This window comes from Oncorhynchus keta, chromosome 3, assembly GCF_023373465.1.
Source record: "Oncorhynchus keta strain PuntledgeMale-10-30-2019 chromosome 3, Oket_V2, whole genome shotgun sequence".
Classification (NCBI taxonomy): Eukaryota; Metazoa; Chordata; class Actinopteri; order Salmoniformes; family Salmonidae; genus Oncorhynchus; species Oncorhynchus keta.
The window spans coordinates 16,676,675-16,727,759 of record NC_068423.1 but is presented as its reverse complement, the minus strand read 5'-3'; the positions used below and the strand labels follow the sequence as shown (position 1 = coordinate 16,727,759).

Genomic DNA, 51,085 nt, shown 5'->3' with positions numbered 1-51,085 from the left:
AAGGGATCAGAATGGAGTAGAGTAGAATAGAATAGAAGTCAATAGAATATAATATAATAGAAGGGATCAGAATGGAGTAGAAGTCAACAGAGTAGAATAGAATAGAAGTCAACAGAATAGAATAGAAGGGATCAGAAATAGAGTAGTATAGAAGTCAACAGAATAGAATGTAAGGGATCAGAAATGGAGTAGAATAGAATAGAAGTCAACATATTAGAATAGAATATACCAAATATGCAAAAGTATGATAGGTTTGAATTAATCTGTGCCATTAGAAGTTTGAAATACAGTCTATGCAGTATATACAGTTTTTATCCAAAGCGATTTACAGTTGAACTAAGGCAGTTGAATACAATTGAATAATGTGGCCTCACAGAGGTTGGCCTGCTGCATACAAATATTAATACTACTCCTACCATAATTCTTTGCGGCACCCAAAAAAAAATTGTAATCGCTCTGCTCCACGCCCCTGCCCACTACCTAAGCATTGGGATATGTAGGAAATATCCGTGGAGAGATGGGCTGAAACTCCTTTCGGTTCATCCTAAAAGATCTCTCAAGCGAACCGATAGGATTTCCGAAAGAACATAAATATGTAAGTATTCACAAATGTTCTTTATTGTGGGAGCATTCGATGTTGGGATACAATGTAGATTGGTATGCGCATGTAGCGCGCGCGAGGCACTATGAACGCAGCCTGAATGTAAATATTCTTAGCCACTTTTCCAGTAGCGGACTTCAGTCGATCATACACAGTATCAGCAGAATATATCTTTAGAATTGAAGTTACTTCATAAATCATCATGTTACACTCTTGTTTAGTGAATGATATAAATCGATGTGTTGCTCGTCATATATCAGGAAAGTGTTATGGTTGTGTGGAATGCTGAACTATCCGTCTGTTATTGTTACGAACTGCTATAACAATAGACTGACTATACATCCTACACATTCACAAACAACACGTTCATGCGCTGTAGCCTAGGCTATTTAGGCTACTATACTTACAGTATGATCTGTGTTAGCTTATCTGATATCAATACCAGCCAGCCATACCTCAATCTGTATCAATATGCCAGATTCTTCCCCTTTTAAATGTCAATTGGTAGATTTGTTTCTCATAACAAGAGTTTGATTAAATATCATGAGCTCCAGATGTTTCACTTGTGTAATAGCATAGTTAGGCCTATTGTAGCTAATATTATTATGTTAAACATACAGGTAACTGCCAAAATAAAGGAAACACCAACATAAAGTGTCTTAATAGGACGTTGGGCCACCACGAGACGCCAGAACAGCTTCAATGTACCTTGTCATAGATTCTACAAGTGTCTGGAACTCTATTGGAGGGATGTGACACCCTTCTTCGAGAAATTCCATAATTGGAGTGTTTTGTTGATGGTGGTGGAAAATGCTGTCTCAGGCGCCACTCCAAAATCTCCCATAAGTGTTCAATTGGGTTAAGATCTGGTGACTGAGACACACATGTGCACACGCTCTTTAAAAACCCCTATGCTCCTTCTAGCCATGGTAGCCAGAATAATGGGCAACTGGGAAATTGTATACATGATATTTCTTTTAAACTTTTTTTTTATACAGGCCTCATTAACAAGTGAACATGACCCTGAACATTATGGGATGTTAATTTGTTAATTAACTCAGGAACCACGACTGTGCGGAAGAACTTGCTTTAAATATACTTGGTATCCCTCATTTACTCAAGTGTTTGCTTTATTTTGGCAGTTACCTCTACTTGTGATGTTTTTCTAGGTGATTGGCCATTAATGTTTATGGTGACACCAACCACCCACTCATACAACTGGTTCACATTCAAGGATGTGTTATTTCCCTTTCCTGTCACGGAATACAATCATTGGCTTAGTTGACTGTATATGAAGACCTACTGCTACTGCTGGCTTTGGAAGGCTTGAATTACCTCTAGGTGCTCTCGGGGCAGTGTGCTATGTAGGCCTTCATAAAGGGATGCAAATTCTGTGGTTTTCATTTGCACCCAGCTCCATACAATGGCAGAGAATGTTAATCCGTTTCAGGTAATAGAGGATGGCTACACATAAGCCTTCTCATTGGTTGATTGCACACATTGTATGAATGTGTGTTTGTTTTATCTTCGTGCCTAGCAATTCACCGTTTAGTGTCTCCTATTTGTCAGAATGATGAGATGGTCTCTAAAATGTATGACATCTATTTCCCTATTGCTGTCTTGTTGTCATACAGCTCAGAGTCAGACCCATGTTTATTTTGGGCTTGTGGTTGGTTTGCCTAAACTCCAAACACTCACACCCTCTCCCCATGTTTATAATGTCAATACGGGGGGTGCTACTTTTGACCAAACCCTATAGTGCATAATGGGAAATAAGATGTCATTTGAGACAGGATTGCTGTCAGATTATTTTTTCTTCTTTTTTTTAGCTCACATTAGATTAGATCACATTAAATTAGGTCACACATTTTGCAGTCCTTAGACTCGTGTTTTTGCGGACATAACTGTAGTATACTATAGTATTCACTAGTGTTTTTGCGGTCTTTACTGCAGTATTCACTGTAGTGTTTTTGCGGTCTTTACTGCAGTATTCACTGTAGTGTTTTTGCGGTCTTTACTGCAGTATTCACTGTAGTGTTTTTGCGGTCTTTACTGCAGTATTCACTGTAGTGTTTTTACAGTCTTTACTGCAGTATTCACTGTAGTGTTTTTGCGGTCTTTACTGCAGTATTCACTGTAGTGTTTTTACAGTCTTTACTGCAGTATTCACTGTAGTGTTTTTGCGGTCTTTACGGCACTATTCACTGTAGTGTTTTTGCGGTCTTTACGGCACTATTCACTGTAGTGTTTTTACGGTCTTTACTGCAGTATTCACTGTAGTGTTTTTGCGGTCTTTACTGCAGTATTCACTGTAGTGTTTTTACAGTCTTTACTGCAGTATTCACTGTAGTGTTTTTGCGGTCTTTACTGCAGTATTCACTGTAGTGTTTTTACAGTCTTTACTGCAGTAGTCACTGTAGTGTTTTTGCGGTCTTTACGGCACTATTCACTGTAGTGTTTTTGCGGTCTTTACGGCACTATTCACTGTAGTGTTTTTACGGTCTTTACTGCAGTATTCACTGTAGTGTTTTTGCGGTCTTTACTGCAGTATTCACTGTAGTGTTTTTGAGGTCTTTACTGCAGTATTCACTGTAGTGTTTTTGCGGTCTTTACTGCAGTATTCGCTGTAGTGTTTTGCAGACATGACTGTAGTACACTAGTATTCAATATAGGGTTTTTGCGGACATGACTGTAGTATATTGCAGTATTCACAAGTGTTTTTGAGGGGGTGAATGTAGTATACTGTAGTATTATTATTTTCTGGTCCACAGATGCCACTGCTTGTCTTTGTACCAGCAGTGCACAACTAGCTAGGCCTAAACAGCAATGTAATCTTTTCAACATTATAAGCCTTCTCCTCGGCCAGAGGTGTGAGGATTAGGTTAGCCTCAGCAGAATTCAGCTGCATAGCGTGCCGTCTGTATGTAATTAACTACCAGTGTAGAATTGAACAGTATTAGAGCAGATATCCTTTTTCCTCTTTCTATTCTGTAACGGTATTTGGGGCAACCTCGCTCACAAGGAACGAACCAATGTGTTCAGCTCAAAAGACAAGACTTGAGCATTCTGTTGTTTGTCTCAATTCAGCATTTTGTCATCTGAGATTTTGGGTGAATTAGCATATATTCGATTCCGAATTGTTCAATTGTTTGTTGTTTGTTGTATTTTAAAGACGCTTCCAGTTGATCTGGAAATACAAATCTTGAGGCACTATTCAGAGCAGAGGTGTCTTCTTCTAGACCCCAAACATGCACAATGCTATAACATGGTAGACGCACCACTGTTATGGTTTGGGGTTTTCAGTTATTCAAAGAGTCACTGTGTGTTTTTTGGCCAAAGAAATGAGCAACATACTAGTGCAGGTATGAAGTAAGAGGAAATGGAATTTGGCCGAAATACCCTCTTCACTCCCTTCAGTGTTGCATTGATTGGCCCTGAGCTTATAGTATATACTGTAATTCATAAACCACACCTTTTATTGCGCTGTAATTCCTTTTCCCTTATACTGTCCCTATCAGTGACAAGCCAAAGTAAGCATGTGACAATGTAGGAGTGTGTGTGTTGATAGGTATTGGTTACAGAGCGGTTGGAAACAAGAACATGAGTAAAAGTTCAGTGTGTGTGTGTGCCTTGTACGTGTGCTGTGGGTGCGTGCGTGTGTGTGTATGGTCGACTATGAAAATGTGGAAGGTCACCTCAGCCACATATTCAGATTCTCTATTTTCTTTTTCGCTCTCTCTCTGTTTTCTGGTCCTAAAAATAATACCAAAAGCCCAATCCCCTAGAGGGCATGTGTTCAGGCAACCATGAGATTTGGGAGGCTAGGACTGAGTCACAGCTGTACACACACACACACAGACAGACAGACAGACAGACAGACAGACAGACAGACAGACAGACAGACTGACAGACTGACAGACTGACTGACTGACTGACTGACTGACTGACTGACTGACTGACTGACTGACTGACTGACTGACTGACTGACTGACTGACTGACTGACTGACTGACTGACTGACTGACTGACTGACTGACTGACTGACTGACTGACTGACTGACGTGTAAGTAGACAGAGGTGTAAGTCAGAGGGAGGAGGGAAGCAGATGGAGAGAGGGAAGAAGTGAGCTAGCCCTCTGAGTGTATTGCCAAGGGAATCCAGTGAATGGTCCATTAACACCCGAGCTGTAATGGATCTGTGCTGTTAGCATTCATCCCCATATCCAGAGACCCAGTCAAGGAGCATCATGTCACGACTGAATGGACACATGGAGTGGTTTTATGGTTTCACGTATCTGTCCAAATGTCTCAGACCTGTCTTCTTGACACACTAACCCCATAGAAATGTCTGGAGAATGAGAACAACTGAGCTCTGGGCAGTTCCATGTGAAGGAGCCATGAGCACCAACATGGGAAGTTCATAGGATCATATCTAATTGAGTGTCAAATGAAAGCTAAGAATTTATTTTGAGGAAATTAAGGCATTCTTCAACCATTATACATATTAAAAATGAGGCATAATTAATGGCTTTGATTTCTGGTTGAACAGATTGAAAAGGGTGTTGTGGAAAAATAGAAAGAGAACAAATGTGAACGAAGATGGTCATTGATTAAGATGAGTCTAACGACTTGCAGGTGCCGAGGCCCAGCGTGAGGGCTCAATCCCGATTTATGGCATTGTCTGGATGGCAGACCATATGATGGATATCATAAAAGTTTAACACAACCTTATCCATGGCTTTCTCCGAGGCGGGAGGTTCCCATAGATCCCTGGGAGCACGGACACCTTCGGGTGTGTTAAGACCGATGAAAACTTGAATTGACTAAATGAATGTTACTTCGTGAATTAAATTGTCTTGCTTGGATTGTTTCAAGAGTTCATAAAGAGTTCATAAAGAGTTCATAAAGAGTTCATAAAGAGTTCATAAAGAGTTCATAAAGTGCTATGGATTTATTTTTGCAGAGTTACTGTGTTATTCTGCCCATCGGACAGTGGCAGTGGTGGAAACAGTACTCAATTGTCATACTTGACTAAAAGTTAAGGTATCTTAATAGAAAATGAAAGTCACCCAGTGAAATACTACTTGAGTAAAAGTCTGAAAGTATCTGGTTTTAAATGTACATAAGTATATTGGCAGAAAAAAGTAATGAAGTGTCATACTTGAGGGAAAGTAAATGGTAATCAAATTCCTTATATTAAGCAAACCAGATGGCAGTATTGTGTTATTTATTTTCATTAGCGGACAGATGGGGGCACACTCCAACACGCAGACGTAATTTACAAAAGCAATATTTGAGTTTAGTGAGTCCACCAGATCAGATTCAGTAGGGATGACAACACGTTCTTTTAATAGGTGTGTGAATTGGACCATAATTCTATCCTGCCTGAGCATTCGAAATGTAACAAGCACTTTTAGGTGTCAGGGAAAATGTATGGAAGTAACAAAAGGACATCTTTTCTTTAGGAATGTGGTGGAGTAAAAGTAAAAGTTGTCAAAAATATAAATAGTAAAGTAAAGTAGATACTAGAGGTCGACCGATTAATCGATTTAAATAAAAAATAAAAAAAAATACATATTTTTTATACTTTTTATTTAACTAGGCAAGTCAGTTAAGAACACATTCTTATTTTCAATGACTGCCTAGGAACTGTGGGTTAACTGCCTTGTTGAGGGGCAGAATGACAGATTTTCACCTTGTCAGCTCAGGGGTTTCAATCTTGCAACCTTCACAGTTAACTAGTCCAACGCTCTAACCATTGCACTCCACGAGTAGCCTGCCTGTTACGCGAATGCAGTAGAAGCCAAGGTAAATTGCTAGCTAGCATTAAACTTATCGTATAAAAAATAATCAATCATAATCACTAGTTATAAATACTAATCCAGTTTAGCAGGCAATATTAACCAGGTGAAATTGTGTAATTTCTCTTGCGTTCATTGCACGCAGATTCAGGGTATATGCAACAGTTTGGGCTGCCTGGCTAATTGTGAACTAATTTGCCAGAATTTTACGTTATTATGACATACATTGAAGGATGTGCAATGTAACAAGAATATTTAGACTTAGGGATGCCACCCGTTAGATAAAATACCGAACGGTTCCGTATTTCACTGAAATAATAAACGTTTTGTTTTCGAAATGATAGTTTCCGTATTCGATCATATTAATGACCAAAGGCTCGTATTTCTGTGTGTTATTATGTTATAATTAAGTCTGATTTGATAGAGCAGTCTGACTGAGCAGCAGCAGGCCCGTAATCATTCATTCAAACAGCACTTTTGTGCGTTTTGCCAGCAGCTCTTCGCAAGCACAGCGCTGTTTATGACTTCAAGCCTATCAGCCTAATTGCTGGTGTAACCAATGTGAAATGGCTAGCTAGTTAGCTGGGTGTGCGCTAATACTGTTTCAAACGTCACTCGCTTTTAGATTTGGAGTAGTTATTCCCCTTGCGCTACAAGGGCCGCGGCTTTTGTGGAGCAATGGGTAACGATGCATCGAGTGTGGCTGTTGTCGATGTGTTCCTGGTTTGAGCCCAGGTAGGGGCGAGGAGGGGGACGGAAGCTATACTGTTACACTGGCAATACTATAGTGCCTATAAGAACATCCAATAGTCAAAGGTATATGAAATACAAATGGTATAGAGAGAAATAGTCCTATAAATACTATATTAACTACAACCTAAAGCCTCTTATCTTGGAATATTGAAGTCTCATGTTAAAAGGAACCAAATCAAATCAAATCAAATTTTATTTACATTTACATTTAAGTCATTTAGCAGACGCTCGCAGATGTTAATGTGAGTGGAGCGAAATGCTTGTGCTTCTAGTTCCGACAATGCAGTAATAACCAACAAGTAATCTAACTAACAATTCCAAAACTACTGTCTTATACACAGTGTAAGGGGATAAAGAATATGTACATAAGGATATATGAATGAGTGATGGTACAGAACGGCATAGGCAAGATACAGTAGATGGTATCGAGTACAGTATATACATATGAGATGAGTATGTAAACTAAGTGGAATAGTTAAAGTGGCTAGTGATACATGTATTACATAAGGATGCAGTCGATGATATAGAGTACAGTATATACGTATGCATATGAGATGAATAATGTAGGGTAAGTAACATTATATAAGGTAGCATTGTTTAAAGTGGCGAGTGATATATTTACATCATTTCCCATCAATTCCCATTATTAAAGTGGCTGGAGTTGAGTCAGTGTCAGTGTGTTGGCAGCAGCCACTCAATGTTAGTGGTGGCTGTTTAACAGTCTGATGGCCTTGAGATAGAAGCTGTTTTTCAGTCTCTCGGTCCCAGCTTTGATGCACCTGTACTGACCTCGCCTTCTGGATGATAGCGGGGTGAACAGGCAGTGGCTCGGGTGGTTGATGTCCTTGATGATCTTTATGGCCTTCCTGTAACATCGGGTGGTGTAGGTGTCCTGGAGGGCAGGTAGTTTGCCCCCGGTGATGCGTTGTGCAGACTTCACTACCCTCTGGAGAGCCTTACGGTTGAGGGCGGAGCAGTTGCCGTGCCAGGCGGTGATACAGCCCGCCAGGATGCTCTCGATTGTGCATCTGTAGAAGTTTGTGAGTGCTTTTGGTGACAAGCCGAATTTCTTCAGCCTCCTGAGGTTGAAGAGGCGCTGCTGCGCCTTCTTCACGATGCTGTCTGTGTGAGTGGACCAATTCCGTTTGTCTTTGATGTGTATGCCGAGGAACTTAAAACTTGCTACCCTCTCCACTACTGTTCCATTGATGTGGATAGGGGGTGTTCCCTCTGCTGTTTCCTGAAGTCCACAATCATCTCCTTAGTTTTGTTGACGTTGAGTGTGAGGTTATTTTCCTGACACCACACTCGAGGGCCCTCACCTCCTCCCTGTAGGCCGTCTCGTCGTTGTTGGTAATCAAGCCTACCACTGTTGTGTCGTCCGCAAACTTGATGATTGAGTTGGAGGCGTGCGTGGCCACGCAGTCGTGGGTGAACAGGGAGTACAGGAGAGGGCTCAGAACGCACCCTTGTGGGGCCCCAGTGTTGAGGATCAGCGGGGAGGAGATGTTGTTGCCTACCCTCACCACCTGGGGGCGGCCCGTCAGGAAGTCCAGTACCCAGTTGCACAGGGCGGGGTCGAGACGAGCTTGATGACGAGCTTGGAGGGTACTATGGTGTTGAATGCCGAGCTGTAATCGATGAACAGCATTCTCACATAGGTATTCCTCTTGTCCAGATGGGTTAGGGCAGTGTGCAGTGTGGTTTAGATTGCATCGTCTGTGGACCTATTTGGGCGGTAAGCAAATTGGAGTGGGTCTAGGGTGTCAGGTAGGGTGGAGGTGATATGGTCCTTGACTAGTCTCTCAAAGCACTTCATGATGACGGAAGTGAGTGCTACGGGGCGGTAGTCGTTTAGCTCAGTTACCTTAGCTTTCTTGGGAGCAGGAACAATGGTGGCCCTCTTGAAGCATGTGGGGACAGCAGACTGGTATAGGGATTGATTGAATATGTCCGTAAACACACCGACCAGCTGGTCTGCGCATGCTCTGAGGGCGCGGCTGGGGATGCCGTCTGGGCCTGCAGCCTTGCGAGGGTTAACACGTTTAAATGTCTTACTCACCTCGGCTGCAGTGAAGGAGAGACCGCATGTTTCCGTTGCAGGCCGTGTCAGTGGCACTGTATTGTCCTCAAAGCGGGCAAAAAAGTTATTTAGTCTGCCTGGGAGCAAGACATCCTGGTCCGTGACTGGGCTGGATTTCTTCTTGTAGTCCGTGATTGACTGTAGACCCTGCCACATGCCTCTTGTGTCTGAGCCGTTGAATTGAGATTCTACTTTGTCTCTGTACTGACGCTTAGCTTGTTTGATAGCCTTGCGGAGGGAATAGCTGCACTGTTTGTATTCGGTCATGTTACCAGACACCTTGCCCTGATTAAAAGCAGTGGTTCGCGCTTTCAGTTTCACGCGAATGCTGCCATCAATCCACGGTTTCTGGTTAGGGAATGTTTTAATTGTTGCTATGGGAACGACATCTTCAACGCACGTTCTAATGAACTCGCACACCGAATCAGCGTATTCATCAATATTGTTATCTGACGCAATACGAAACATATCCCAGTCCATGTGATGGAAGCAGTATTGGAGTGTGGAGTCAGCTTGGTCGGACCAGCGTTGGACAGAGCTCAGCGTGGGAACCTCTTGTTTTAGTTTCTGTCTGTAGGCAGGGATCAACAAAATGGAGTCGTGGTCAGCTTTTCCGAAAGGGGGGCGGGGCAGGGCCTTATATGCGTCGCGGAAGTTAGAGTAACCATGATCCAAGGTTTTTCCACCCCTGGTTGCGCAATCGATATGCTGAAATTTAGGGAGTCTTGTTTTCAGATTAGCCTTGTTAAAATCCCCAGCTACAATGAATGCAGCCTCCGGATAAATAGTTTCCAGTTTGCAAAGAGTTAAAGTTCGTTCAGAGCCATCGATGTGTCTGCTTGGGGGGGATATATACGGCTGTGATTATAATCGAGGAGAATTCTCTTGGTAGATAATGCGGTCTACATTTGATTGTGAGGAATTCTAAATCAGGTGAACTGAAGGATTTGAGTTCCTGTATGTTTCTTTCATCACACCATGTCTCATTAACCATAAGGCATACGCCCCCGCCCCTCTTCTTACCAGAAAGATGTTTGTTTCTGTCGGCGCGATGCGTGGAGAAACCCGTTGGCTGCACCGCCTCGGAAAGCGTCTCTCCAGTGAGCCATGTTTCCGTGAAGCAAAGAATATTACAGTCTCTGATGTCCCTCTGGAATGCTACCCTTGCTCGGATTTCATCAACCTTGTTGTCAAGAGACTGGACATTGGCAAGAAGAATGCTAGGGAGTGTGCCTGTCTCCTCCGGAGTCTGACCAGAAGACCGCCTCGTTTCCCTCTTCTTCGGAGTCGTTTTTTGGGTCGCTGCAAGGGATCCCTTCCGTTGTCCTGTTTGTAAGGCAGAACACAGGATCCGCGTCGCGAAAAACATATTCTTGGTCGTACTGATGGTGAGTTGACGCTGACGCTGATCTTATATTCAGTAGTTCTTCTCGACTGTATGTAATGAAACCTAAGATGACCTGGGGTACTAATGTAAGAAATAACACGTAAAAAAACAAAAAACTGCATAGTTTCCTAGGAACGCGAAGCGAGGCGGCCATCTCTGTCACCAACTTTCATATGTTCTCATGTTCTGAGCAAGGAACTTAGACATCAGCTTTTTTACATGGCACATATTTTACATGGCACACATTTTTACATGGCACATATTACTTTCTTCTCCAACACTTTGTTTTTGCATTATTTAAACCAAATTGAACATGTTTCATTATTTATTTGAGGCTAAATTGATTTTATTGATGTTTTATGTTAAGTTAAAATAAGTGTTAATTCAATATTGTTGTAATTGTCATTATTACAAACAAAACATTTTTATGAAAAATCGGCCGATTAATCGGCATCTGCTTTTTTGACCCCCAATAATCGGTATCGGTGTTGAAAAATCATAATCGGTCGACCTCTAGTAGATACCACAAAAAAAATGTCTAAAGTAGTACTTGAAAGTATTTTTACTTAAGTACTTCACACCATTGAATGGCAGTCAGTTCAATGGGGGAGTGACAGAGATGTGCGCCCCTATCATTCAGATAAGAGTTCTGCTTATTGTTTTGGCCTAGCATAGTGATGTTATTTAGACAATGGGAGATACTGAGATTTGGCGCTCTGGGGAAAATAAAAGATTGGTGGAAACTTTGTTCATGGAGTCATTCTAAACCAATCTCCAGTGTCTGCTAAATGACTAAAGAATATTTAGAATATTGTGTATTCTTTTGACATTGAAGACGTCTGTTATGCCATTGTATTCTTATTGCATAACTGTAATAAATCGGATTACTTTTAAATGGATACGAATGGTTGTCCTCATATTTCTGAGTAATATTCCTTGAATTATTATTTTATGTAATATAATAATAATAATAATATATGCCATTTAGCTGACGCTTTTATCCAAAGCGACTTACAGTCATGTGTGCATACATTCTACGTATGGGTGGTCCCGGGGATCGAACCCACTACCCTGGCGTTACAAGCGCCATGCTCTACCAACTGAGCCACAGAAGGACCATTACATGTATGATGTAATGGTAAAAGACTACACATAGCATATATGCTCGGCCTCTAACTGTGCAGCTCTGAGCTGAGGTTAACTCAATCATTTAATGCTGGGACATTGATCGCAAGATATTAGCTCTTTGTCTCTCAGCCTGTTAATATTAGGGTTATCTTGGACACGTAACTTATAATATTCCGAGTGGTGACGCAACGCTCACTACTTTGACTAGAACCTTCGGATTCGCTTATGGGCCTGTAGCATTCACATGATAATGGAGTCCGATTGAATATTATATTATGGTCTTATTGCTCCTACACTAATCTCTGTCATCAGACGGAGTGGAAATTCACTCTTTTACAGGGGTCTTAGAAAACATTGATCACAAAAAGTCATAAACAGTATTAGAAGTACATCAAAACACAATAATGTGGAAGTAAAGAACCCTGCTATCTAATATCAACACTTATTATTTTGTTTTGGAGAAGTGTTTTGGAATATGGGTTGGAATAATACATTATGGCCTTTCTCTTGCAGTTTTTTTTCTTCTTTGTATTATCTTTAACCAGATCTATTGTGTTACATTCTACTACATTCCTTTCACGTTTACACAAACTTCAAAGTGTTTCCTTTCAAATCGTACCAAGAATATGTATATCCTTGCTTCAGGGCCTGAGGCTACAGGCAGTTAGATTTGGGTATGACGTTTTAGGCGAAAATTGAAAGAAAAGGGCGGATCCTTAAAGATGCAGTAGGCCCAGAACAAAGAGGCACGTCTTACTCTTCATTGTATTCAAAGGGTGAATATCAATAGTATGCATGCCAGTCTCTCTTGGCTAAGAGTTGAGGGAAGCCTGCATCGCTTCTTGTTTGTATTAGAAACATGAATGTGTTGGAAATTCCAAATAGTTTGCATAGTCAACTTACACACATCACTGACACACACACTTCCCCTACCAGACATGCCACCAGGGGTCTTTTTTTTACGGTCCCCGGGTCTAGAACAAATTCAAGGAAACGTACAATATTATAAAGAGCCATGGATCTCCCTTTCATCTCATATTGCACAAGTGAACAGCAAACCTGGTTGCAAAAAACAAATAAGCATCACCTCACGGCACAACGCCTCTCCCCCATGTGACCTACTTGTTCTATGTATGTACTGACATGTATAATATAAAATATAAGCATTGCCTTATACCTTGTAATTCCATTAGAAACTTCCTCATATCTTTAAGCTGAGGAGAGAGGATAATGAAAGTCCCAGTAACAAGTAAATGTAGACCTACCAATTAGTTAGTGTTTTTACATTTAATTTTATTAATTAGTAAAGATGCACTATGCAGAAAGCGCTAATTCTAATAGTTTGCCTAATTTCAGTTTGTGACTAAACAAGCAGCTATAGTGTAGAGAATCATTGTACCATCTAAACCGCTGTGAAATATATTTTACATAACCAAAAATATTGTATTTTCAGCTGCTTGATGCTGGTGTACAAAACCAAAAGTAAAAGACGCAAAAACTAAACTTAAGCATGGGAAGCATAAAATAGAGCACATAGAACAGACCTACCACTTCTTAGACTTGCTTTCAATGAAATGACGGATCTATAACTCACATTTCAATGTACATTTGGTTGGGTCGCCCAAAAAGTCACATATTGCAGCTTTAAGTGATTAAAACTCGTAATTGGTAACAGAATTTCAGGAAAATCTGTAATGGAATTACTGCAATTGAATTGGCTAAATTGTTGTAGTCACAAACTACAGTTGGGTACCTGCTGTCCTCTCTTCCACTGGCATACTGTTATGTTCAGCTCATAACTGTTTTCTTTCTCTATCTGTCATCTGTCGGTCAAAGCAAAACTGGGAAAACCGTATGAACAACCCCTTCCTCTCACTCTGCCTCTCTCTCTCTCTCTCTCCATTTAATGTTACCTCTCCAGACTCGTACTGACACCGACCCATGAGCCTCCTCTCTTTCCATTTACTGCATTTGCGACTGCATTTGCGACCACTGAGCACCGACCAACACCGGACGTCCATGGACATAGAAAAATAGTTTACATTTGGTCAGTTTGCCTTGGCTTTGATTTCAACGTCGTCAGATATTTTTTTGGGTCGGATCGGCTTAGATTTCCATGTTCACCCATGTTGATTTTTGGTCCGTTCCGGCCTTGATTTGGTGTGAATGAAGACGTCCATGACTGGTGACCGGAACCAAATCTGAACCAATCATAGATGTCTATGTTTCACCAGTTTAGACATTAAAGTACAGCACAGCACACTAGAGTAGAGTACAGATCATGTACTGTATTGTACTGTACTCTACTGTATTGTTTTGTACTGAACGATACTTTACTCTACTCTACTCTACTGTACTGTCCAAACGTGTGAAACATAGATGTCTAGGACTGATTCAGATTTCCAAATTCGGTCTTGTTTAGGGGCCTTGTTTAGGGGTCTTTAGGGGTCTTGTTTAGGGGCGGAGCTCATTAGAATAATACCCAAATATGCAAAGGAAGATATTGCATATTTTTACCTTTGTGGACCTATTCAGATACATCACCATGAAGAGAATGACATTCATATCCACAATTATACAGATCAGCGACCTATGATGTAATTCCTTTTCGGTAATTCAGTTACTGGGTGTAAATCCATTCCACTTACTGTAGTTCAATAACCAAAATATATTTTTTTAAGCTCAAGGTGTCATGTCATAGCTGACACCCCATTCCTTCTACAGAAATCTTTGAATCTTAATTCGGAGCAGATATGGCCAGATGGTGCCGACAGAAATGGTCACCTCGCTTCAAGTCCCGAGGAAACTATGCAGTAATTTTGTTTGTTTATGTATTATTTCTTACATTGTTAGCCCAGAAAATCTTAAGTGTTATTACATACAGCCGGGAAGAACTATTGGATATAGAGCAACGTCAATTTACCAACATTACGACCAGGAATACGACTTTCCCGAAGCGGATCCTTTGTTCGGACCTCCACCCTGGACATGGGATCTAATCTCAGAGGCCGACCAAAAACAACGTTGTCACCACAGGAGAAGCAGATCGAGCGGCCTCCTGGTCAGACTGAGAAGGCGAGCACAGCACCCACCGCTTCCGAGCATATTAGTCGCCAATGTCCAGTCTCAAGACAACAAGGTGGACGAAATTAGGGCACGAGTTGCCTTCCAGAGAGACATCAGAGATTGTAACATTCTCTATTTCACGGAAACATGGCTCACCCGGGATATGTTGTCAGAGTCGGTACAGTCACCGGGGCTCTTCATGCGTCGCGCCGACAGAAACGAGGGGTGTGTGCCTCATGATTAACGACTCATGGTGTAACAATAACAACACACAGGAACTCAAGTCCTTTTGTTCACATGACCTAGAATTCCTTACAAATACATGCCGTCCACATTATCTCCCAAGAGAATTCTCTTCAATTATACTCACAGCCGTGTATAGCCGTGTAGAACTTCCCTGGACTCTATGTAAACTGGGTGCATTTGTTGTAGCTGGGGATTTTAGCAAAGCTATTTTGAGAACAAGGCTACCTAATTCTACCAGCACATTGACTGTTGTACCCGCTCGAGCAAAACAATGGACTACTTCCACTCTAACTTCCACAATGCATACAAGGACCGCCCCCGCCCTCCCTTCGGCAAATCCGACCATGACTCCATCTTGCTCGTACTGTCCTGTAGGCAGAAACTCAAACAGGATGTACCCGTGACTAGAACCATTCAACGCTGGTCTGACCAATCGGAATCCACGCTTCAAGATTGTTTTGATCACGTGGACTGGAAAATGTGCCAGGAAGCCTCAGACAATAACATTGATTTATACACTGACTCTGTGAGTGAGTTTATTAGGAAGTGCATTTGAGATGTTGTACCCACTGTGACTATTAAAACCTACCCCAACCAGAAATCGTGGATAGACGGCGGCATTCGCGGAAAACTGAAAGCGCAAACCACCGCATTTAACCATGGAAAGAGTTCGGGAATATGGCAGAATATAAACCGTGTATCCCTCCGCAAGGCAATCAAACAAGCAAAATGTCGGTATAGGGACAAAATGGAGACGCAATTCAATGGCCCAGACATGAGACCTATGTGGCAGGGTCTACAGGCAATTACGGACTACAAAAAGAAAACCAGCCACGTCAAGGACACCAATATCTTGCTTCTAGACAAGCTAAACACATTCTTTGCCCGCTTTGAGGATAATACAGTGCATCTGACACGACCCGCTATCAAGGACTGCGGGCCCCCCCTCTCCTTCTCTGTGGCTGACGTGGGCAAGCCATTTAAACGCGTTAACCCTCGCAAGGCTGCTGGCCCAGACAGCATCCCTTGCCGTGTTCTCAGAGCATGCGCAGACCAGCTGGCTGGTGTGTTTACGGACATATTCAATCACTCCCTATCCCAGTCTGCTGTCCCCACATGCTTCAAGATGGCCACCATTGTTCCTGTACCCAAGGCAACGATAACTGAACTTCTGTCATCATGAAGTACTTTGAGAGACGAGTCAAGGATCATATCACCTCCACCTTACCTGCCACCCTAGACCCACTTCAGTTTGCATACCGCCCCAACAGGTCCACAGACGATGCAATCGCCATCACACTGCTCACTGCCCTATCCCATCTGGACAAGAAGAATACCTATGTAAGTATGCTGTTCATTGACTACAGCTCAGCATTCAACACCATAGAGCCCTCCAAGCTCATCATTAATTTCGAGATCCTGGTTCTCAACCCCGCCCTGTGCAGTTGGGTCCTGGACTTTCTAGGAAACAACATCTCCACTTCACTGATCCTCAACACTGGGGCCCCACAAGGGTGCATGCCCAGCCCCCTCCTGTACTCCCTGTTCACCCATGACTGCGTGGTCATGCATGCCTCCAACTCAATCATCATGTTTGCAGACGACACAACAGTAGTGGGCTTGATTACCAACAACAACGAGACAGCCTACAGGGAGGAGGTGAGGGCACTCGGAGAGTGGTATCAGGAAAACAACCTCTCACTCAACATCAACCAAACAAAGGAGATGATCGTGGACTTCAGGAAACAGCAGAGGGAGCACCCCCCATCCACATCAATGAGACAGCAGTGGAGAAGAAATTTTAAGTTCCTAGGCGTACACATCACGGACAAACTGATGAAGCTTGGTGAAGAAGGCTCAACTTCACCTCTTCAACCTCAGGAGGCTGAAGAAATTTGGTTTGTCACCTAAAACCCTCACAAACTTTTACAGATGCACAATCGAGAGCATCCTGTTGGGCTGTATTGCCGCCTGGTACAGCAACTGCACCGCCCACAACCGCAAGGCTCTCCAGAGGGTAGTGCGGTCTGCACAATGCATCACCGGGGGCAAACTACCTGCCCTACTGCACCCGATGTCACAGGAAGGCCAAAAAGATCATCAAGGACAACAACCACCCGAGCCACTGCCTGTTCACCTCGCTATCATCCAGAAGGCAAGGTCAGTATAGGTGCATCAAAGCTGGGACCGAGAGACTGAAAAACAGCTTCTATCTAAAGACCATCAGACTGTTAAAACAGCCATCACTAACATAGAGAGGCTGCTGCCAACATAGAGACCCAAATCACTGGCCACTTTAATAAATTGATTTAATAAAGGTATCGATAATTACTTTAAATAATGCCACTTTAATAATGTTTACATATCCTACATTACTCATCTCATATGTGTGTATACTGTCTTTCATACCTTCTGTTGCATCTTGCCTATGCCGTACGACCATCGTTCATTCATATATTTATATGTACATATTCTTATTTCATCCCTTTAAGGTAGTTGTATAAGGTAGTTGTTGTGAATTTGTTAGATTACTTGTTAGATATTACTGTGCTGTCGGAACTAGAAGCACAAGCATTTAGCTACACTCACATTAATACCTGCTAACCATGTGTATGTGACAAATACAATTTGATTTGATTTGATATTTAAGTTTTTGGAAAATGTGGTCGCATAAGAAACTGAGGGAGATTTTACCATAGTTCTCTTACCAAACTTTTTATCTGCACAGTTCTTCCAGTCAATGTGTTTTTATGAAATGTTCTGTGCATATTGTTCAAAATAGTCCTTGTGCATAGAGTTGTATGGTTGTTAAACTTTGAAATCAATAGCTTTTGTTTGGAATGCATTTTAAAGTGGAATTGCCCTTCTCTTTCTCTTACCTCTTACTACACGTGCCTCTGCTTCCTCATCTCACACACACACACACAAACACACACACACACACACACACACACACACACACACACACACACACACACACACACACACACACACACACACACACACACACACACTGAGCTGCATTGTTTGTATCCTCACTGCAGACTCTTTCTTCCTCTTTTTCTTCATTAACTTCACCCAGTGGTGGAAAAAGTACCCAATTGTCATACTTAAAATTAAGTATAACTTAGAAAATGAAAGATAACTTAGAAAATTACTCAAGTTAAAGTGAATGTTACTGTCACGTTCTGACCTTAGATCCTTTGTTTTGTCTTTGTTTTAGTATGGTCAGGGCGTGAGTTGGGGTGGGCAGTCTATGTTCTTTTTTCTATAATTTGGGATTTCTGTGTTTGGCCAAGTATGGTTCTAAATCATAGGCAGCTGTCAATCGTTGTCCCTGATTGAGAACCATACTTAGGTAGCCTGGTTTCACCTTTGAGTTGTGTTTTCTGTTGAGTGTTTGTGTATTCACCAGACAGAACTGTTTCGGTTGCGTTCGTTCACTTTGTTGTTTTTGTTCAATGTTCTTTTACTTTATTAAAAAGATGGACACTTACCATGCTGCGCATTGGTCCTCACCTTCTTCCACCGACGACCGTTACAGTTACCCAGTAAAATACTATTTGAGTAAAAGTCTAAGAGTATTTGGTTTGAAATATACTTAGGTATCAACAGTAAATGTAATTGATGAAATATACTTAAGTATCAAAACTGAAAGTAAAAGCATAAATCATTTCAAATTCCTTTAAGCAAACCAGACAGCACTATTTTCCTGTTTTGTTATTTACGGATAGCCAGGTGCACACTCCAACACTTAGACATCCTTTACAAACAAATAAGTTGTGTTTAGTGAGTCCGCCAGATCAGAGGCAGTAGGGATGACCACTGAGAGTTGTTCTCTCGATAAGTGTGTTAATTTGACCATTTTCCTGTCCTGCTCAGCATTCAAAATGTACTTTTGGGTGTCAGGGAAAATGTGTGGAGTAAAAAGTACATTTATTTTCTTTTGGAATGTAGTGAAGTAAAAGTTGTCAAAAATATAAAAAGTAAAGTACAGATAACACAATTTCTTTTTTTTACTTACAGTGCATTCGGAAAGTATTCAGACCCCTTGACTTTTTCCACATTTTGTTACGTTACAGCCTTATTCTAAAATGGATAAAATATTTTTTCCCCCTCATTAATCTACACACAATAGCCCATAATGACAAACAAAAACAGTTTTTTTTAAATATCACATTTACATAAGTATTCAGACCCTTTACTTAGTACTTTGTTGAAGCACCTTTGGCAACAATTACAGCCTTGAGTCTTCTTGGGTATGATTCTACAAGCTTGCTACACCTGTATTTGCTCTCCCGTTCTTCTCTCAAGCTCTGTCAGGTTGGATGGGGAGTGTAGCTGCACCTCTATTTATAGGTCTCTCCAGAGATGTTCGATTGGGTTCAAGTCCTGGCTCTGGCTGGGCCACTCAAGGACATTTAGATAGGCCACTCCTGCGTTTTCTTGGCTGTGTGCTTAGGGTCGTTTCTCCTGTTGGAAGGTGAACTTTCACCTCAGTCGGCGGTCCTGAGCGCTCTGGAGCAGGACCTTTGCTATGTACTTTGCTCCGTTCATCTTTCCCTCGATCCTGACTAGTCTCCCAGTCTCTGCCTCTGAAAAACATCCCCACAGCATGATGCTGCCACCACCATGCTTCACTGTAGTGATGGTGCCAGGTTTCCTCCAGGCATGACACTTGGCATTCAAGCCAATGAGTTCAATCTTGGTTTCATCAGACCAGAGAATCTTGTTTCTCATGGTCTGAGAGACTGAGGAGTGGCTTCTGTCAGGCCACTCTACCATAAAGGTCTGATTGGTGGAGTGCTGCGGAGATGGTTGTCCTGGAAGTTTCTCCCATCTCCACAGAGGAACTCTGGAGCTCTGTCAGAGTTACCATCTGGTTCTTGGTCACCTCCCTGACCAAGGCCCTTCTCCCCCGATTGCTCAGTTTGGCCGTGTGGCCAGCTCTAGGTAGGGTCTTGGTGTTTCCAAAATTCTTCCATTGAAGAATGATGGAGGCCACTGTTCTTGGGAACCTTCAATGCTGAAGAAATGATTTGTGAATGGTGTTGTAGAATAATGTAATAAGATACTGTAGTATGATGCTGTAGTAGGATGGTGGTGTGTGTGTGTGTGTGTGTGTGTGTGTGTGTGTGTGTGTGTGTGTGTGTGTGTGTGTGTGTGTGTGTGTGTGTGTGTGTGTGTGTGTGTGTGTGTGTGTGTGTGTGTGTGTGTGTGTGTGTGTGTGTGTGTGCGTGTGTGTGTGGCATCTCCAGAGTGCCTGACCAGGATTAATTTGTTAATCCCAGTGTGTTAACTTACCAGCACTATACTGTTCCTGTCCATCAGCCTGAAACCTCAACCTTAACGCTGCATGTTAGTTATTCCCCCTGGACCAGAGGTCACGTCATTACCTAGCAGAACCTCTGAACACCAAACTCTCCTCCAATGTGGGGGGGCGACATGGGAAACTGGCCTTGGAGTGATCCCATGGAGTGGCTTGTTTGTATATAGGCCCAGGCCTTAGCCATGCTCACACTTCCTCCCCCTGGACGGACCAAGGCGGCAGGAAATGTGGACCGGTGGTCTGTGTGCCAACGTTGTGTGTGTGTGAGTGGGTGGCTGGGTGGCTGGGACTAGCTTTGAGTACCATTAACCTCTCAACACCACAAACAGGAGCTGGGGACTCAGGGGCCTGGGCCCTTTGATGTCTAAAGGCTTTGGATGGTTTGGCTATACAGGGCCACATTGGTACACAACACCACAGGGACACCATATAGGATTTTTTAAATAGTTTTAATCATTTTCGTTGTTGTACATACAACACTGTAAAATCACCAGGAAATTAGCTGTGAAAGGAGATCTGAAGTGAAAGGAATTCTGTTCCCAAGTATTCCCACGCATAAATAGAGAGGCATTCTGTTTTTGTTTCCGTTGTAATTGGGATTCTTGCAGTCAATTTTCAGTGTACCCTGCCAGTGTACCCTTTATCCCTGCCATAAAGGCTACCCCACCTGAATGGCCTCACTACAGCACCATGGTCATGTTCTTGGCCACATAAAATGTTAAAACGTTTTGCAACTAAAATGAGCATGTCTTATTGGACAGTTCCAGGTAGTCCCTCCCAGTTTGGTCTGTTTTCTTCCATTTGGTACCTAATGAACACGACCCTGGTTTGGACAGCCTCTGGTATTCACAGTGTCATTTTAAAACCAATGCATTTTTGAGGAATCTAATCGCCAACATATCATCAAGATCATCAGCAGATGCATTTCTTAAATCTTTACACAGTGAGACAAGTACAAGGACTGTGCCGGGAGAAGTTGGGCCGTAGTTCGTTCGACTAACCTAAGGGGGAAAGTGGAGAAGGTCACTGAATGTTACCACATTAACATTTAGATGACCTGTTTTTCCTGCACTTCCTCTATACTTTATGGACAGAAGCAACTTTTTCCAGAGAGGAAATTATGAAGATAGTTGGGCTTAGCCTTTGTTGAACTCATCAGTGGGGTGGAGTGATGGAGGGAGGTAGAGTCTGATGGAAGTGAAGGAGGGAGGGAATGTTGACTGTGCATGTCCCATAAAGAGTAGGAATGATGTAGTAGAAGGCGGTTGTAGAATGATGTAGTAGGATGGTGTTGTAGAAGGCGGTTGTAGAATGATGTAGTAGGATGGTGTTGTAGAAGGCGGTTGTAGAATGATGTAGTAGGATGGTGTTGTAGAAGGCGGTTGTAGAATGATGTAGTAGGATGATGTAGTAGAATGATGTAGTAGGATGGTGTTGTAGAAGGCGGTTGTAGAATGATGTAGTAGGATGGTGTTGTAGAAGGCGGTTGTAGAATGATGTAGTAGAATGATGTAGTAGGATGATGTAGTAGAAGGCGGTTGTAGAATGATGTAGTAGGATGGTGTTGTAGAAGGCGGTTGTAGAATGATGTAGTAGGATGATGTAGTAGAATGATGTAGTAGGATGGTGTTGTAGAAGGCGGTTGTAGAATGATGTAGTAGGATGGTGTTGTAGAATGATGTAGTAGAATGATGTAGTAGGATGGTGTTGTAGAAGGCGGTTGTAGAATGATGTAGTAGGATGGTGTTGTAGAAGGCGGTTGTAGAATGATGTAGTAGGATGGTCTTGTAGGATGATGTAGTAGAATGATGTAGTAGGATGATGTAGTAGAATGATGTAGTAGGATGGTGTTGTAGAAGGCGGTTGTAGAATGATGTAGTAGAATGATGTAGTAGGATGGAGTTGTAGAAGGCGGTTGTAGAATGATGAGGATGGTGTTGTAGAAGGCGGTAGAATGATGTAGTAGGATGGTGTTGTAGAAGGCGGTTGTAGAATGATGTAGTAGGATGATGTAGTAGAAGGCGGTGAATGATGTAGTAGGATGGTGTTGTAGAAGGCGGTTGTAGAATGATGTAGTAGGATGATGTAGTAGTAGAAGGCGGTTGTAGTAGATGATGTAGTAGGATGATGTTGTAGAATGATGTAGTAGGATGGTGTTGTAGAAGGCGGTTGTAGAATGATGTAGTAGGATGGTCTTGTAGGAGGATGTAGTAGGATGATGTAGTAGAATGATGTAGTAGGATGATGTAGTAGAATGATGTAGTAGGATGGTGTTGTAGAAGGCGGTTGTAGAATGATGTAGTAGAATGATGTCGTAGGATGGTGTTGTAGAAGGCGGTTGTAGAATGATGTAGTAGAATGATGTAGTAGAATGATGTAGTAGGATGGTGTTGTAGAAGGCGGTTGTAGAATGATGTAGTAGGATGGTGTTGTAGAAGGCGGTTGTAGAATGATTTAGTAGGATGGTCTTGTAGAAGGCGGTTGTAGAATGATGTAGTAGAATGATGTAGTAGAATGATGTAGTAGGATGATGTAGTAGAATGATGTAGTAGGATGATGTAGTAGAATGATGTAGTAGAATGATGTAGTAGGATGATGTAGTAGAATGATGTAGTAGGGTGGTGTTGTAGAAATGATGTAGTAGGATGGTGTTGTAGAAGGCGGTTGTATAATGATGTAGTAGGATGGTGTTGTAGAAGGCGGTTGTAGAATGATGTAGTAGGATGATGTAGTAGAATGATGTTGTAGGATGGTGTAGTAGAATGGCGTTGTAGGACGGCGTAGTAATCGTGTACCCCTGACAAAAACTGTAGACGACTCACTCATCTCTTCTTTGGCTGCTTAGCTGAGAGACAGACTCTCACTCCTGCTCGCTCTCTTGTCTCTCTTTGGCTCTTGTCTATCTTTCTTCCACCCCCCACCCCCTCTCTCTCTATCACCCCCACTCCTCTTACACTTATCGTCTCATCTCTCTCTCTTTCTCCACGTCCACTTCTCTTTCTCTCATCTATTTATCTCTCTCTCTCCTCCTCTCCTTATCTCCTCAGTATACAGTGGAATGAGCAGGCTGAGGTGGGGAGATGCCTTACGTGGATCGGCAGAACCGGATCTGTGGCTTCCTGGACATTGAGGAGAATGAGAACAGTGGCAAGTTCCTCAGACGCTACTTTATCCTGGACACCAAGGAGGGTAGCCTGGTGTGGTACATGGACAACCCACAGGTAGGACAGCAGGGTGGTAAACACACACACACACACACACGCACACACACACACAGAAGCTGACAGAAGCACACGCACAAATATGCAGAACATACATAGTGTAGTTATTGACTACATACAGTACCAGTCAAAAGTTTGGGCACACCTTTATTTTGACTACTTTCTACATTGTAGAATAATAGTGAAGACATCAAAACTATTAAATAACACATGGAATCATGTAGTAACTAAAAATGTGCTAAACAAATAAAAAAATATGTTATATTTGAGATTCTTCAAAGTAGCCACCCATTGCCTTGATGACAGCTTTGTACACTCTTGGCAGTCTCTCATCCAGCTTTATGAGGTAGTCACCTGGAATCCATTTCAATTAACAGTTGTGCCTTGTTAAAAGTTAATTTGAGGAATTTATTTCCTTCTTATTGCATTTAAGCCAATGAGTTGTGTTGTGACAAGGTAGGGGTGGTATGTAGAAGATAGCACTATTTGGTAGAAGACCAAGTCTATATTGTGGCAAGAACAACTCAAATAAGCAATTACTTTAAGACATCAATACTTTAAGACATAAAGGTCAGTCAATCCGGAAAATTTCAAAAACGTTGAAAGTTTCTTCAAGTGCAGTCACAAAAACCATCAAGTACTATGATGAAACTGGCTCTCATGAAGACCACCACAGGAAAGGAAGACCCAGAGTTACCTCTGCTGCAAAGGATAAGTTCATCAGAGTTACTGGCCTCTGAAATTGCAGCCCAAATAAATGCTTCTCAGAGTTCAAGTAACAGACACATCTCAACAATCAACTGTTCAGAGGAGACAGCGTGAATTAGACCTTCATGGTTGATTTGCTGCAAAGAAACCACTACTAAAGGACACCAATAAGAAGAAGATACTTGCTTGGGCCAAGAAACACGAGCAATGGACATTAGACTGGTGGTAATCTGTCCTTTGGTCTGATGAGTCCAAATTTGAGATTTTTGGTTCCAACCACTGCGTCTTTGTGAGACGCATAGTAGGTCAACGGATGATCTCAGCATGTGTGGTTCCCATCGTGAAGCATGGCAGAGGAGGTGTGATGGTGTGGGGGTCCTTTGCTAGTGACACTGTCTGTGATTTATTTAGAATTCAAGGCACATTTAACCAGCATGGCGACCACAGCATTCTGCAGCGAAACGCCATCCCATCTGGTTTGCATTTAGTGGGACTACCAGTTGTTTTTCATCAGGACAATGACCCAACACACCTCCAGGCTGTGTAAGGGCTATTTGACCAAGACGGAGCATGATGGAGTGCTGCATCAGATGACCTGGCCTCCACAATCACCCGGCCTCAACCTATTTGCGATGGTTTGGGATGAGTTGAACCTCAGTGTGAAGGAAAAGCAGCCAACAAGTGCTCAGCACATGTGGAACTCCTTCAAGACTGTTGGAAAAGCATTCCAGGTGAAGCTGGTTGAGAGAATGCCAAGAGTGTGCAAAGCTGTCATCAAGGCAAAAGGTGGCTACTTTCAAGAATCTAAAATATTAAATATATTTTGATTTGTTTAACACTTTTGGGGGGGTTACTACATGATTGCAAATGTGTTATTTCATAGTTTTGATGTCTTCGCTATAATTCTACAATGTAGAAAATAAAGAAAAAACATTGAATGAGTGGGTGTGTCCAAACTTTTGACTGGTACTGTACATTTCACAGAGGAGATCATGAGTTAGGCTATGATGCTCTCACCTCCCTCAAGTCATCAGTCTCTCATGTCTGTGTGTTTAATCAACGCATGCATTTAGGCTGATGTCATTTCTTGAGTGGGCAGCAGCTGACACGGCCCTATGTACTTACAGTATGCACTGGAGAAGAACATTAGCGGTAGGATGAATTTAATAGTTGCTTCTGTTTGGACTGACCTAATCTCATAAAGTATTGCACTGGATTGATCCGTCTGGTCTGGCCAGACCACTCTGGGCCATCAAGAGGAAATGTGTGTGTCGTCGGCTGGGGAGATGATGCTACGTCTGGGGAAACCGAGTCGAGTTACACGTCTGCCCAGACGTCCGTCCGTCCGTCTGTCTGTCTTTCCTTCCCCCAGATATTGGTGTGAACAGAAACAATCAGACTTAATGTTTTACAGGTCTATTAAATGCATGTAATCTGTTTGGTGGGGAGTGGGAGCTCAGTGAGGAATACCTGTACAAAGACAGACTTGGTTATGCCCTCAAAAAATGATATCATTTATTGATGCTGCCCTGGGCTCTGAATTAATCATTTCAGTTTAGTTTCCATCTCCTTCTCCAAGACTTGAAAATCATTTAATGTCTTTATCACTGTTGAATCCTCTGTTTAGAACCTGCCCAAAGGAGCTGAAAATGTTGGCTCCCTCAAACTCACCTACATCTCCAAGGTCAGTCAAGTTGTCCAATAATGTTATTGAATTAAATCCTGTCTGACAGACACAGACATGGCCAACCACAGTCTTAGGTGTGAACATCTGTCTCATTCTCTCTCTCTCTCTCTCTCTCTCTCTCTCTCTCTCTCTCTCTCTCTCTCTCTCTCTCTCTCTCTCTCTCTCTCTCTCTCTCTCTCTCTCTCTCTCTCTCTCTCTCTCTCTCTCTCTCTCTCTCTCTCTCTCTCTCTCTCTCTCTCTCTCTCTCTCTCTTGCTCTCTCTCCCTCTCGCTCTCTCTCTTCCCCCCTCTAGGTGAGTGATGCCACAAAGCTGCGACCAAAGGCGGAGTTCTGCTTCGGTAAGTCCTAAAACCTTTGGACTTGATTCAGTGTTTGTAAAACTAGTTCTGCTAGTTGTGTATATGAGTATGTTTATGTATTGTCCCTCTTGGAGTGTGCTGTCTGCTGGGTTCTGTGAAGGAGGAAGCATTGGGAGGAAAGTGGGGGGGCACTGGGGGGGGGGGGAGTAGGGGGCAGCTTGTAGCAAAGACACCGTTGACCTTTAGCTATTGAACTAGAATGATTTTATTTAGTTCACTAAGGTCGATGATGTGAGCCCCCCGTCAGTAATTGTTTCACTGTTCACCTGTCCCCTTTTTCCATAGATTCCCTCCCCCCTCCCTCCCTCGCGTGGGTTTGAAAGGGACCATTTTCTGTATGACGTGCTGTTGTTCAACAGGCCCTTTGTCCCTCAGCGGCCCCAGTCAGGAGTATACAGTAGCTCCCCCACTCAATAGAAGGAAGCAGTAGGATGACCCACCGGTGACCGCTAAGAGCTGGCTCGACCCAACCATGTTGTTCGATGAGCGGGGGTGTCGAGTTTGGGGCATGGGTGGGGGTCTTTCCTGCATGACAGGATGCTGGAGTCCAAATCGGAACCCCCCTCTCTAAAACTCTGGGATATTTTTAACCTAGGTATTTGCATGATCCAGGTCCACTTTTGGATAGTCTCATCAATCTATTCCAGTACTGTAGTTTTAGGATTACCTGACTGTCCAAGTATGAGGAAAACCTACCTCAGCCCTGACTGAGTCTAGTGTGTGTATACATGTGCATTTGCATTTGAGTGTGTGGGTTGGTGCACTTTGGTGAATCATTGTGAGGATCACAAAACTGAGACTTTGAATAGGACGGTGGAAGATGGTCCACTGGTATTATGTCTCCTTGAATAGGACGGTAGAAGACGGTCCACTGGTATTATGTCTCCTTGAATAGGACGGTGGAAGATGGTCCACTGGTATTATGTCTCCTTGAATAGGACGGTAGAAGACGGTCCACTGGTATTATGTCTCCTTGAATAGGACGGTGGAAGACAGTCCACTGGTATTATGTCTCCTTGAATAGGACGGTGGAAGACAGTCCACTGGTATTATGTTTCCTTGAATAGGACGGTGGAAGACAGTCCACTGGTATTATGTCTCCTTGAATAGGACGGTGGAAGACGGTCCACTGGTATTATGTCTCCTTGAATAGGACGGTAGAAGACAGTCCACTGGTATTATGTTTCCTTGAATAGGACGGTGGAAGACAGTCCACTGGTATTATGTTTCCTTGAATAGGACGGTAGAAGACAGTCCACTGGTATTATGTCTCCTTGAATAGGACGGTGGAAGACAGTCCACTGGTATTATGTTTCCTTGAATAGGACGGTAGAAGACAGTCCACTGGTATTATGTCTCCTTGAATAGGACGGTGGAAGACAGTCCACTGGTATTATGTTTCCTTGAATAGGACGGTGGAAGACAGTCCACTGGTATTATGTCTCCTTGAATAGGACGGTGGAAGACAGTCCACTGGTATTATGTCTCCTTGAATAGGACGGTGGAAGACAGTCCACTGGTATTATGTTTCCTTGAATAGGACGGTGGAAGACAGTCCACTGGTATTATGTCTCCTTGAATAGGACGGTGGAAGACAGTCCACTGGTATTATGTCTCCTTGAATAGGACGGTGGAAGACGGTCCACTGGTATTATGTCTCCTTGAATAGGACGGTGGAAGACAGTCCACTGGTATTATGTCTCCTTGAATAGGACGGTGGAAGACAGTCCACTGGTATTATGTCTCCTTGAATAGGACGGTGGAAGACAGTCCACTGGTATTATGTTTCCTTGAATAGGACGGTGGAAGACAGTCCACTGGTATTATGTCTCCTTGAATAGGACGGTGGAAGACGGTCCACTGGTATTATGTCTCCTTGAATAGGACGGTGGAAGACAGTCCACTGGTATTATGTCTCCTTGAATAGAATAGAAGACAGTCCACTGGTATTATGTCTCCTTGAATAGGAAAGACAGTCCACTGGTATTATGTCTCCTTGAATAGGACGGTGGAAGACAGTCCACTGGTATTATGTCTCCTTGAATAGGACGGTGGAAGACAGTCCACTGGTATTATGTTTCCTTGAATAGGACGGTGGAAGACAGTCCACTGGTATTATGTTTCCTTGAATAGGACGGTGGAAGACAGTCCACTGGTATTATGTCTCCTTGAATAGGACGGTGGAAGACAGTCCACTGGTATTATGTCTCCTTGAATAGGACGGTGGAAGACAGTCCACTGGTATTATGTCTCCTTGAATAGGACGGTAGAAGACAGTCCACTGGTATTATGTCTCCTTGAATAGGACGGTGGAAGACAGTCCACTGGTATTATGTCTCCTTGAATAGGACGGTGGAAGACAGTCCACTGGTATTATGTCTCCTTGAATAGGACGGTAGAAGACAGTCCACTGGTATTATGTTTCCTTGAATAGGACGGTGGAAGACAGTCCACTGGTATTATGTCTCCTTGAATAGGACGGTGGAAGACAGTCCACTGGTATTATGTTTCCTTGAATAGGACGGTGGAAGACAGTCCACTTATGTCTCCTTGAATCTCCTTGAATAGGACGGTGGAAGACAGTCCACTGGTATTATGTCTCCTTGAATAGGACGGTGGAAGACAGTCCACTGGTATTATGTCTCCTTGAATAGGACGGTGGAAGACAGTCCACTGGTATTATGTCTCCACTGGTATTATGTCTCCTTGAATAGGACGGTGGAAGACAGTCCACTGGTATTATGTCTCCTTGAATAGGACGGTAGAAGACAGTCCACTGGTATTATGTCTCCTTGAATAGGACGGTGGAAGACGGTCCACTGGTATTATGTCTCCTTGAATAGGACGGTGGAAGACAGTCCACTGGTATTATGTCTCCTTGAATAGGACGGTGGAAGACAGTCCACTGGTATTATGTCTCCTTGAATAGGACGGTGGAAGACAGTCCACTGGTATTATGTCTCCTTGAATAGGACGGTGGAAGACAGTCCACTGGTATTATGTCTCCTTGAATAGGACGGTGGAAGACAGTCCACTGGTATTATGTCTCCTTGATGTCAGTCCACTGGTATTATGTCTCCTTGAATAGGACGGTGGAAGACAGTCCACTGGTATTATGTCTCCTTGAATAGGACGGTGGAAGACAGTCCACTGGTATTATGTCTCCTTGAATAGGACGGTATTATGTTTCCTTGAAGACAGTCCACTGGTATTATGTTTCCTTGAATAGGACGGTGGAAGACAGTCCACTGGTATTATGTCTCCTTGAATAGGACGGTGGAAGACAGTCCACTGGTATTATGTCTCCTTGAATAGGACGGTGGAAGACGGTCCACTGGTATTATGTCTCCTTGAATAGGACGGTGGAAGACGGTCCACTGGTATTATGTCTCCTTGAATAGGACGGTGGAAGACGGTCCACTGGTATTATGTCTCCTTGAATAGGACGGTAGAAGACGGTCCACTGGTATTATGTCTCCTTGAATAGGACGGTGGAAGACAGTCCACTGGTATTATGTCTCCTTGAATAGGACGGTGGAAGACAGTCCACTGGTATTATGTCTCCTTGAATAGGACGGTGGAAGACAGTCCACTGGTATTATGTCTCCTTGAATAGGACGGTGGAAGACAGTCCACTGGTATTATGTCTCCTTGAATAGGAAAGACAGTCCACTGGTATTATGTCTCCTTGAATAGGACGGTGGAAGACAGTCCACTGGTATTATGTCTCCTTGAATAGGACGGTGGAAGACAGTCCACTGGTATTATGTCTCCTTGAATAGGACGGTGGAAGACAGTCCACTGGTATTATGTCTCCTTGAATAGGACGGTGGAAGACAGTCCACTGGTATTATGTCTCCTTGAATAGGACGGTGGAAGACGGTCCACTGGTATTATGTTTCCTTGAATAGGACGGTGGAAGACAGTCCACTGGTATTATGTCTCCTTGAATAGGACGGTGGAAGACAGTCCACTGGTATTATGTCTCCTTGAATAGGACGGTGGAAGACGGTCCACTGGTATTATGTCTCTGTTAGGGAGGGGAAACATAATACTGCCGGACAAAGGTTGTGTTCCAAATGCCACCCTATTCCTGATAGGGAAAATGGAAATGTCTCTCTCTGGATTCTGAACATGGGACTCAGCCGAGCACTCTAAACAGCATGTGTCAGACTACTTAGCAGAAATATGTTACTGAAATACAGAGGTGCATAATTAAACTCTGCTAATGGGCCTAACTGACAAAACTGCTGCTGTGGCGCTTAAAGGCGCTGCATGATCAATCCGACATCTGCATTGGCCATGCAGCGTTTACAGTGATAGTGCATCTGCAGAAGGCAGGGCAGACGTGTTGTGAAGGAAGTTGTCAGGGAAGTGAAGCTGTGTTTATACAGGACCTCCCGCCCCACCTTCCGTCAACCAGTCATGTCAATGCGGAGCTATTGATTTGGGAGGCGCACGGCAATGCAGTACGGAGCACAATTTGGCCATCCATATGGCGGCCCGAACACATTTTGGGACACACACCTTGACTTTTCTCACATTTAGTTACATCTCTGCCCCTCATCTCTGCCCCTCTCTCCCCCTCCCTCTCTCTGCCCCTCCCCTCTCTCTCTCTCTCTCTCTCTCTCTCTCTCCCCCTCTCTCTCTCTCTCTCTCTCTCTCTCTCTCCCCCTCTCTCTCTCTCTCTCCCCAGTCATCAATGCTGGTATGAGGAAGTTCTACCTCCAGGCCAATGATCAGCAGGATCTGGTAGAGTGGGTCAACGTGCTCAACAACGCCACCAAGATCACAGTGAGTCCCCTGCCCTGTCTCTTGTCATAAGTCTCCCGTAGTACAAGACCGTTTCCATCTCAACGCCGGCTAGGAAAGGACCTGTGATTCAGAATTAGGATGTGTTATCCCAGTTCAGCAGGCGTGAGTGAGTGGGATGGAGGAGGATGACAAGGCCGACATACCTCACGTGTGTCTACTGTCAAGTCAACAGTGGAGAGAAAGACATTATGAAGCACTCATCTGTTGGGCCCAGGAACCCCTATTTGTTTCCTACAGGGCATCCAAACCCCTCTGGGTGGGGGATCTTTTCTCTTACTGTGTCACTGAGGGCCCATCTGACTGGCCCTCACAGATACAGACACACACACACAGACACACACACAGGCAGGCACGTACATACACACACACTCGCCTTGCACGAATGTAAACGCAAACACACACACAGGCACGCAAGCACACAGGCACGCACACACACACACACACACACACACACACCAGAGCACACAGGACAAAGGGGAAGGCGAGTGCTCTGAGTCACAGACTGTTGCTACAGAAAAGGAAGTAATGGGACAGAACAGAACAGGGCAGAACAGAACAGGGCAGAACAGGGCAGAACAGAACAGAACAGGGCAGAACAGGGCAGAACAGGGCAGAACAGAACGGGGGAGAACAGGACAGAACAAGACAGGACAGGGCTTTCACTGGGATTCACTGGAGAGGATGCTCCTCTCTAATTCCTCTTATAAACTGGGTGGTTTGAGGCCTGAATGCTGATTGGCTGACAGCCAAGGTTTATCAGACCGTATACCACGGGTATGACAAAACATTTTTTTTATTGCTCTAATTATTTTGGTAACCAGTTTATAATAGCAATAAGGTACCTTGGGAGTTGCGTCGTGCCTAAGAACAGCCCTTAGCCTTGGTATATTGGCCATATACCACACCCCCCGTGCCTTATTGGTTAATTAAACCACATCCATGTATGGAACACGGACTGGGCGTTAAGTATAAAGTAACATAATAATAAGTAATGTAATAACCTCACAATATACACACTGTATTGAAGTTTCATCAAACTCTGTTGACTCATGTTCTCTTTACTGAGTTTAGTCCTGCCGCTGACACTGCAACACAGTCTCACAGTCCACTCAACAAGGTCACGCACACAGACGCACACACACTCACACATATTGTACCACACACTTCTACAGACGGCTGTCAATGTTTGACTGTGTGTGTGTGTGCACTGGAGTGTGATACCTGGCCTGAGAGCACACACACACACACACACACACACACACACACACACACACACACACACACACACACACACACACACACACACACACACACACACACACACACACACACACACACCAATCGATTACCCCAGTCACCACTCAGTGTAGCAGTTTCTCTCTTGAGCCCCCAGGCTAGAGTTGATGGAAAATAGACTAACGAGCAGGCAGGGAGTGCATCATCATGTCACGACAGAGACCGCTGAGGGACACATCTAACAAGGTTTTGGGGCATGTTGGCCCGATGCACTCTGGGAGTTGATGTTTATTTGACATGTTCCAGGTGCCAAAGTCGGGGGATGGCCAGCCCAGTGCAGAGATGACCCAGGAGGGGCTGGGTGCCACAAAGCAGATCTCCTATAAGACAGAGATCATAGGTGGAGTACCCATCATCACTGCCACACAGGTAAGGAAGATGCACCAGTCTGGCCCAGCACTAACCAGGCCCTAACCAAACATCAGTAAGGTTGCAAACATTCAGGAAACTTTACCAACATTCTCAGATTTTCCAGATGTCCCGGATGGGATATTCCTGGAATCAAGAAGGAATAAGCAGGATATCCTGGATTCCCTCACCTGGGATTTCTGGAAAACCTGGGGGAGTTTCTGAAAATCTGCAACCCTTAACACGAGTAAATAGACATATCTGACATATGTTTGAAGGCCATTTGCTCAGCTGTGGCTTGGAACAGTTCAGTCAAATCTGTCAAATTGGGACAGTAACAAGCAACATTCCATAACTCAGTTTTTGTTCCCTTAGTAACTTGGGTTCAACCATGTTAATCAGCTATATCAATAGATGGTCTGACTGAATAGAAATGTCCATGGATCAGGTGATCTTTTAGATAGTGACAGATATTGAACTGAATGTTTCTCTGAGTAGGAGCTCACTGTGTGGTGTGTTTTCTGGTACATATGAGCGGTACCAGTCATATCCTGTCTTGTGCTGGTATATGGTATGTAGCAAGGCCTCTTAAAAAACACGAGCTGAAAGTGAAAAGTTACATCCAGATGCACAAGCTATGATGTCACTTCCTGTGTGGGCAGTGGCGGTGCAGTGGTCTGGCCTCAACTTCAGATTATGGAACAGCCATTGAATTCGCTATTGTTATTGTTTACTGTAAACACACATTTATAGTCACTGGAGATGAAGATATGGTGGGGGGCTTGCCACACACACGTATGGGATTGTGTGTGTGTGTATTTGTGTTTGTCTGTCGTGTGTGTGTGTGTGTGTGTGTGTGTGTGTGTGTGTGTGTGTGTGTGTGTGTGTGTGTGTGTGTGTGTGTGTGTGTGTGTGTGTGTGTGTGTGTGTGTGTGTGTGTGTGTGTGTGTGTGTGTGTCCGATATACTCCCATGCGTGTGTGTGTGTGTGTTTGTACACTTACCTGTGTGTGTGTCCTGCGGTGCAGGAGCAGGGCGACGGGGGGCAGAACGGAGCAGAGCGGGGGGGCCAGCGGAAGGCCCACAGCCAGCTGCCCTACTTCCTGGGGCGAGGGGCGCAGGACCAGGCGCTCATCAAGGCTGGATACTGTGTGAAGCAGGGAGCCGTGGTGAGTAGAGACGGTACAGACAGTGGGAGAACTCTTCCCGGTGCTGTAGCACTAGAAGCCCGCACTAGGACCATGGTCGCGTTCGTAACGGAACGCAATGGAAAACGTTTCTGCCGTGTGGTTCCTAATGAGTACACCACAAGCTCAGAGGGATTCTCCCTCAGCTCCAAGCTTTTTATACTAGCGGCATTCCTGGCTGTGTGTGTTTGTCGACCTATAGGATTATGATGTGTTGGAGTTGGATAGCAGCAGGCATCTGACCAGCTGTTTCATAGGGTGAATTATATCCCTCATCGTTGTCCTGCCTTTGACCTAACTTCTCTTAGCTAATCTATTAATGGAACATATTAACCACAGTAATCCAGACATTCTAAAGCAACCAGTGGCCCTATACAATGTCGGGATAGCTATCAATTAGCAGAATTCTTAGCAAGTCAAAAGGATTTGGAGGAGCTGGAAATGTTGCCAGCCATCTGTAATGTTTTACTTTCTCTTCCGCAGATGAAGAACTGGAAGAGGAGATACTTCTTACTGGAGGAGAACGCAGTCAGCTACTTTAAGTCAGACCTGGTTAGTGGGAATGTGTCTCTGTCCTCTCCTCCTTCTGTGGGCGGCTGTGAGCAAGGTGACACACACTCCACACAAAATTACCTTGAGCCACCCACGCCAACACACAATTCAAAGGAGCTGCCTGACCCCGTTGGCTAGCAGTTCGTCTTTGTTTTGCACCTGTGTTTCACAGACCCCTAGAGCTCCGGACAGACACACACAGATTAGATAAGAGCCGACTCCAGGTCTGTGCATTGTTTCAGGCTCCCAAAGCTCTTGGCACAGCTACTAATAAATAGGACTTCCAAATGGACAAGCTGGGTTTTGATTCATCATCCATGCTGGCCCAGATTCTCAGCATTTCTATTCTGTACTGTAGCTAGATGAATGCAAGATTGTTGATAAATGTGTTTGTCCCACTCACATTCTGCACCTCCTCTCTCATAGTCTGAGAGGTAGAGAACGAGTTCAGACAAGAGGGACAAGTTTTCTCCCTCCTTTACTCCCTACGTTTTTAGGATAAGGAGTGGCTTGTGTAGTGAATGAGCTTGTCTCCCATTGGCCCTAACAGATTTTTGGACAATTTAGAATGTTACACACCACGTATAGCCATGGGTATGCAGCATTTTAAATGTATAAGGGCATAAGGTGAGAGACCCAGATGCAGACATGGGAGGCAAATGGTTTGAGTCTTTGATATTTATTATAATCCAAACGAGTAGGCAAGAGAATGGTCATGGACAGGCAAAAGGTCAAAACCAGTTCAGAGTCCAGGAGGTACAGAGTTGCAGACAGGCTCGACATCAAGGCAGGCAGGTACAGAGTCCAGAAACAGGCAAGGGTCAAAACCGGCAGGACTAGCAAAAAGAGAATAGAAAAAGTAGGAACACGGGATAAACACACTGGTTGACTTGAACATACAAGACGAACTGGCACAGAGAGACAGGAAACACAGGGATAAATACACCGGGGAAAATAAGCGACACCTGGAGGAGGTGGAGACAATCACAAGAACAGGTGAAACAGATCAGGACGTGACAAAATTGTCAGAAAATCTGAAAATGGTGGTGGAAAATGGTGTTTTATTAAGACATAGTGGTGGGAAAGTATCCAATTGTCATACTTGAGTAAAAGTAAAGATACTTGAGTAAAAGTCTAAAAGTATTTGGTTTTAATATACTTAAATATCAAAAGTAAATGTAATTGCTAAAATATACTTAAGTGTTCAAAGTAAAAGTATTAATAATTAATTAAATAATTCATAATTAAGTAAACCAGATGGCACCATTTTAAAAAATACATTTTTATGGATAGCCAGGGCACACTCTAACACTCGGGCATCATTTATAAATGAAGCATTTTTTTTAGTGAGTCCCCCAGATCAGAGCCAATAGGGATGACCAGGGATGTTCTCTTGATAAGTGCATGAATTGGACCATTTTCCTGTTGTGCCAAGCATTAGAAAGGTAACAAGTAATTTTGGGTGTCAGGAAAAGGCCAAAACGGCATCCCCAGCCGCGTCCTCAGAGAATGCGCAGAATGCGCCGTAAACACACCAGCTGGCTGGTGTGTTTACGGACATATTCAATCAATGCTTATCACGGTCTGCTGTTCCCACATGCTTCAAGAGGGCCACCATTGTTCCTGTTCCCAAGAAATCTAAGGTAACTGAGCTAAACGACTACCGCCCCGTAGCACTCACTTCCGTCATCATGAAGTGCTTTGAGAGACTAGTCAAGGACCATTTAACCATTTAACACCATAGTACCCTCCAAACTCGTGATCAAGCTCGAGACCCTGGGTCTCGACCCCACTCTGTGCAACTGGGTACTGGACTTCCTGATGGGCCGCCCCCAGGTGGTGAGGGTAGGTAACAACATCTCCACCCCGCTGATCCTCAACACTGGGGCCCCACAAGGGTGAGTTCTGAACCCTTTCTTGTTTCCCTGTTCACCCACGACTGCGTGGCCATGCACGCATCCAACTCAATCATCAAGTTTGCGGATGATTCTACAGTGGTAGGCTTGATTACCAACAACGACGAGACGGCCTACAGGGAGGAGGTAAGGGCCCTTGGAGTGTGGTGCCAGGAAAATAGCCTCACACTCAACGTCAACAAAACAAAGGACATGATTGTGGACTTCAGGAAACAGCAGAGGGAGCACCCCCCTATCCACATCGACAGGACAGTAGTGGAGAGGGTAGTAAGTTTTAAGTTCCTCGGTGTACACATCACGGACAAACTGAATTGGTCCACCCAACAGACAGCGATGTGGAGAAGGCGCAGCAGCGCCTCTTCAACCTCAGGAGGCTGAAGGAATTTGGCTTGTCACCAAAAGCACTCACAAACTTCTACAGATGCACAATCGAGAGCATCCTGTCGGGCTGTATCACCGCCTGGTACAGCAACTGCTCCGCCCACAACCGTAAGGCTCTCCAGAGGGTAGTGAGGTTTGCACAACGCATCACCGGGGGCAAACTACCTGCCCTCCAGGACACCTACACCACCCAATGTCACAGGAAGGCCATAAAGATCATCAAGGACAACAACCACCCGAGCCACTGCCTGTTCACCCCGCTATCATCCAGAAGGCGAGGTCAGTACAGGTGCATCAAAGCAGGGACCGAGAGACAGCTTCTATCTCAAGGCCATCAGACTGTTAAACAGCCACCACTAACATTGAGTGGCTGCTGCCAACATACTGACTCAACTCCAACCACTTTAATAATGAAAATTGATGTAAAAATGTATCACTAGGACTTTAAACAATGCCACTTAATATAATATAATGTTTACATACCCTACATTACTCTTCTCATATGTATATACTGTACTCTATATCATCTACTGCATCTTTATGTAATACATGTATCACTTGCCACTTTAAACTATGCCACTTTGTTTACATACCCTACATTACTCATCTCATATGTTTATACTGTACTCGATACCATCCACTGCATCTTGCCTATGCCGTTCTGTACCATCACTCATTCATGTATCTTTATGTACATATTCTTTATCCCCTTACACTTGTGTGTATAAGGTAGTAGTTGTCGAATTGTTAGGTTAGATTACTCGTTGGTTATTACTGCATTGTCGAAACTAGAAGCACAAGCATTTCGCTACACTCGCATTAATCTGCTAACCATGTATATGTGACAAATAAAATTTTATTTGATTTGATGAAGCATGTTTTATGTGCGAGACGGTCCACGGGGGAAACAAGTGTATTACCGGGAATACACATTAATCCTAGACGATAGTGCAGATCTAGCGAGCACTATTGGATGTCTCGGCTAGGCCTGGGTGTGTTCTCTCTCCAGACCACTTCATCTCTCCATCCTCTCCTACTAAAGTACCATTAGGGCCTCTAACCCAGGGACAAAGACATGCAGAGATATGTCTCTTATAGAGATTATGCTGTAATTGAGCCAGTGTGTGTGTGTGCGTCCGTGCGCGGTGTTATAGGGAGACAGGGGTGTTCCCTTTAGGGATTTTGCGTCCAAACCGTTCAAAAGTTTGGGGTCACTTAGAAATGTCCTTGTTTTTGAAAGAAAAGCAAATGTTTTGTCCATTAAAATAGCATCAAATTGAACAGAAATACAGTGTAGACATTATTAATGTTGTAAATGACTATTGTTGCTGGAAACGGCTGATTTTTTAATGGGATATCTACATAGGCGTACAGAGGCCCATTATCAGCAACCATCACTCCTGTGCTCCAATGACACGTTGTGTTAGCTAATCAAAGTTTATCATTTTAAAAAGGCCAATTGATCATTAGAAAACCCTTCTGCAATTATCTTAGCACAGCTGAAAACTTCTTTAGACTTGTCGAGTATCTGGAGCATCAGCATTTGTGGGTTTGATTACAGGCTCAAAATGGCCAGAAACAAAGACCTTTCTTCGGAAACTCGTCAGTCTATTCTTGTTCTGAGAAATTATGGCTATTCCATGCGAGAAATTGCCAAGAAACTGAAGATCTCGTACAATGCTGTGTACTACTCCCTTCACAGAACAGCACAAACTGGCTCTAACCAGAATAGAAAGAGGATTGGGAGTCCCCGGTGCACAACTGAGCAAGAGGACAAGTACATTAGAGTGTCTAGTTTGAGAAACAGATGCCTCACAAGTCCTCAACTGGCAGCTTCATTAAATAGTCCTCAACTCTTTCTATTCTGGTTAGAGCCAGTTTACAACATTAACAATGTCTACACTGTATTTCTGATCAATTTGATGTTATTATAATGGACAAAACATTTGCTTTTCTTTCAAAAACAAGGACATTTCTAAGTGTGTGTGTGTGTGCGTGTGTGTGTGTGCGTGCTGCCGTTGTGCCAGAGCCCCTGGAGGCTTCCCCTGTGTAACTCTACCCTGCTTTATGGTTTAGCAGGATGAGAGAAAGAATTGCACACAGTTATTAGGCTTCAATCTGGACAGGGATCCTATTAGTATAGCATAATGCCAATCAATGATCATGAATACTCCCCTTCTACCTTCTCTGTGTCCTCTCTATTCAATGAACATCAGGAACTAGCACTTAGGTTGTCATGCTCCATTAGGCTTTACTTTTAGTTGTTGCCATGTTGTCATGTTGTCAGGTGAATTACGTCTTGTATAAATGTTCTGTCTCTCGCTCTCTCTCTCGCTCTCTCTCAGGAGAGGGAGCCTCTGCGTGTGATCCCGCTGAAAGAGGTTCACAAAGTTCAGGAGTGCAAACAGAGGTCAGTGTCGTTTTCACGTTAGTCACTGAGCTGAACAGGTTGGCTATTGACGTTGACAGGCATAGTGCCAAAGTGCACGGACATGGCATATCTCCCAAATGGCACCCTATTCCTTATTTAGAACACTGCTTTTGACCAGGAATAGAGTGCCATTTGGGACGCAGACATGGCTAACAACTGTAGCGTGCTCACCGATAGGAATACATGTTGGACATGGACCAACAGAGTGGGCTTACCGTCGCCCTTTGATGGCAATGCACTCTTGCATTCACTGGGATGTTGGAATATTATTGAAAGTGATGTCATCTCTTTCCATCCAGTGACTTAATGCAGAGGGACAATCTATTTGAAGTCGTCACAAGTTCAAGGACCTTCTACATGCAGGTGGGACATGTTCTTTCTCAGGGTAATAGATGAACATATATATTTCATTCCAGCAAAACTGACGAAGAGATACAGTCAGTGTTCCTTGCCATTGTCACCCAGTTACCTCCTCCTTTTCTCTCTGTTTCCTACGTGTCTCCTCTTCTTCCTCCCCGTCCTCCCTTTCTAGTCGGACAGTCCAGAGGAGATGCACAGCTGGATCAAGGCCATCTCAGGAGCCATTGTGGCCCAGCGGGGGCCTGGACGCTCAGCTGCCTCTGTACGTATTCAGTCTGGGGCTGGGCCTGGGCCTGAGCCACTGGTCCTGCATACTGGTTCTGCATGACCAATGGAGTGTCGACACTTTAGTTGTAGCCAAGGGCTTGATGGTTAGTTGGATCAGGTGTGTTTGTGCTGGGTCAGAATAAAAGCCTGCACCTCCTGTAGACCAGTATTGGAGATCTCTGCTCGGAGGGGAGATACTTTACTGTCTTTGGAGGAAATCCATGTTTGAGTCTACATCCGTGTCTCTAGTTTCCAGATGTTTCTGTCTGTTGAAGAGCAAACATTAAAATCCGGTTTGGATGTAACCCATTCACACACCCACCACCCCAGCTTACAAACTGGACATCACAGTTAGATTTCTGTACCTGTGTGCCGCCTTGATTTTCCTCATTGTTTTGTTGGTTTCCATGTTCTATTTTTGCATTGACATAATTATAGTACACAAGGCAGTATTCGATCTCTACTCACAACCAGGTGATGCAGCTAGATCCACACTTCAAACCCCCAACCAACGGGTACCCTAACTCACACACACACACACACACACACACACACACACACACACACACACACACACACACACACACACACACACACACACACACACACACACACACACACACACACCCCAGCCCCTCTCCTGTTCTCTCTCTAATCCCTTCCTCTCTCAGCCGGAGTGTCCTCCCCCTCCTCCTCCCATTCTTTCTCTTCTAATGAAGATGTGCACTACTGTGTTCTTGCAGATGCGTCAGGCCCGTCGGCTGTCGAACCCTTGTATACAGAGGTATACATTCCGCAATGGTGAATGCAGCACGTATGTGAGCCCCCGTGTCAGTCAAGCAGCTTCTTCTGTTTGTTTTGCAGACGTAGTGCTAGGTTGCATCTGAAATGGCACCCTTTTCCCTATTTAGTGTACTGCTTTTGACCAGGACCCAAAATAAGTGCACTATATACGGAATAGGGTGCCATTTCGGACACAGCCCTAGTCTAATGTAGTGGAATGGAGCTTTGATGATTGCTTAATCCCCTCTGAAACTCTCAAGCAAGCCCATTTAATAGATAACTTCCATATCATGCTTGAGTGCTGATCATTAGCCCCTCCCCCTTCTCCATCCTAACCTGTCTGGACAGGCATAATCTAATCTGCCATTGATTGGTCAGATTAACTCGCCTGGTCCACATGACCTCACTCCTCCTCCTCCTTCCGGAGCTTAGTATGGTCTGGTCCTGACCAGGCTTCTTTGAAAACCCCTCTATGTCATTGTTGGTTTTCAGTACCTTCTGCCTCTTCTTCCTCCATCCTCATCCGGCAGGTAGCCTAGTGGTTAGAGCGTTGGGCCAGTAACCGAAAGGTTGCTACTTTGAATCCCCGAGTTGACAGGGTAAAAATCTGTCCTTCTGCCCCTGAACACGGCAGTTAACACACTGTTCCTAGGCGGTCATTGTAAATAAGAATTTGTTCTTAACTGACTTGCCTAGTTGAATAGAAAAATCCCACTTTAATGCATTTATAACTGATTTTGTGACCTCCAGTTTGCGTGTCTGTTCCTTTATACAGATAATACAGTCATCTGGCCTCCTTGTGCAAGAAATTATTCCATATAGAACCGTCTTGCGTCACTGGGTTCCAATGTAGCTTGGGAAGCTGTAGTGAAGTAGCCTGTAGTACAGTTACCGGTAGCTGCTAGCTTGGTCTGGTAGCTGCTAGCTAGATCTGGTAGCTGCTAGCTAGGTCTAATAGCTGCTAGCTAGGTCTGGTAGCTGCTAGCTCGGTCTGGTGATGCATGTTCCCCCACCTCTCCTAGAAACACACACAACAATCCTCAAGGTTGACCATTATATCTTCATTCATTCATTCATTGGCTTCAACATCTTACACTTGCCAACTTTGAGACTTTTTAACATTGCCACATTGCTTTTAGAGTCTCTTGTTACTAGCACTGGCTGCTAAGGGGAGGACGGCTCATAGTATTGGCTGAAATGAAGTGAATAGAATGGCAACAAACACATGGAAACCACATGGAGTTCGATTCCATTGATTCCGTTCCAGCCATTACTATACCATTCCGTATAGCCCGTGCTCCCCATTTAAGGTGCCACCAGCCTCCTGTGATGTCTAGTAGTTTGAAGCTTCTCATGTTCTCTAATGACCCAGTAATACTGTGATTTCATGTCAACATGTCCTCATGCACCCCACCCCTTCAACACATACTTATGTTCTCTGAGCTCTACCCATCTATTCTAAATGTCATCCCTCTGCCCATTTTTCCTGGATTCTCATGCTGTGTCACTTTTTCCATCTATCACTTCCTCATCATCTACTATTTTCACGCCCTTGCTAAAACTAGATACTCCTAAACAGTTTTTTCGCTCACTGTAACTGGTCATCTTTTCACTAACTTTTGGGCGTCTGTTTTCGTTGTTGTGTCTTTTCTCCCTGTCGTGTTTTTCAGAGATTAAAATGTGACAGTGAGTTACTAACATTCCCCAAGTGAGCTCTACTGTACCATCCCTTCTGCTGCTGCTGCTATTCTGCTCCCTCTTCCTCCAACTACATCTGCTGCCTTTGTTTCACTCCTGCTTCCACTACTGTAACCCTTTGCACCAGCACCACTGTAGATACTACTACTATTACTACTACTACTACTGCTGCTGCTGCCCTGCCCTGCCACCCTGTGCCACTGCCCTCACTAAAGCACTGTGACTGACCTGACTGAGTCCCCTGCGTCCAGTGCTTCTGAATCTGAATGACTTTGTCCCCCTCCTCCGTCCGTTCCCTCAACCCCTCCCTCTCCTACACTATGCAGGAGCACAGCGACCACTCTACCACCAGCATCCCTTCCAGCTTCTACTGCAGCAGCAACCACGGGGGACCACCCGCCCCTCGCTCGCCAGTCCAGGCAGAGCCACCCTACCCCCAGCCCCAGGGGGGCCCGGGCCCTTACCTGGGACAGCCAGGACTTCATGGGCCTGCTGCCCTGGCGAGGCCACCCGGGGGCACCACCCCGCTCCCGCCTCTCCCTCCAGGAGACCCCCCGCCTGTCCAAGTGAGCGCCTCGTCCCTGTACCACACCAACGCCGACCGGGAGGACCTGTCGCCATGGAGACGGCGCAGCGAAGTAGAGGGCGACCAACCGGAAATCTCCACCCTCAGCTTCGAGGACTCAGACCTTCATGTCAGCCAGGTGTGAGCCTCTAGTCTAACTCCTGACCTTTGACCCCTAACCCCTGCCTCATAGGACACCGCAAGCTCTCACCCATAACCCCACTCCCCTATTCCCTCCACCACCTGACCTTCACTCCCCATGCACAGAACCTGCTCATTGGATGTGGATGCAGGTGGATTCACACTGACACAAAGCGGACTGGACAGTTATCACCAACGACAAATGGAAAGCCAATCAGAAGTTACCAAAAAATGGAGCTGAACCAATCAGAGCCGACCTGGCCCTCAGGAAGACCAGGGAAGTGGTCCCTGGTTGTGATTGGTGATCGTCTACTCTACCCCTGTATCGAGAGCTTCTCTTAACACAGCCAATGGCGTGATGTGTCAGGGCAAGGAGAACTCGTCAGGTGTTTGGTTTTAGTTCAGTCTCTTTTGTTGTTGATATTTCTGTTGGGTGTTGCTCTTTCTCTTTCGTTGTTGATATTTCTGTTGGGTGTTGCTCTTTCTCTTTCGTTGTTGATATTTCTGTTGGGTGTTGCTCTTTCTCTTTCGTTGTTGATATTTCTGTTGGGTGTTGCTCTTTCTCTTTCGTTGTTGATATTTCTGTTGGGTGTTGCTCTTTCTCTTTCGTTGTTGATATTTCTGTTGGGTGTTGCTCTTTCTCTTTCGTTGTTGATATTTCTGTTGGGTGTTGCTCTTTCTCTTTCGTTGTTGATATTTCTGTTGGGTGTTGCTCTTTCTCTTTCGTTGTTGATATTTCTGTTGGGTGTTGCTCTTTCTCTTTCGTTGTTGATATTTCTGTTGGGTGTTGCTCTTTCTCTCTTGGTGTTGGCATTGTGTGGTATGATTCAATAACATCATCCCCTGTCCATTGGCTAAAGAGGTTACTGATTTGACTTACTCTGCTGAGAAACTCACTGCTCACGTTTCTCCACCTTCTCCTCCTCCCTGACGTCACGTGATTTACTGTTATCAGGGTTGTTGGGCCTAATTTAAAGAGGCGCTAGATGTTATTTTTATTGACAGTTATGTAAACTAAAAATGTGTAACTGTCGACAATGAGACAACCCCACTCATACACACAATGGTTTAGATTTGTATGTACTTTTAAGATGTTAAATATATTTGATTTTAAGCAGACCATTTAGTTTTTATCCAAAGCATGCCGTTATGGAAGCACCTGATGAAATATGAAACCAGAATCTTAAAAATAACCTGTCGCAATTCCATGCGCCATTCTTGCTTTCAGGTGTTTTTTGGAGTGAGTGGGTCTTGTGTATATTTATGTTTTCAGTAATCCTTTAGAAATGCTCTGAGTCCTTATGTTCTAATGAAAGTTACACCTGTTGTGTTCGTTCAGACTCTCTCTTTCTCTCTCAATCAGTCATATACACACACACACACACACACACACTGTCACACCTATGTGTTTTGCCAAATGTAAGTCCTGAACTGTAATGTTATGTGCCTGTCAACGTGAGCATGCATTTGTATAGTGACTTCTCCCTCAGGAGGACAGATATGCACAGTTACAGTACATCTATAGGCCTGTGGGTAGGGCCTTTTAACTGGCACTTTGTGGATACAATTTGGGCAGATAGTCTGCCCGTTACACTTGATCTGTTTTATGGGTGTTTCTTCAACATCCTCTTCTCTTTTCTACTGTATGAGTACTCTACTACTTTTCTCAATGCTGTGACGGTTTGTTTGTGTGTCTGTGGGGGAGACATAGGGTACCTGCGTTGCCAATATGGTGGAAGACGGGAGGAGGGTTTGACCTTTGGCCTCAGCTGTGTGCTCTTCCTGTTTTTACTGTGTTGCACAACTCTTACTGTAACAGCTGCTAAAGTGCCTGCGTTCTTTCTATAGAGGAAAAAAAACAACAAGAAGCTATTTTGACCCTTTTAATTGTGTACCTGATGTTCTTAAATCGTGTGCATTATTTATTAAGTGGAGTTTGAAAATAAATCAATGGATTCAAGTTGGTGTGACTTTTTGCTTCATGTTTGATTTGACTCAAGTCATGTAAATAGTGTAATTTTTGTGTTGGCTGTAGATTGACACCATGTACTGCTGAAGGAAATAACTGCATGTCCTTATTTGATCAAATATTTTTATTGCATTCAATACAATGTCTGCTATGTTCTTTTGTAACCCCACATTTTCAAGTGTGTAACTAGATTGCATTTAGAGGTGTCACCAATTTACAGCGTCAACAGTTGCCATTTCAAGGCCTGGTAAGACCATAGGAAAGAACCCGGCAAAGCAGGGTTCTAGCGCCATCTATTGGCATTGTTTATAGGCATCTATGGTCAACTGAGATGGTTGATAGAGGTTTACTGTCAATTGGAAGTATTTGTATTATTAATACATCTTAACCTAACGTAGCAGGCTTTTAAAAAAACGCCTGGGCGGTATCCCGACATCCGTTTTTTAGGAGAAACGGAAGTAAGGTTGAAAATACTGTATCCCTGAAAACCGGAAGAATCCGCTTTCTACCGACCCCATGGAGAGTGAATACATCTAAATATTTAGTAAATATCTATCTCATTCACCACTGTTTGGTCTTCTGAACTACACACTGTGGTCTTAATGTGAATCCTATCGGTATGAATGATTACGGCGACATCATTACCCCTAAGGTTGCATCCAGAATGGCAGCCCATTCGCGGTGGCAGGTAGCCTAGTGGTTAGAGCGTTGGGCCAGTAACTGAAAGGTTGCTTGATCGAATCCCCGAGCTGACAAGGTGAAAATATGTTGTTCTTCCCCTGAACAAGGCAGTTAACCCACTGTTCCTAGACTGTCATTGTAAATAAGAATTTCTTCTCAACTGACTTCCCTAGTTAAATAAAAGTTCAATTTAAACATTTTTAAAAATCCCTATATAGTTTGACAAGGGCCCATAGAGATCTGAGGGAAAGTCGTCCACAAAACTCTGCCTAAACCTGGAGATGGCCTGTCCCTCACACTGAGCAGTTGGCGAGAGCTGTCTGTTGTGACTGAGAGGCCCCTGGTTTCTCGTAGGAAAAACCAGCTGGAATACATTGTGCCCTCGGAGCAGGCCAGGCATGACTCATGGTCACAATGTTATGATGCGTAGGTATAATGAAAGAAATCCTGCTCTGAAGCTCTTGTTTGGATTGGGAACAAAATGGCACTCCTCTTCTGCTCCCATTTGAGTCTCGTTAAACAAACATACTTCCAATAAAAACACAGAAATAACAAACTGCTTAAACATATTGGAACAGGTTTCCGAGAGTTTGGATGTTACTGGGAAGGAATGAGTTCAGCCAGTGCTTGTTGTTGCAGCAAATTAGATTCAGGACCTAACAATTGGAATCTGACTCCATTGTTGAGTTCATGTTTAAATAACTCTGACTTTGATTCAAAGGGACATTCGTAGTGCTTCATTCACTCTAAATAACACAAACTGGAAAGAAACCTCTGGGAAATCTATCTATATTGATGACTGCAGTGAATACAGTTGACCTTGGTCAGGACATGGGGAACTAGGGACCTAGACATGCAGGCTGGACACCACAGTGTAATGATGCTGCGAAGACCGCAGGTCTCTGACCACTGATCCCAGGTCTGTTCTGCTGGCCCTTGGCTGTCAGGGTCAGTTGTACGCATCAGGTGTGTTCTGATCCCAGGGCCTGTGCCGGGAAGTGATGATGTCAGCAATGATGACATGGCCCCTAACGGAGGCCTCTAAGTGAGTTGAGGATAACATAAACAGCTGGAAGAACTCTGTAACCAAAGCAGAGCCTCCATGGTCCAACCCAGTGCCTATCAATGGCTGGGTCCAACTCTAGATCATCCTCATTTTTCTGGGATGCTGAGGCTTTCTCCACACTGGTTCTGGGTGCCTAATGGAGATCTCACTGAGGGAGTGGTTGGAGCCTAACATCTGCACAGCCAGAGAACACAGGAAGCTTCCCTCCCTCCCTCATCGATTCATTGCTGTGCCAGAATATGTTAAGTAACCACAGTTATTTGTGTGTGTGTGTGTGTGTGTGTGTGTGTGTGTGTGTGTGTGTGTGTGTGTGTGTGTGTGTGTGTGTGTGTGTGTGTGTGTGTGTGTGTGTGCGTGTGCGTGTGTGTGTGCGCGTGTGTGTGCGCGCGTGTGCGCGCGTGTGTGTTCCAATGTAATGGTGCAAAAGTGCAACTGAATATTATAGATATACTTCTACATCTTTTTCAGAAATATATGCATTAGACTGGTTCTGAGAAACTCCATGCATTACAGTATATGTGACATAAGCAACTGTGGATCCTTGATAAGCACTATATAAAGTGTGTTATTATGTTATTAAATGTGTTATTATTATCATCATTATTATTAGACGTTTCCTGCTCAACCAATCACTGCTTTGCATGCCTGGCTTCCAGTTTCTTTTTTCACATCTCCCATGATTCAAATTAGGAGAAAGACACAAACAGCCCAAATCCCCCACCACCAAAATAATGTATAAAACAAAACAGAGTAGTTCAATTATCCTGAAATGGTAAACTCTCCACTCTGTCATTGCATTGCTGCAATTAACTTAATTCCCCCCACATGTATTACTTATTTCCACAAGTAAAAATAATAAGCACTCCCAGATTAAATTGAAAGTGAACAATAAATGTTACAAGAGATGATGTAAGTTTGGCAACAATGTCAGGTAGTCTAGCGGGTGGGTAGTTAGCCTTGTGGGTAGTTAGCCTATCGGCTGGCAGGTAGCCTAGCAGGTGGCAGGTAGCCTAGCGGGTGGGTAGTTAACCTAGCGGGTGACAGGTATTCTAGCGGGTAGCAGGTAGCCTAGCGGGTAGCAGGTAGCCTCGCAGTTAAGAGCTTTGGGGTAGTAAACAAAAGGTCACTGGTTCGAATCCCAAAGCCAACTCAGTGAAAAATCTGTTTGTGCCCATGAGCAAGGCACTTAACCCTAATTGCTCTGGCTAAGAGCAACACAAACTTATAAACTTCCAACTGCACTGCTGTCTCCCTGTGCAACTTTAGACTCACTTCCATAAGAAATAACTACATTTGCTTCGTCAGCACTTGGTAGAAGCTTCTTAATCAATTTAATAGACCAGCAACACTTCAGCACCTAATAAGATAAATGGTAGAGCTCAGCTGGATCTTTTGCCCACTAGTACAGTTCAGGATAAAGAACAATGTGTTCCCACAGAAAGATGGCTCTCTACAGCCAGCTGTGGTTAACCAACACCCCCAACCACTGCCAATATATTTTGGGGACAGGACAATGACGATTAGGAGTGTTGTGGTCAGATTTTAATCAAGTAAAGAACATTGTCTCTTGTGGCTAATGTGGCTTTCTTTGACATCCAGCACCTGGATGCAGTATTACTGTACATCTTTCTCCCTCAAACTGCTGGTGGTTCTTGTTTCTCAGCTGTAATGGGGATGTACTGTAGCACTGGCAGCAGCATGGCATGCACCAGGAACGTGGAGGGTGAACAGGATATGTCCTGGACAAGGGTGGGGAACGAGATAACTGTTTTTGACACCACACTCAAAAAAGCAAGTTCTGCAGGCTCTAGTTTTGTCTAATCTTGATTATTGTCCAGTCGTGTGGTCCAGTGCTGCAAGGAAAGACCTAGTTAAGCTGCAGCTGGCCCAGGACAGAGCGGCACATTTTGCTCTTAATTGTAATCAGAGGGCTGATATAAATACTATACATGCCAGTCTCTCTTGGCTAAGAGTTGAGGAAAGACTGACTGCATCACTTCTTCTTTTTTATAAGAAACATTGTGTTGAAAATCCTAAATTGTTTGCATAGTCAACTTACACACAGCTCTGACACACACACTTATCTCACCAGACATGCCACCAGGGGTCTTTTCATTGTCCCCAAATCCAGAAACAAATTCAAGAAAATGTACAGTATTATATAGATTCCTTTTTGCATGGAACTTCCTTCTATCTCATATTGCTGAAATAAACAGCAAACCTGGTTTCAAAAAGCAGATAAAGCTACACCTCGCGGCACAACGCCTCTCCCCTATTTGACCTAGATAGTTTGTGGGTATGCATTGATATGTAGGCTACGTGTGCCTTTTTAAAAATGTATGTAGTTCTGTCCTTGAGCTGTTCTTGTCTAATGATGTTCTGTATTATGTTTCATGTTTTGTGTGGACCTCAGGAAGAGTAGCTGCTGCTACTGGGGATCCTAGTAAAATACCAAATACTTCAAGTCAAAACCCTGTTTGTTCTGCTTGTGGTGTCTTGGCTGGCAGAAATATCATTATAAACTGGATGGTTCGAATCCTGAATGCTGATTGGCTGAAAACCGTGGTATATTGGCCATATACCACACCCCCTCTGGCCGTATTACTTAATTATAGAGCATTGCAATTTAACCATGCTGAAATGACCTCCCCCTGGCTGATATAAGACATTCATAGTGTCTTGTCCCTCCAATGAACACAAACATTCTTACTGATTAACATCCACAGTATTACATAAGCTACAGTAAAGTAATGTTTCTGCTGGTGGTAGTCAAAACCACAAATAGAGCAGAGCTGTGCTGATGGGAACGGGTTGAGACTCATTCGTTTTGTGGGCCATTTGGAGTGTGTCTATGTGTTGATGATGGGGCTGTGAAAGGCGAGCGGGTGTGACTCATACGTGCTGGAACAGCCAGGTTCGGAAGACATGGATGAGGGGATGGAATGGGGGATAGAGAGGAGTGGAGGGGAGGATGTTTCCCGGAGCTCAGTTTGACTCCCCTCCAGCATCACTCACATCGTAAACTGTGATGAGATGTCGAGGGTCCCATAAACGATCCCTGAACATGCCAGTGGGTCAGAATCACTTTTCTCAGACCAGCAGCACTGTGTGAGTTCTCTTAAGCTAGGCCCTTAAGGACGCTGCGATTCAGTCAACTCTGACACTCGTTTATGTTAGTTGTTTTCTGCAGTGGCATCCTCGAGAATCTAATTGTGATTATACTTAACAATGTCCTGTCATAATCTGTCAGATTAGATTTATAACAAAATGATAATTCATATTTTTCAATTTAGTTAATCAGATCCTACAAGTGATAAACTCAGCTCCCAAACACTCCCAACGCTCTCACTCCCAGTGGCGATGAGAAAAGTGAAGAGTGGGCGGTTTCTCCAGCATAACTGCCTGGGATTTAGTGTTACATTCACTGTAGCTGTCGACACTTAAAACAACATGAGCAAGCTCTTGTTGTTCCTGTTGTTACTGTTGTTCCTGTTGTTCCTGTTGCCTTGGGGCAGCAGGTAGTCTAGTGGTTAGAGCATTGGGCCAGTAACCAAAAGCATTCTAGATCGAATCACTGAGCTAAAAATCTGTTGTTCTGCCCCTGAACAAGGCTGTTCCTAGGCTGTCATTGTAAATAAGAATTTGTTTTTAACTGACTTGTCTAGTTAATTAAAGGTTAAACAACAAAAAAAGTTGTCAATCATACTAAAGGCCTCAGTCATGGCTAGAAAGAATACAGCTTTTGTCAAATGAATATCAAAAGTTGAAACATTTTAGCTAACCATAACCCTTTTCCTAAACTTAACCTAATTATCCTAACGTGCTACCATAATTATCCGAACCTGCTGCGTAAATTCTTCTAACCTGCTACATAAATTGTAATCTGACAAAAACTGTATCCCATTTAGTCGCAATGAGAGTGGTAATGGCAACCAACACAAAACCAGCGTTAGGCTAACAGCACCCTTGGAAATGCATTGTGGGAGAGAAACTCTTCAAAGACCATTACAAGCATCTGTCGTTTAAAGTGCATTAGGATTAGAGGGTATTCGATCAATCCATTACAAACAGCACATGGAAGTGATTATATTTGCTTTTGGATTCCAGTACGATGCCATGGAATGGATGAGCATTCCAGAATACTGACGTAGACATCAGGGTTCTCAGAATAATGCACTAACATTAACGGACATAACATACTGTAGGCGTTTGCCTGGCCCTTACCCAGACCCAGACCATCAACAAATCAAGAACGGCAACCCC

At 43.9% G+C, this 51,085-nt stretch overlaps 1 protein-coding gene across 3 annotated transcripts; it reads left to right on the top strand.

Annotated features, from left to right (window-relative positions):
- The first annotated feature begins 443 nt into the window (after positions 1 to 443).
- On the top strand, positions 444 to 45,066 carry LOC118367947 (pleckstrin homology domain-containing family A member 1-like). 3 transcript variants are annotated; one of them, XM_052491309.1, is made up of 13 exons: positions 444 to 595; positions 23,440 to 23,613; positions 25,949 to 26,005; positions 26,301 to 26,346; positions 31,064 to 31,161; positions 32,725 to 32,847; positions 33,854 to 33,994; positions 34,496 to 34,564; positions 39,207 to 39,271; positions 39,592 to 39,655; positions 39,825 to 39,914; positions 40,663 to 40,733; positions 42,727 to 45,066. In XM_052491309.1, exons 2-13 carry the CDS (start codon positions 23,473 to 23,475, stop codon positions 42,968 to 42,970), a joined length of 1,209 nt encoding a protein of 402 aa, XP_052347269.1. In that variant the 5' UTR covers positions 444 to 595; positions 23,440 to 23,472; the 3' UTR covers positions 42,971 to 45,066. The 3 variants fall into 3 exon arrangements, with proteins under 3 accessions (XP_052347269.1, XP_052347271.1, XP_052347268.1); XM_052491311.1 differs by having other exon boundaries at positions 40,663 to 40,703; positions 42,727 to 43,113; XM_052491308.1 differs by lacking the exon at positions 40,663 to 40,733.
- The last annotated feature ends 6,019 nt before the right edge of the window (positions 45,067 to 51,085 follow it).

Coding starts and splice junctions, on each gene's coding strand:
- LOC118367947 (XM_052491308.1), top strand. CDS start 23,473: ATGCCTTACGTGGATCGGCAGAACCGGATCTGTGGCTTCCTGGACATT. Junction 23,614..25,948: donor GGTACATGGACAACCCACAG/GTAGGACAGCAG, acceptor TCCTCTGTTTAG/AACCTGCCCAAAGGAGCTGA. Junction 31,162..32,724: donor ACAACGCCACCAAGATCACA/GTGAGTCCCCTG, acceptor GACATGTTCCAG/GTGCCAAAGTCGGGGGATGG.